The 72,089-nt window shown below is 43.0% G+C and overlaps 1 protein-coding gene across 1 annotated transcript; it reads left to right on the top strand.

Moving 5' to 3' along the window:
- The first annotated feature begins 20,683 nt into the window (after nucleotides 1–20,683).
- LOC148137590 (putative G protein-coupled receptor 139) lies at nucleotides 20,684–65,360 on the top strand. Its single transcript, XM_087982095.1, has 2 exons — nucleotides 20,684–20,927; nucleotides 64,453–65,360. Exons 1-2 carry the CDS (start codon nucleotides 20,684–20,686, stop codon nucleotides 65,358–65,360), a joined length of 1,152 nt encoding a protein of 383 aa, XP_087838221.1.
- Nucleotides 65,361–72,089: the final 6,729 nt, after the last annotated feature.

Below are 72,089 nucleotides of genomic sequence, written 5' to 3'. Positions count from 1 at the left end.
TGTTAGCGTTATTTGAAATTTTGGATCGGAAGTTGTCTAGCTGAACGAAGACATAGGATGGTGATTGAAGGGACGTGTTCATCCTGGAGATCAGTTACAGTGGTGTACCGCAGTAGCTTTGGGGCTACTGCTGTTTGTCGTTTTAATAAATGTTCTGGATCAGGGTATGGAAGGATGGATGAGAAAAGTTGCGGCTGATATTAAGCTCGGTGGATTTGTGGGTAGTGCGGAAGGATATTGCAAGTTACAGGGTGACATAGATACACTGTAGAGGTGGGCTGGTAGACAGCAAATGGACTTTAATGTGCATAGGTCTGCAGTGATTTAATTTGGAAAGAGCAAAAGGAGGATCGTGTACGAGGCTAATAGTAAGATCGTTTAAAATCACACAAAACCAGGTTATAGTCCAACAGGTTTACTTGGAAGCACACGAGCTTTTGGAGCGACGCTCCGTCATCAGGTGATAATGGAGGGCTTTACATCACACTGTAAATGTTTGCTATAAATTCTGCGTTACAATCGAGCCCTCCACTATCACCTGAAGAAGGAGCGTCGCTCCGAAAGCGAGTGTGCTTCCAATTCAACATGTTGGACTATAACCTCGTGTTGTGTGAATTTTAACTTTGTACACCCCAGTCCAATACCGGCATCTCCAAAGTAAGATTCTTGTTAGTGCAGATGAGCAGAGATACCATGGTGTCCTTGTGCATAGATCCCCAAAATGTGCCACCCAGGTTGACAGGGTTGTTGAGAGGGCTTGCGTATGTTGGCTTTTATTCGTAGTGGAATTGAGTTTTGGGGCCACGAAGTCATGTTACAGCTCTATAAAACTCTGGTGCGGCCAAACTTGTGAGTATTGCGTGCATGTCTGGTCAACACATTACAGTAAGGTTTTTAAGGCTTTAGAAAAGGTTCAGAGGAAATTTACTAAGAAGTTGCCTGGTATGGAGGGAAGGTCTGATGAGGAAAGGTTGAGGGACTTGAGGCTGTTATCATGATAGAGAAGAAGGTTTGTATGTGACTAAGTTGAAACATATGAGAAAATCAGAGGTTTAGTGAGAGCCTTTATCCTCGGATGGTGGTGGCCATCACGAGGGCACATAGTTTTAATCTGAGGCGTGATAGAGGACATATTTCAGAGGTCGCTTCTTTACTCAGTGAGTAGTAGGTACGTGGAATGCCCTGTCTGCCACAGTAGTAGACTCACCAACTTTAAGGTCATTTAAATGGCCATTAGATAAACATTTGGGTGAGCTTCAGATTGGTTTCACAGTTGGGCACAACATCAATGGCCGAAGGGCCTGCAATGCACTGTAATGTTCAATGTTTTTTTATTCTACGTTGTCTGATATAACCACTTTGCTTCCTAATCTCTCTGTTAAGAAAACCTGTAAAACCTCTGTACTGTTCAAGAAATGTCTTTGGACCCAGCTGTCTTCAGGTAGTTTTCACGCTGTAGTTTTGTTCCCGTGGGACACCATGTTATCAAAAATCATGTAATATAATAAATGTGGCCTAAGCAGGGGGGAAAAAATGGTTACGGCAACCAACAAAAGTATCACTTATAATCGAAGTAAAAACAGCACTTTGGCGAACAGAAATGAAAGCAGAATATACGTAAACATTTTCATCATATATTTTACTGAAATAGTACAATAATTATAACACTTTAACACTACAACGACTGCCCCCAGCACTGTACTTTTCACGAACCTGTCCACCAGAAGGCGTGCGAATCAACTGACTGCATGAATCCAACTCGGAATTCATTCATTAAGGAATGGGATAGGCTGATGAACTATCTGTCTCAGGAGCAAAGAGTAGATTTGAAAAGTTTATTTCAGGATTTACGCAAGAATAAGGTGGGGAGGACAAACTCTATTGCGCATGAGTCGAGGAAGAGAATGCCGTTGTGATGAAACAACACCCCCACGGGCTTAATCCTCTCAAAGCCAGACAGGTCTAGAAGGAAGTAAATGTGATTCTCAATGAAGATATCACCGAACCGAGTCAGAGTGAGTGGAGTTCCCCCATCGCGATAGTCCTTAAACCTGACGGACTCACTGATATTTTGTGGACTACTGGAAGATCGACGCCATATCAGAATTGGACTCATACCGGATACTATGATTTGAGGACTGTACAGAGAAAGTTGGATAAGCCATTTACTTCAAAACGTTTGACTTACTGTGTGGTTATTGGCATGTATCTTTATCAGAAAAAGCAAAAGGAGTTTCTGCTGTTGGAACACAAAATGGGCTACAAAGTGATGCACTTTGGAATGAGGATCACACCAGCCGTATTCCAACGACTCAAGAACAGATTTTTGACTGCGTTAAGAAAATGTACACTTTATCTGGGTGATGTAGTGATCTTTAGCGAATCATGGAAATAATACATGGTAAAGTTAGCAGAGATCTATGATCGATTATGAGAAACAAAATTGGTAATAAACTGAAAGTAAACAAAAGTCGCAAAAGCAGAGGTGACGTTCTTGGCACATAACATCGGTCATGGAATTGTGATCCCAGGAAATGCCAAGGTGAAGATCATCGAAGAATTTCCGCAACTATCCTTAAAGAAAGAGCTGTTTGGAATTTTGGGATTAAGCGGATTCTAATTGAAGAATGTAAAATCTTCAGAGGCGTCATGGCACAATTAGCAGATTTACTGAGAAAAACAACAAAAAACTTGGTTGACAGAACAATGCGAGGAACTACTTGAGAATTTAAAAGCAGTATGAAACACCGCACCAGTTTGAATTAAACCAATTATTTTGAAATCCTTAAATTTTGCAATTGCTGCTAGCGATATAGGAATCAGAGGTGTCCTGCTACTCGAAGATGATACTGCAATTGAACGGCCAACTGGCTACGATTTAGATAAAATACTCCATCATCGAAAAGGAATTGTTGAATTGGTACTGGTCTTACATTTTAATAATTATGTGATAATAAATGTGTCAGAGACAGTTGTAAACAATGACCAGAATCCTCTTACATTCTTGGAGCGATTTAAAGACAAGAACATGAGACTATTCCAATGGAGTCAAATATTACAGAATTTTAATTTCCAAATTGTACATGTTACGCATAATAAAATTGTGATGGCCGAGGCATTATCATGGATTTAACGGATAAAATATCGATAATAATGAACAGATCCCAATATCTTATCTATGTATGCAAAAATTAATATGAACTTTGATTAATGTTCAATGTATGTCATGCTAGTGGGATTAAGAATTAAAACAAAAATTAAAGCTTTTTATACTTAAAATGGTTCATTCTTTTCTTAAGATGGGGTGCTTTAAGTTGAAGGCGTGCACTGTACATTTAAGGGACTGTTTGCAAGCAAATGTCATATGACTAGCATTCTCAGAGTGTAATAGAAAACTGAAGATATGTATCGTCTGGCTGAAATAGATGCATGCATGTTTTTACAGTTTTGACATCAATTCAAATTTAACGAATCAGTTTCACTTATCCCACAGAATACTAAAACGCAATCGATTTTGAAAGTATTGCTTTTGCCAAACTCTAAGCAATGAGCCGATAAGATGTTTGGGGTAAAAATAAAAATTTAACATTGGAGAACACAATGTTGAGTTTTCCGGCTGTAGGCTGCCCAGGCGGAAGAGATGTTTCTGTGGTTTTGTTCGTTGTGACAATAGAGCAGGCAAAGAATGGTAGTATCGGAAACAGAGTGGGAAGAGGAATTAAAATGGACGGCAACTCGGAGGTCCACCCGACCCCCGTGTGCCCAGCTGAAAAGTTCAGGAAGGCATTCGCTTGTTACATGTTTGGTCTCCCCGATGGAGACAAGACCACATTGGAAGCAGTTGATGAATTAATGAGATTGAAAGAGAGACATCTGAACCTCTGTATCATCTGCAAGGGTAGTCTGGGGCCCTCTCTGTAGCCCTGGTTCTTGGTAGGCCGGCAGGTATTTCATCTTTTGCGGTAACAGGGGATGGTACTTGGGAGTTCGGTGGGGGAATGGCACAGTGGTTGTTGGGGAAAGTGGCGCAAAACAAGGAATGAACATTGTGTAAAGCATATAGGAGTGGTGGGGGGAGATGTACTTAGTGGAAGGGTCTAGCTAGAGTTGGCAGACGTGTTAGCAGGATAACGTATGGTCGCAGATATTGGTGGGATGATTGGAGAGGGCAAGGGGGACTCTGCCATTATTACATTCAGAGTGGGGGATTAGAGCATCGGGACAGGAATTGATGTGGTGTGATGGATCGCTGTCTGGATGATATAGCGGAGTGATCTCAGTTTTCCAAATCGGTGGACATCTCGCCCTATCTCGCTCCATCATCGTTCCCTAAGTCAGGCAAATCGCACCTACATCTGAGTCACTAAAGTCGCCCTCCATCTCTTCAGTAACTTTCAGATCCTCAGTCCCTGGCGTTATATCGTCATTATGGACGTGCACTCCTTATAAAGTCGATATGACACAAGGATGGCCTTCAGGCCTTCAGATTCTTCCTCTCCAACAGACACATCCAGCCCCACTCCACGAACATCATCCGCCATTCCGCTGAAATAGTCCTCACCCTTGATAAACTTTCCTTTAACTCCTCCCATTTTCTCCAAATCCAAGGGGGTGATCATGGACTCCCGGATCTGCTTAGCTTTGTCTAACTCATTGTCAATTATATCGAACAGTCCCTCTTCTCTTCCGATACCAGCAGTGTACCCCACTCTTTCGCCGTTACATTGATGACTGCATTGGCGCAGCACCCTACACGCAAGGTGATCTGGAGCAGTTCATCCAAATCGCCCACAAATTCCACCCTCTCTTCAAATAAATATGGTCATTCTTGGACACGATCCCCCCATTTCTTGTCCTCTCCCTTTCCATCTCTGGCAACAGTCTCCATGCAGAAGTTTACTACAAACACACAGATTTTTACAACGAACTGGAGTACAGTTCCTTTCTGACAATACCCTGCAAGATCTCCATCCCGTTCTTCCAATTCCTCCAACTCTGCCGCATCTGCTCGAATCAATCGGGAGATTATTCATATACTCCAGGATACTTAGTCTTTGAAATGCTCGTGAAACCATCGTATTTGTTTTGTGAGTTAAGCTCAGCTTCTGGTCAATGGCAACGCCTGATATGCTGCTTGCGAGCAATTTACTGATTGCATTGTTTTTGAATGTCAAGGCGCCAGAGTCGCTTTCAACAGATATGGCTATTGCTCGCACCATTTGTGATGCAAATGTTACTTGACCCTTGTCAGGCCAAGCCTGGCTGGCTGTCAAGACTTGATTCATTTGGATCTGGACTGACTTGTGATTGAGGAATTGAGAATTGTAATTCACACGTACTTGCATATTACAATTGATCGTGGGTGGGGGGGGGGGGGGGGGGGAGCTTACAAATTGCTTTTCATTTACCTGCTGCCATTGCCTTTCTAGATGTGTTTGGAAGCTGCTGTCTAATATGCCATGGTAATCTTCTGAAGTGTTTCTTTGAGATGGTAGTCACTGTAAAAAAGAAGCATAAGTGGTGGAAGGGTTTGATTTCTGTGAATGTAATGGCAATCAAGTGGCCTTTTTTGTGTGAGTATTTTCTGCAGGATATTCCAACATACTTTTGACACCCATGTTACAGATTGTGGACAGGCTTTGAAGAGTCAGGAGATGGGTTTATCACTCTTGGATTGCAAAACTCTGACTTATCCCTGAAGCTACATTTATGTACATGACTCGTTAATACAGTTTCTGGTTAGTGGTAATTTCTCCAGTATACTGTCAGAAACCTGTTGGGGATGCAGTAATGATAATCGCATTGAATATTAAGGGAGAGGTGGTTTGATTCTTAATATGCTTGTCTTTTGTCGAACCTGTTATTTATCACTTGTTGTTTCAAGCCGGAATAGGTTCCAGGATTTGTTGCTTTCGAACCGGGACTGTTTCAGTATCTGTTGAGTCATATTATCAGCGAACATTCCCATGTCTGACCTGATAATGGAAGGGAGATCACTAAAGCAGTTGAGGATGGTTGAGGCTCGGACACTCTGTCTCCAGAGGAATGGCTGCAGAGATGCAATGGATTATGAATTACTGAAACTAACAACAACCTTTTTATCGCAATGATTACTCCAACCAACAGACATTTTTTTTCCAGATTCCGATTATCTATAATTTTACTCAACTTCCCATTGTCTGAGTCTATCAAATAGTGCCTTAATATTCAGAGTAATTACTGTAACTTCGCTTTGGGACTTGCACTTGCTTGTATGAGCTCGTAATATGATCAGGAGATGCGTGACCCTGACTGAACACTAATTGAGCGTCACCCAGCAAGTTATTGCTGAATGATCACATTATTGTTGACAACTTGCTTCTCATTGATGTGGCAGGCTGTACACCGACCAGTCGGTGATAGATAGCAAAGTGATACTTCTTACTGTGGACAAGATATATTTTGGTAATTAATAATATTGTTGGTAAATGTCTGTGTTCTTGATGGACTGGATCAGCTTGGCGAGGCATTTGCCAATTTCTAGAGTTGGATGCAATGAAGGCCGACAGGATATCACAGTTTCCAGTGTTTCCATCCATTTCTTGATACCGTGTGGAGTAAATCTAATTGTCCAAAATTGGCATCTGTGATGATCGTGTTATGGACGAGGCCAGACGACTCAAAATATTTTAAGCAGATAGGCCAGACTATTTATTTAGCTAGGTGTACCGTGGATATTCCCAGTGTAAATTAGCTGGGTCTTCTGCCGGGTTTTAAACAAACAAGATGCATTTATAAAATTATGGAATGAATGACAAAGAACAGAAAACAAAATACGACCTAATTTATCCTATGATCAGCCATGATCATAATGAATGGTGGTGCAGGCTCAAAGGGCAGAATGGCCTTCTCCTGCATCTATTATCTATTGTTTGTATTGTCTATTGCCGATCCAAACCAGGGTTAATTATGCTGTTCCAAAAATACGTGCAGCAGACCCAATAAACAATCCACTTAAACAAAAAGGAAAAATACAGGTTCGAACTTCGAACTTACAGGTCGAAGTTAGAAGGGCAGAAGGAAACAGAGAAGTTCCAGGCTCAACTGTGAATGACTCCCGCAGCATTTGTTCACACTCACAGCTGCTGAACTTCCCAATAAAATCTCAGCTGCCACGATTGGCCAGTCCTCTTTCAGTATTCAAACTATTTCCATAACGTGAATGTTTTTTTCCTGCGGTGTCATCTGCTTAGGGGCAAACAACGAGGACCCCAATAAACCATTCATCTCTGCTCCAATGCAGCCGTTTCGGAGCTTTGGCTGTTTCAAGACACTTCTTGAAAAAAAAATCAAGGGCATAGTAACCTTGGAAGGGAACCACTATGTTGACAGTGAGACCACAATAAGATATTGAAATGAGTCACCTGTTCCAAATGCTTCAGCATTAATCTTGCTCTGACGTTTTGTTTTCCTCCATAACTGAGGATGTCGGTTTTGGAGAAGCCTCCTCCTCCAGTAAGTCTGTTTCATGGTCCACCCTCTTTTACGAATAATAATGGGAGGACCACAGAGCTTCTGTCTGCTGCATTGATTACGAGATCACTCAGCTCTGCCGATCACGTGCTAATCTTGCAGTTTGACAGGCGACACGGCCTGTTTTGTTTCTGACGACAGTTTCTCTGGGCAATCACCTCCTAACTGGTTCTGACTTATTCTGCTCCTGACATGGCCTCCTGCACTCTTCATTGAACCAGTGTGGATTCTCGACTCGATGGTAAATGGAAAGTGGGAGATATGCTAGGCTGTGAAGTTGCAGACTGTGTGAGTTGGAAAGAACATGAATCTACAGATACTGATGCACCACTGCACCTCACAGATGCCTCGTAGTTAATTGCTCGATCCGTTTTAATTCTGTCTCATACAGCACACAGGTGGCTTCATGACTACCAGAACACGGGAGGATGGCCCTTACTACCCACAAGGACTATGCGGTTCGCACATGAAGTCTTAAATGAAGATCAGCAGGCAGATTGGTGACGATGTGGTCAAGTGTGTGTTTTCCTGCTATTGATTCTCCCATAATCTACCACACAGTAATCTCGCAGCCACAGGATCCACCATCCATGCCCAGCACGAAATTGACTATCTACCAAGCAGCAATAGCTTCTGCCTCACACAGTACTGTCAGTGGGATAAGACCTACCAGAGAGGATGGTGATGTCGCCTGGAACATTGTCTGTAAAACAGAATTCTGTGAACTGGACTTTATCTAACTGCTGTTTGATTAGACGGCAAGAAATATACTGTAGGTCACCTTTATATTCTTTCTTTAACAAGGAAGACTTAACATAAGCTTAGTTCTTACATATTTTAAAATAAAACAGGCGTTCTCGTTTTTCAGTTGAAAATTATTACACAGTAATTAAATCACCAGAGTACAAATGGGCTTATTACACAATGTACTCACTGTAGTAAACAGCTGATTCATGTTCAGATCGGTGGACATGCCATTTCGTAGTCAGCACAGCCATTGAAAATGACTTTTAAAAAAGCCTGAATTTGGACGCAACGCTCATGCCGCCCAAATATTGGCCTTCTCCTAAAGTTGACATATTCCAGTTATTCTCATGATCACTCACAACGCATCAGTTAGAGTCCATCGCTGAAAAATCCTCACGCTGCGCTGACTCATCAAACAATGAAGGGCAGATACATCATGGGATGTAACACAGAATATAAATTCTCGATGCTTGCCCGTTCAAATTTCCAGGCTGTGGGTTTCGATATTCATTAAAGAACCACCCCATATTGTCGCCACCAATTTAATTACATCACTACATACAGATTCCAACTCATTCTGAACTGTCCTCATCAAGCCCTGAAGGGCAGCATGGTCACAGGGTCACAAAGCAAAACCTTCCCCACATTGCCCTCCATCAGACATTGCCAGAAAAGATAAAGCACAGCGTTAAGTTCACAGTGTAGCTTACTGTGCGAGTAAGAACATCGCACAGGATTATACAGGAAGCAAAAATCCTCCTAAAATTACGCTTGTCAAATACACAGATCACATTGATTAAATCATCTGCACACTGTCTCAGTCAAACCTTGTGAGGACAGGGACAGCCCGGTGTTAGGCACAGGATTAATTCAGTCTGCACCGACAACTCATTTTGGATAGTTGCCAGGCAGGTTTAAATGCAGAATAATGATCCTGCCACACTGGCTATGGGTTTGATATTGATTAAATCATCAATGACTGTGTCCCCTGCCAACAATCCCAGGACAGATACAACACAGATTTAGATACAGAATGATTCTCACTCTGGACCGTCCTGATCAAACACTCCCAGGACAGGGACAGCTCAGCGTTTTACACCCACGAAATGTTGAAGAATCCCAGTCTTGCATCTCCTCCTCCCGTCATTGCCCTGTCTCAATTCTGTACAAAACTGTACCCCCATCCCCACCCCATTGCTGCAGCATTGCGCACTCATGTGTATGAAGCCCCTTGGAATCTCATCCGTTTATAATGACCTTCATACCTCGCTCAGTTCCAGACCCTGGTTCGGAGGACACATTGAACATACTCAGTGACAATTTCGGGCTACTGTCTGGTGGAGTTTACACGTCCTCCCGTATCTGCGTGGGTTTCGTCCAGGTTCTTCGATTTCTTCCCACAGTCCTAGGATATGCAGGTCAGGTGAATTGGCCATGCTAAATTGCCCATAGTGTTAGGTGCATTAATCAGAGGGAAATGGGTCTGGGTGGGTTACTCTTCGGAAGGTCGTTGCGGATTGGGTGGGCCGAAAGGCCTGTTTCCACACTGTAGCGAATCTAATCTAATCTAATGTCCCACTCCTTAGGAAATGCCTGCATATCCTTCATTGAGAAAGGGTTTATCTGCACGACCTGTATCGTTGTTCAGTTTGGAAAGCTTAGGTGTCAAAGTCAGGAGTATTTGTGAACAGGAAGTTCCCACTGTTAACAGTACAGACATCCTGTGACAATCAGTCCATATTTACAACAGTTAATGGGATACAGCAGACAGATTCGCGGCAAAAGACATACCAGACGCTTCGAAAATACCTGCGTATATAAAAATGCAAACATAGAGGGAAAAAGAAAGAAAGACTGAGTGAAAACCAAACAGAATCAGAAGGTTCGAAATGTCGGTAGAGAAGGACAGCACGGCGGCGGAGTGGTTAACACTGCGGCCTCACCGCGCCACGGACCCGTCTTAAATTCCAGACTCGGGCGAATGTCTGTGTGGAATTAGCTCATTCTCCCTGTTTCTGCGCGGGTATTCCCCAGGTGCACTAATTTCATCCCACAGTCGAAGAATGTGTATGCCATATTTCCCTTGGTTGGTAGGTTAGATATATTAGCCATGGGACTGCAGGGTTACACATGAGTGTGGGGAGCTTGGACAATTGAACTTTATTGGGCAGAATAGCCTGTTTCCACACTTTGGAATTGCATTCCTTTCAAAATTTCCAAGGAGAGGGAAAGCTCATTTACACCGTGAGATTCCAAATCCATGTTACTTCGCCTCTTGTACTCTCGCTCTTCGCTCACAATCGCTCTCCCGCTCTGTCTCTGTCACTCTCATAACATTACAGTGAATTCTCTTTCAAATAATCACTTCCTCAGGAATAGGAACGTGCCACTATCTAATTGGCCTCTCTGTGCGTCTTCTCAACCCACTGAAATACCACACTCTCTGGCCCCTCCATTGCGAACCAATGTGTGTAATGGCCCCTCTCTATCTCCATCTATGTACAACCGGGGGTCTGCGGCATAGATTTTTCTGGTCTCCCAGAAAAGGAGAATTAGAAATCCAAAAGAGAAAAACAGCTCCTGGCTAATAATATCTGCCTCATATCCCTGAATGGCCTAATCTGTTTTACTTCAAGACAGAAACAATAACATCCTGCCCTATTCACAGTACCTTCCCCTCAGACTCACTCCCGTTCTCCTGCTCCCCTGATATATTCCCTTTATCTTTCCATTTCTCTCTTCCCAAACCCGTCCCAGTCTTTTCCATGTACTCCCTGTCAAGCTTTGTAGTCTGTCACATGACATCGTGTCAATCTCTCTCACCCTCTCCGTTATTTTCCCGTCAATCTCTTCCCAGTTAATGAAGGAAGCATTGTCGTTGTAATACTATTTTTCTCGCTCGCTCGCTCTCTATATCCCCGTCTCCCTTTCTCTCGGACCTTGTCAGTTTCTCACAGTCTCTCTCTCTCCCTGTATCCGTGTCTCTCTTTCCTCAGTCTCTCTCTGTCCCTGTCTGTTTCTATCTTTCTATCTTATCACCACCCCATCTTCACTCCCTAATCCCTCTCTGTCCGTGCCTCTCTATTGACTACCAGTCCACCCATCTCTTCCCCCACAACTACCATGGCTCCTACTTTGTTCAGCCTTCGCTCTGACACATTTCTCATTGAAGGGAAAACAACAAAAAGCAAAATAGCCACACCCAGAGCCTGAGTGTCCTGTTCTATCTGTAACCAAACTTCACTCTCTCATCAATTCCCCAGGAAAGAGACATAAACTGTGGAATTCAAGAAGGCTGCTCATTACCATCGTTCGAAGAGAAACTAGGGATAGAAAATAAGTACTGGCCCAGCCAGCAACATTCACATCCCGAGAGGAAATTTAATGAACAAGAAATCACAACATTATCACTTCTGTGAAAACGCTTGATGATTGCTCATTATTTTTATAGTTTTCTTTATTATGAGCTGGGGATGATTGGTGGCAGTTTGGGTTAAAAAGGAAGGAACAGCCCAAACAATCTTTGTTTGTTTGAGAGACCAGGACAGGAGGCTAGTTACAGGCTGAACCTTGATTATATATTTCTAACAGACATTGTGAAACTCCGGAAGAGGATTACGTTGAAACTTCAAGCAAAGTTGGCTATTAAGGAAATCAGCCGCCATAATTGCACCCAAGATACTTGGACAGTGGCTTCCAAATCCACAAAAAAATTCCCTCTAGAAGGAGATTGGCAGGAGACTCATGGGAACATCAATTCCTACTCCGACCTGTTCACGATTCCGATTTAGAAATATTGTACGTTTCTATCACGGTCTCTGGGCTAAAATCCTGGAATTTCTGTCCCCGAAGGCATTCTGGGTCGGTCAGAGCACACAGACTGCAGCGACTCAAGAACGTAGTTCACTACCACTTGTCAAGGGTAGCTTCGAATACACAATAAATGCTGGCCCAACTAGATGCCCTAGTGTGATGAGTTACTAAAAATGCCAAGTCTGAGTTGGTTGCGGCAAGTGTAAACGTGGTGCTTAGATCAAGGAAATGACAGTTGTCATCACAGAAGCTTTGAATTAGAGAATCTTAAAGTAACGGTAATGGGCTATTCAGCACAACGTGTCCTTCCTGTTCCAGATAGCTCTAACCAGCTGCTCCCATTGTCCAGCCCTATTTCTGAAGCTAAATAAACATACAGTTTTCCTTTCAAACCTCCTTTGCATTCCACTTGCACCACCCTGCCTGGCAGCATATTTCAAATCCTAAACAGTTTCTGCATGAAGACGTTGCACCTCATTTTGTTCCTAGCTCGTTCTATTTTGCTGACAATCCAGAAGTTTTGACCATGACTACTGACAAACGAACCAGTGTAAATAGAATATTCAAATTAGCCTATCACATTTGTTGGTATTTTAAAACAAGTAGTACACTTCTTAATTTCTCCTGCTCCTAGAAGAGGAAGTCCAACTTCTCGAACCTTTCCTTGTGTCTGAAATACATCATTCCGATTTTCATTCTCGTCAAACCATTTCCATAGCTCTTGGGATTTAAAATTCTTCCTTACGTAAAGTTACCACAGTTGTGCACGATACGCCAAATATAGTTTGACCAATTATTTGTAAATATATAGCATCATTTCCTCGGCTTTACATGATTTATAATCCCTAGGATCCATTCAAACTTCTTACCAACTCGTGTACCTTGCCTTGCCACCTTTAATTTCCTACCTACGCTGTCCCTCGCTCCTTAAACTGAGATGATATATTTTCCAATTCTTTCTGAACGTTCTGATGGTAGTGATTTCTGAATAATCGCCAGCAATGCCTAAAGCATCTCCTCCGCTATCTCCATCGAACTATGAGGGGTAACCATCTGGTCTTGGAGGTTTATTTATCTTTTGTCCTTTCAAATTCTCCTCTCACTTCTGCCCTCTGACTCTCTTGAAGTTCTGGCGAGCTGCTGTTGTCTGCAACCATGAAAACTGATGCAAAGTAACTATTTAATTCCTCTGCAATTTCTTTGTTTCCCATAATTACTTCTTCAGTCTTATTTTTCAACATTCAAATGTTTGCACTTGCCTCTCTCTAATGTTACAACACGGTGGTGAATACTTCTACTACATAACACAACACCCAGAAAAGCTCACCTCGCCTCGTAATCTGTTCAAGTATGAGTGACAGAAAACTCCCCAAATTCCACTACTCAACGGAAAATAAGCATACTTTTCTTTAATTCCAAAAGTGAAAATGAAACAACAACTATTTGCACCTCGAAGCCTCATTTCTCTTCAAGGTATTTATTTTGATCTGCCTCCCACTCTATAACAATATTCCAATCAATTAAAAACGGCTGTCGTCCTTGGTCTGTCTTCCCTCAGATGAATATCTCCCTGGGTCGTCTTTGGTCTTGTGCTGCAAGATGGCAGTTGGTCACTGTCTGACTAAATGTCAAAATACTAACTTCTTTCGACATTAATTTCAAGTTCTATTGGGTTTCCGTATTCTGGGGCATAACTTGAAGTTATTGTTTGAAGTCAAAATCGTGTAAAACAGACAAATGTTATATAATTTCAACAATTCTGTACATGATTGTGATCCATGTACAGAACTTTCTTGGACACATTATTCATGATGTAAACATTATAATGTTGTAAGGTGAGTACCAAACTTAGTAATTACCTATCTATCACAGAGCATTTTCTCTGCTGAGATATGAGTTTCCATGAAAAATTGTCAATTGGCAGTTCAAGTCCTTCATCAACTTCCTGCAGCAGTACAGGTCCAACTCCTATGTCGCTTGCTTCGATTGCAAGTTTGAAGAGATTTTAAAACGTTTGGCGTAGCTAAAGTTGGTGCGGTGATTAATGCTGTTTTTAAATTCTCAAATGCCTACTGGCATTGTTCTGACCACCGAAATTTTGTGTTGTTCTGAGTAAATCTGTTTGCTGTTGGGAACAACCCTCTGGAAGAATCTGCTCAGCTGCCAAAAAGTGAAGTACCTCCTTCTTTGAGTTCATTCATGGAAATTCCTCAATGGCCTTCCTCTTTGTGTTCTTTGTGGTCAACATTCCTTGACGCATGTTATGTCCCAAGAGAGTCACTTCTACTTTCACTAATTCTGTTTTCTTCAACTTTATGACCAGTTTTGCTTCTCTTAATCGTGCAAGGAATTCTGCCAAGGAGACCAACAGATCTTTCCAGGGCTCACGGAATATCACTACATCATGCAATCAGAGGGCACAGTTTGTTAACCCAACCATAACTGTGTTCATGGGTCTTTGGAATGTGGGTGGTCCATTCTTCATTCCAAAGGGCATCTGTTAGAATTAATATAGCCTATTTCTGGTTACAACTACAAAATTTACTCTCGCTTTCTCTGATAATGATATTTTCCATTAACCACGCAGTAAGAGCAACTTTCTGATGTAACTGGATTAACCAACTTTCTCCCTACAGTCCTCCAATCTTGATATTGGGTATGAGTCCGACTTTTTTGATGCGCTGACCTTTCAATAGTCCACAAAAATTATTTAGTTACATCATTTTTAGAAGCTAACAGCATCTGTGAACTCCACTCACTTTGACTCGGTTTGATCATATCTTTGTTGCGCTTCGCATTCGCTTGCTTTTGGATCTGTAGGGGTATTGTTTTATCAGACCAGCATTCCCTACATCCATCTCAAGGGCAAGAGTATTAGTCCTCACGACTTTAGTCCTGAATATGTTATCATACTGCTGCAACAAAATGTTTCATTGGATTCTTTCCTCCTGAGACACATATTTCACAAACCTAACCCAAGCCTCAAGATTTCCTCATTGTTTTACGTATATTGAGGCTCATCCAACGCCCCAAAATCTAGATTGATTCCTGAACATTCTGGCATCAAATTCTGGTGCATTTCTGCCAATTTCTCATCTGCACTAACCTGCCTTGGTCTCCATTTTCGTCGCAGGATTCTATTTTTAAACTATCAACCCTCTGGAATGTTCACTGCTTTCTTTTCAGAGTACCCATCACCATAAATATGTTTTATGTTCTCATTTATCTGTTGTCCGTCCATTTGACATTCAGGATTAAAGGCCAGTGCTTGACCGTCTGCCTGTTCAGTTTGAACAGTTCAAACCCGAACTGAATTTTAACTCCTTAATCTTTATCTTTAGTTTTTGTGTCGTTATGTGACTTATAATGGTTCTACATTGTTCCCATACAGTCTTCGAAAATGCCATAGCGATTTTCTTTTAACTCCTCATTTCCCTGGTCATCCCTGGGTACTCCACTAGAGAGGGTCTCATTCCCTCCTTGGATCCTGCTGGATTTCACCTAAGACCATACTGTATTCCTATAATTGACACTCTGTCCATCACTCCCATTGTTACTTCTCCGCATTTGAGTTGGCATTCAATCTTTATCTGACACTGGGGAAAGCTAATTTACAGTCCATCTATTCCACAAATTCCCACTCTCTCGGGTAACAAGCCAGAAAGAGCGCAAATACGGTCATCTATTATTATTAGAGCCTGGTTAGCCCCGTATTTCTGAAAATTAAACCTTCTTTCCCTTCTGCTCCTTTCCGTCTAAGTAGCGAAGGTGGTAAGTTCTTCATCGAGATCAGGACGTAACGCCAGACCGAACACCTGTCTAGGCTGTGCATTCTCCTGCAGCTCCTCAGCTTTGTTTGCTCCTTTCACTAATTCCACTGGTTTCGTTTCTTCTATCTCATCTTTCCGAACAGTGCCTATCTTTAACAAAAACACTTGAGTTTTATATCCCACTTTACCTCAATAGAAACAACTGAGGCTTTATACCTCTCTTTCACCCCATTATCCTTACTTTTAAGGTAAGTAATCACCGATGCCCCCTCTTCCTTGATTTTTAGTGTGTCATGCCCACTTCTCCTAATTTCTATCCTACTCAGGATTACATGTTTGCCTAAAGCTCAACATTGCCGTTTGCAATCATGTATGTTTATCTGCGATCTTGCTACTCTTCTCACTTTTGAAAGTTCCACGTGAATTCTTATCATCTCCCAAAGTGAGATTTTGAACTTTTTCAACAGAATCAACTCTCCTAGAACGTGAAAGGCAGGATATATTTATATAGCTGCACCCGTCTATCAAAATTACTGTTTAGTTTTTTCGAACTCAACAAACGTCTGACCTGTTTCCTTCTTTATGTTTCTGTACATCTATCATTTCGCTTCTGGTGAAATTCATAAGCTCTGGTACAATCCAAAATAGCCAGTTTGACCTCAACATTATCTCTTAACCCCTCAGCTGACAGGGATGCAAATATCTCACTCGCTCTGCCTACTAGTTTCGCCTGAAGTATATTTACCCGGTCATCTGACCAATCTATCTAAATTAGATTCCTCAAGTTGTGGAACAGGCCCTTCAGCCGAAGCAGTCCACACCGACCTTCCGAAGAGTAACCCACCCAGATCCATTTCCCTCTGACTAATGCACCTCACATTGGGGGCAAATTCGCGTGTCCAAATTCACCTAACCTGTACATCTTTGGACTGTGGGAGGAAACCGGAGCACACGGAGGAAACCCATGCAGACACAGGGAAAGAGTGAAAACTCCACACAGACAGTCACCCGGGACTGGAATCGAACCTGGGACACTGGTGCCGTGCGGCAGCATTGCTAACCACTGAGCAACTGTACCGCTCCAAGCTAATTTTTCAAATTAAATATAGAAGGCATCGACATCTTTCTCTTCAATATGTAATAGCATCAAGCTTAATCTCCTTCCTGTGACCTTTAGTTTCGTAATTAGGTCGCAACTATTGAAATTCAAACTGTCTCTCTTACTCTCTCTTTCCTCTGTCTCTCTCTATGTGCTCATTGAAGAATCTTCTCTCTCTTACTTTTTCTTGCCTTCAAACTGCTACGACGCGATGGTGAAATCATCTGCAAATTGAAGCAAATACCCAAGAAAACTCACCTCGCCTCGTCATCTGTTTAAGTATGAGTGAGAGACCACTCCACAAATTTCACCATTTAAAGGAAAAATATCAATGCATTTTTCAACTCTAAAAATTAACATTTGTTTGAACTCTAAGCCTACTTTCTCATAATTTTTGTTATCTCCCTCCCACTCTGGAACAATATGATAAACCAATAAAAAAAAAACCTATTAAAATTCCATCAACTAAATCTTCTAAACCGCCCACCAATGTCATCGGTCTGTTTTCTTTCAGCTTCAAATCTCCCTGGTCATCTTTCGTGTTTTGCTGCATAGATGTTTCCTTTGAAAAAGAGACGTTTGATAGAGAGTGTTAGCTTGGCACATACTCAGACGATGGCAGTTTGTCGCTTTATGTTTGACCCAAAATGCCGACTACTGCAGACATCAAACATTGGATTGTCTCGTTTGTTCGATGTTGTAAGAAACAATAAATTCAAATTTGTTGTAGCCTGGAGCATAATGTAAATTCGAGAGTGTAATGCTCGAAAAACACAGCAGGTCAGGCAGATTCTGAGAACCAGAATAATCGAGGTTTCGGCCGTAAGACCTTCATCAGGGCCGAGGCTTGTGTGTTGGAGATGAGAGTTAAATAATTGGAGGGGTTGGGTTTGTAAGTAGCTATCTGGGAAAGCAATAGTTAGAAGAAGGTGAGGGAGAAAGTGAAAGGTCAGAGGGGGAGAGTGATGGACGGGTCTGCAGGGCGGTGCCGAATTGGGGATTTGGGACTGGCATAATGTGTCGGGTGAGGAAATGAGGAAAATGTTGAAATCCACATTTATCCCGTGTGGTTGCAGGGTAACAAAGGCGAAAATGAGGCACTCTTCCTCAAGGCGTCAGGTCGTAACGTTCAGGAAACAACACATATACTAACGATAGGACAGCCTGATATAATTTTTGTGGTAAATATTAGAATCTTCACAACAGAATGTCATCACTCGACACTCGGGGTGTCAGGCGAGATTCAGAGAGAAATTAACTTTGATAACCCTGCTGCAAGTTGGGTTATTAAAATCATCTACAAGTAAGTGCCAGTGGGAGTGGTGTATTTGAATTTTTAGTAGACTTTTGATCCGTCAGAAATTTACCTGTACCTCTACCATTGTCATTTACTACATCCGTTTCACCGTATGTGGTCTCCTCTGCATTGAGGAGACAAGACACTTTCTTGTGGATTATTTTCAGAGACCATCTATGGGACACAAACAAACGCCAAACACGCTCCATTGGCTGAACACTTTAACTCCCCTTCACACTCCGTCAGGGACAACAGCCAAAAACATAATTTCAGTTGATCAGTTAAATTCAAACTATTGTGAAAAAAGCCCAAAGTTACTTATTTTCAATTTTCCAGTACACTCTGAGACATCTTGTCAGTCCCTTGACATGTGCTTGCAAACTCGCGGTGCAAAACAAATTTCGCTCTCTCTTAAAGGTACAGAACACACCTTTAACTGCATAACACTAGCCCGTTCAGTATTCAGAAACATCTTGCAGTCTTTTTAATGCTATTAACAAACTTGCTATCATATTTTGCCTTCTCCTCGCTGTTGAGGTGTTTTGTTTGATGTTCACTGGCTTTTAAAGGCTTCTCAATCCTTTGGATTCCCAATAATCTTACGACATTGTATGCTTCCTCTTTTGTTTTCATCCTGTCCATTACTGTGGTTATAAGGCTTTGTTGTGTCGTCCTCACTTCAGTATGGTTATTCTTCCTTGAGATGAATCTCAGCTGGAACACCGAATCATCCGAGAAACTCCTGTCAATACTGCTCCATAGTCTTCCTTGCTCGGCTTCCCATTCATTCAACTCTGTCCTAGTCCTCCCTCATGTCTTTGGAGTTACGTTATTCAATTATAATTGTGTCCCATACAAATGTAAGCAATAGAGGTGAACTGAAAAATCGTGATATTGAGATGTTGGAACATGAAAAACCATTGGGGAGAAAGAGAGTGAGACAATATGGATGAGAAGAAGAATAAAATAGAAAATGACATACATTGAAGACAGAAGAGGATATATTTCCCTTTTTTGGTGCAATTCCCATGTGCTTTGGTCCTTTCTATTGTCTGTGCATAACAGAGCAATATATTCACATTCAATGTGTTATGAAAAACTTATAATTCTAATAAAATGACAGACACCAGCTATTGGCAGAAACTAGCAGGTCAAGTTATTTATTTACTGGTAAAAAGTGGATTCATTGAAATAAGTTGGGATACCAAATACAGGAATTTATAACACACATCCAGATACGAATGAGAGGCTGGAGCAAGGAATCCCAAAAAGGCGCTGGAGGAGGATCGTTTTTGAAAAACGAGGATATACTGAGGATCAAATAATATTTCATGTTCTTGTACAGTACATGCATTACTTTGTGAACTGTGTCTCTGTTGTTAATTCTTGTTATTTGTGCACACATGAAGAATATATTCCGCCTTCAGGAACACACTGGAACACACTGAAATCATTTTTCTACCAAACATTTACATTATCCTGTTTTATTGACATTGTCACTCGTAGTTTCTTCTTCCAAATGGATTCGGTTGCTTTCTACGCATTTACTTTTACTCTGTCTGTGAAATAAACAATATTCGTGGCTGGCGTCACTATGCAGCTTTTTTTTCGTTTCTTAACCAAAGACAAATGTGCCCTGTCTCTGATCCTTTAATCTACGGTTTCAATAAAGAAGATAACTGTAAATATATCATATACGTTTGGACTAAGGCCAAAGAAAAAGACAGACAAATTATAAATTCAAGTCACGAAAACTGTGCAAAACGTTGTTTTCAGCTTTGGTTAATAAAAATTGAACTGCTTTGTGTTGCAGATAAATGTTGTCCTATTAGAGCAGGGAGAGGAAATTCTGAAGAAATCCACACTTCTTCCATACTGTCAGATTTTCAATTTTTAGTTTGGCAGTTGGTTCCGGAGACTTCAGTGCCGTAAGAACCTCTCGATTATCTCAATGGAACGTGGTTACAGAGAGCATTGTATGTGGATAACACAGCACAATCATCAAGCCTGTGAAGTGGAGCATTAACTTTTTCCTTCACCCCTAACATTGACAGATTAATTGGAGATGGGCGATAAGGCCAATAGCAGGCGATGTCAACATTCCAGCCAGAAGAAGTGCTATTTTGACATATAAAGGCTGTCGTGAAAGGAGTTAACAGGACATGGTTGTTCAGAGACTGAATGATGTCAGTCTCCGTGGATCTGAACTGTGTCAACAGAGGGTTTCTTTTGTTCTGTGGATAAGCAACTTCTTTCAATATGTTGCATCATTGTCTCAGCGGTCGCGTCATCATCATCATGATCAGGATTAGCAGAGAGGGAGAGATCAGTATCTGAGAATAACAATTGGGATGTTCTAACAATTTATAAGAATCTGACAATAATAGAGTAGAACATTACAAGAATGTAACATAATGTGAGAACGAAGATTGGAATATAACAACAATGGATCAGAATCTGAGAACGATAGAATGGAATATTACAAAAATGGATCAGAATCTGAGAACCATAGACCGGAATGTTCCAAATATGGATCAGGATCTCAATGTTCAAACAATCGACAGAAGTTTATCCTATGGTTTTTTGTTGGTTTCTCATTATTGGAAATGGATAGTGTGGCGGATAGAAGGTGTACTCATGATTATTCAGGCAGGTTACTATCCCATCCTCGCTATTGTTGGTGTTCCTGGTAAGTTTGTCTCTGTTCATTAATTAATTCTCTAAACCATTGTGAACAAAATCGCGTTTTCTGTTATCTATAGTTGGGGAAGACGTGAACCATTGTATTCACTTACATTCACAAACTTCATTTTTATTCCTTTGATTTCATACCTTTCACTAGCAAATATATGAGGAGGAACAAAACATTTTATAACAACGGAAGCCCCATTTTATCCAACGCTGATTTATATTTCAATATTCCTTCCCTTACTAAACCTGTCCACTACCACCACCATAATACATTCAGTCTTCACTTCTTTTTCAGTGCTTTTTCAAAATAAACCATCGTCTTGATATTTGAGGTGACAGTGCTCTTCCAATCACTCCTCCAGCTACAAATAATTTGATAATAAACTTATTATTCTCTTTACCTGGGCTTGTGCTGGTGCAAAATGTGAAGCCGCGTTGACTCGAAAATGAGATGTTACAGATTTCTGTCACCTCTTTCAGCATAATCTGTAAAATCACACATGGGTACAGAACTGTGCTATCGGTGCCCATGAAATGGCGGTTCTACGGAACTTTTTTATGCTCGAACATGTGATTCCTAGAGTGCGTAACGTGTCCATCATCTCCCAAGTGCAGTGCCCCGATGTGTTCACATGGTGACGGAGGCTGTTTGTCCCCACTGAAGGGAATCTTTGCAGTACGGGACAGAGTAACTGATAAAAGTGAGAAACTTTGTGAGATTAGAATTAATAAAGATAAATTAGACGAAGAACCTAATTCAATGGAAGGTTGATACGATGCTGCACCAGACTAGTCCATTCCATAGTATTCAGGAAGGTGGCAAAAGAGCTAGTGAAATAATTAGAGAGTCATCCCTTTGGTCCATGCCAAACATCACCCAGTCTAAATTAGTTTCAACCGCCTGATCTTCCTCCCAATCCCTCCAAACATTCCCTCATCATATATTTCTCGAAATGTATACCGAAGGTTGTAACTACAAGAAAGAATCGTTCATTATCCTTTAAAGTTGTTCCTAATCTGAAAAATCGAGAAAGTAGTACGCCGTGAAACAAAAACAAAGTAACTTAACGATAGGACAACTTGATTTCATTTTTGCGGAAATATTAGAATCATTACAACAAATGTTATCATTAGATACTTGGGGAATTACTGTCAGGCTATAATTAGGGAAGAGAAATCACCTTTGATAATCGTGCCACAAGGTATTGTCATTAACGCATCTGCAAGTAAGTGCCAATTGTAGTGGTGTATTTGAGTGTGCAGAAGACATTTGACATGTTGTTCCACAATGAAAGAAGGAAGTCAGAATCCAAGGGTTAGGGGCGAAAATACTCCATGGATTAAGAATTGGTTCATGGAAACAATAATGGAAGTGGCATCCTTTTCTAGACTGAATGCCGTTACTCATGAAGTATCATTTGTATCAGTATTTGGACCATAAAACCGTGGAAGACATAGTAATGAATTGGAGGTTGGACCAAATAGTACACATCTCACTTGGTATTTATTAAATGGTGCGAGGTTCAGAAGTATTGCTTAAAGTGAACTGATTGCCCTTGATCGTGTGTGTGTGTGTGTGTGTGTGTGTATGTGTGTGTGTGTCTGCGTTGCACAGTGCTGCTGTCATTCGGAATATTGCTTTTAGTAATACACCTCCTGACACAATAAAGCCTATTCACGATCCACATTCAAATGTCAGGAGCGTGACGGAATATGACCCATGAACTGGATGGTTATGTAATGATGGTGAACCTTTAACAAAGTTATTTTCACATTTGCAGCTTTTTCAGAGTTGTCGTAAATTCAGAGTTTTCACAGTGTCTAGTCAGGATGGGTTTTCGGGGCCAATTTGATTATACCTATAAGAAACTAACTCAGGCAAAAAGCTTTCACGATTACACAAAAATCTTGTTTTATGAAAGGGGAATGGCGAGTTCTCCGCCCTCAACTTAAATTTGGTTTGAGCAAGCAGTCAGTTTCTGTGGCTGCTGATCAAAGTGACAAATGGATGCAAGAAGATGTTTCATGCTAAATCTCTGCATCTCTCGCTCCCCTCTACGACACAGACCTTTTCGTTTAAGGGGTGGCTATGGGGCTTGTTGCAGGCATTTGGATCAACATCGTTAAGTTGGGATAGTCTTGTTTATTTTCGGACACGTTAAGTTATTCTGCATTATGTTCGCTTTTGTTTGTGCTTCATTCTGTCGTGTGTAAATAAATTATGTTTTGTTTGAAGCTGTGAAATTTTGAACAGCGGAATCACTCCTGAAATTTCCACTGTACACTTGATGAAAACAACTGGAACATTCAGTATCTCTGCTGGCTTGTTGAAATGCATTGAGGGTACCTGACATGATCCATAACAGATTGGAGGCTGGTTTGAGGATTTTTCCATAATTCCAATTTGAGATTAGCGTTGCTGATCTCAAAGGAAACGAGTGACAGGTGTTAATGTCATTTGTTGTGTGTTGAATTCGTTTGGTTTCAACATTGCTGGGATAGCTGTCTCAGATACTAAGAGTTTTCTGGCTGTGGATGTAATGATTCCGGGAACTTTACAAAAGGTGAAAAGCTGACAATAGCTGACAGTTTGGAGTTTGAGCTGTCTCCTTCCGTGAGAAAATGAGAGATAATTTCACCAAATCTCAGCATATAAAATTGCTGGAAACATGATCAGAATGTTTAGAGACGACGATAATTCAATTGAAAATAAATTGCGTTAGAGGAAAATTGAAGGAAAGTGCGAAAGAAATGGAACTGTTTGAGTTCCGGTTGAAAGCAGAGGAAAGAGAACAAGAATGAATCACTTTTGCAGATTCAAAAGAAAAAGGAAGAGAAAGAGACAGGAAGAAAGAGAGAAGAGAGAGATAAGCAGACCGAGAAAAGGAAGAAAGCAGGGGAGTTAGAGCGTCGGGCATTGCCAGATAGGAACTTCATTTTAAAAGAATGGTAGACGAAGGCTGAATGTAAACTTAGTGAGGAAAAGCGTGAGGATGAGCAAACCTACTGTAGCGAAAGGACGAGTGAGAATCTATTTGAATATATTTACGCATTACATAAATTTGTCAAGAGGAACGGAGAAAACCTCTTTTTTGAGGAGGTGGTTATACAGATGCACTGGCTCAAGACCACGCAGGTTCTGTTGATCCACACAAAACCTGTAAGTAGATCTCGTGAGGTATTTGCATCAATGCAGAGGTGGAATCTGAGGCGTATAGGGAGATGAAGGAAACCATTTAAAGTGCACATGAGGCTGTGCCAGAAGCCAACAGACAATGTTTCAGATATCTAAGGAGGCACCCATGACAAACATATGTTGAGAGGCTCAAGCGAAGGGATTTTGACAGGTTGACAAGCGCATTAAAAATTCAGCACATTTATAACGTTCTTACAGAGATTATTAACTTGAAAGAGTTTAATAATACACTTCAGGAAGTAATAAGAACTCATGTGAGAGGACACAGAGTGAAAATGACAACATTAGCAGCTGAAAGGGCTGATGATTAGGAGATAGCCCATAAATCAAATTTTCGCTTCAAACATCACTTTCAATCTGTAAGGGATAGAAATTGGAGAAAAGATAAATCCTCACGTCGAAAGGGAAAGAGCGATATTGGTGAAAAGCCTGGGACATCTTACTAAAGAGTAAAAAGGATGTCATTGAAGCAGATGTAGATGTTAATAAGCTCGGGTGTTTGCACTACAATAAACTACGTCACGTATAATCACAATGTTGGCGTGTTAAGAAAATAACTGGATGCCTGATGTAGGAAAACAAGATATGTCAGTGAATTCAGTGGGACGAAACACAGTGGCGGCTAAAATGCTACACCAGAATGTCAGATATGGACGCGGATTCGTTAAGGAGTGACTGCCAAATCTGCTTAAACCTCATGCAAAGATGAAATTTGCTTGCATAGGCCAGCAACAGTATGTAAGTACGTTACAATACTTAGAGACACAATATCCTATGATGTTGAATCTTTGATGTTGAAAAATGAGTAGATAGGTACCTCTGACGGACTATTGTCAAGAAACGGTAGTCGTAATGGGAATTTACGGTGAGAAAAAAAATCTTGAAATTACGTCGAGTGATTTCTGAGTCTCCAGCGAAGAGTGGAGATGTCATGGTAGGAGTACTGGGAAAACTCTCAGTTCCAGGAATAAAATTTGTCCTCACTGATATAAGGGGTTCACAGATAGGAGTGCTATCGAATGTGGTTGAAAGGCCATTGGAAACTCAGGCAATCTAAATATTGTGGGACATATATGCTGGGTTGTTTTGCGGACTCTGGGATAACAAGGTCTAAATGTCAACAGTTGAAACACGGGAGATCAAAGAGTACAGAGAACAAAGTTGAAGTTGTCATGGACTATCGCAGAACCCTCAGAACAAATCCAAGAAAGTAGCTCTGTCCCTAACTTTGATAATTATTTTAAGCCAGAATTTCTTATTATTTAGAAAGCCATAACTTGATTGGATATCGTCGCTGTGGCCTTCTCAGGGGCAGGTCATGCCTCAAAAACCTTATTGAATTCTTTGAGGATGTGGCAAAATACATTGACGAAGGTAGGGCAGTGGATATGGCGTTCAATGATTTTAAAAAGGCGTGTGAAAAGGTTCCCATTTGTTGGCTCATTCAGAAAGTAAGGAGGCATGCGATGTCGGGAAATCAGCATTGGCTGGTTCATAGCAGACAGTGTGTGGTAGTAAATTGAAAGTATTCCGCCTTGGAGTTGGTAACCAGTGGTGTTCTTCAGGAGTCGTTTCTGGAAGCTCTGCTGACTGAGATTTTTACAAAGGACTTGCATAAGTAATTGAAAAGTTGAGTTAGCCAGGATGCCGAAGAAACGATGGTTGTTAGAATGGTTGATAGTCTGAAAACCTCTTGTAGGTCGCAACGGGACATTAACAGGATCCAGAGATGGTTTGAAAAGTGGCATTTGGAGTTCAACCTGGATAAGTTGTGGTAAGTAGGTAAGTGCTGAATTTTGCTTGTTGTATTCTTTAGACCCAGTTTTTTTTAAATAAAAGTTAGCTTTAGAGGGATGGCAGTGAAGGCAGTGCAATGTTCCTCCTGCAACATGTATGAGGTGAGGGATGCCATCGACGTCCCTGCCGATTACACTTGCAGGAAGTGCACCCATCTCCAGCTCCTCCAAGACCGTGTTAGGGAACTGGAGCTGGAATTGGATGAACTTCGGATCATTCGGGAGGCAGAGGGGGTCATAGATCAGAGTTATAGGGAAGTAGTAACTCCAAAGATGGCAGATAGATGGGTGACAGTGAGGGGGACTGGGAGGAAGCAGCCAGTGCAGGGACCCCCTGCGGCCGTTCCCCTCAAGAACAAGAAAACCGTTTTGGATACTTGTGGGGGGGACGACTTACCAGGGGTAAGTAACGGGGCTCAGGTCTCTGGCACGGAGCCTGTCCCCGTTACTCAGAAGGGAAGGGTGAAGAAGAGCAGAGCAGTAGTAATTGGGGACTCGATAGTTCGGGGCACAGATAGGCGGTTTTGTGGGAACGAGAGAGACTCACGTTTGGTATGTTGCCTCCCAGGTGCAAGGGTACGTGATGTCTCTGATCGTGTTTTCCGGGTCCTGGAGGGGGAGGGGGAGCAGCCCGAAGTCGTGGTCCATATTGGCACCAACGACATATGTAGGAGGAGTGCCGAGGATGTTAGACAGGCTTTCAGGGAGCTAGGTTGGAAGCTCAGAGTTAGAACGAACAGAGTTGTTGTCTCTGGTTTGTTACCCGTGCCACGTGATAGAGATTCGAGGAATAGGGAAAGAGAACACTTAAATGCGTGGCTACAGGGATGGTGCAGGAGGGAGGGATTCCGGTTTTTGGATAACTGGGGTTCTTTCTGGGGACGGTGGGACCTCTATAAACAGGATGGTCTACACCTGAACCTGAGGGGCACCAGTATCCTTGGGGGGAGGTTTGCTAGTGCTCTTGGGGGGGTTTAAACTAACTCTGCAGGGGCATGGGAACCCAGATTGTAGCTTCAGGGTGCAGGGCCTGGAGTGTAGGGAGGTTAGAAACATGGCATCAATTTCCAAGGAGGGTACCTGTAAACAGGAAAGTGGCTTGAAGTGTGTATACTTCAATGCAAGAAGTATACGAAATAAGGAAGGTGAACTTGCAGCGTGGGTTGGTACCTGGGACTTCGATGTTGTGGCTATTACGGAGACATGGCTAGAACAGGGACAGGATTGGCTGTTGCAGGTTCCAGGATTTAAATGTTTTAGTAGGGTCAGAGGTGGGGGTAAAAGAGGGGGAGGTGTGGCATTGCTTGTCAAAGATAGTATTACAATGGTGGAACGGACTTGCCATCTGAGGTAGTTTGGGCTGAGGTTAGGAATAGGAAAGGTGAGGTCACCCTGTTAGGAGTCTTTTACAGGCCTCCTAATAGTCCTAGAATCATTGAAGAAAGAATAGGGAAGGTGATTCAGGAGATGAGTGACAGTAATAGGGTGGTTGTTATGGGGGACTTTAACTTTCCTGATATTGATTGGGAAAGCTATAGCTCAAGTTCGTTAGATGGGTCAGTGTTTGTTCAATGTGTGCAGGAGAGTTTCCTGACACAATATGTAGACAGGCCAACAAGAGGTGAGGCCATACTGGATTTGGTTCTGGGTAACGAACCAGGCCAGGTGTTAGAATTAGAGGTAAGTGAGCACTTTGGGGATAGTGACCATAATTCGGTGATTTTTACTCTCGTGATGGAGAGGGATAAGTGTGTACTACAGGGCAAGAGTTATAGCTGGGGTCAGGGAAATTATGATGCGGTGAGGCATGACTTAGGATGTGTGGCTTGGAAAAGTAGACTCCAAGGCAAGAGTGTAAATGATATGTGGAGCTTGTTCAAGGAGCAACTATTGAGTGTCCTTGATAATTATGTACCTGTCAGGCAGGGAGGAAAGGGTCGTGCGAGGGAGCCGTGGTTTAATAAGAAATTGGAATCCCTTGTTAAATGGAAGAGGGCGGCCTATCTCAAGATGAGACGTGAAGGTTCAATTGGGGCGATTGAGAGTTATAGGGTAGCCAGGAAGGACCTGAAGAGAGAGCTAAGAGCAGCAAGGAGGGGACATGAAAGGTCCTTAGTCGGTAGGATTAGGGAAAACCCTAAGGCTTTCTATCGGTATGTTAGGAATAAAAGAATGACTAGGGTAGGAATAGGTCTAGTCAAGGATAGTAGTGGGAAGTTGCGTGTGGAGGCGGATGAGATTGGGGAGACACTGAATGAATACTTTTCTTCAGTATTTACTCAGGAACAGGGCATTGTCGTCGATGCGAATACTGAGTCACAAATAAGTAGAATGGATGGCTTTGAGGTATGTAGAGAAGAGGTGTTGGAAATCCTGGAAAAGGTGAAAATAGATAGGTCCCCTGGGCCTGATGGCATTTATCCTAGGATTCTCTGGGAAGCAAGGGAGGAGATTGCAGAGCCATTGGCCTTGATTTTTATGTCCTCTTTGTCTACAGGAGTAGTGCCAGAAGACTGGAGGATAGCAAATGTGGTTCCCTTGTTCAAAAAGGGGAGTAGGGATAACCCTAGTAACTATAGGCCGGTGAGTCTCACTTCTGTTGTGGGCAAAGTCTTAGAGAGAATTGTAAGGGATAGGATTTATGCACATCTGGATAGGAATAATGTGATCAAGGATAGTCAGCATGGTTTTGTGAAGGGCAGGTCGTGCCTCACAAACCTTATTGAATTCTTTGAAAAGGTGACGAAGGAGGTTGATGAGGGGAAAGCGGTAGATGTGGTATATATGGATTTTAGTAAGGCGTTTGATAATTTTCCCCATGGTAGGCTACTGCAGAAAATACGGAGATATGGCATTGAGGGTGAGTTGGAGGTTTGGATTAGGAATTGGCTGGATGGAAGAAGACAGAGGGTAGTAGTTGATGGCAAAGTTTCTTCATGGAGTGCCGTCACTAGCGGTGTTCCGCAAGGATCTGTTTTGGGACCATTGCTGTTTGTCATTTTTATAAATGACCTGGAAGAGGGGTTAGAAGGTTGGGTGAGCAAGTTTGCGGATGATACGAAAGTCGGAGGAGTTGTTGACAGTGAGGAAGGATGTGGCAGGTTACAGCAGGATATAGAGAAGCTGCAGAGCTGGGCAGAAAGTTGGCAAATGGAATTCAATGTAGCTAAGTGTGAGGTGATTCACTTTGGGAAGAATAACAAAAAGATGGGGTACTGGGCTAATGGTCGGATACTTGGTAGTGTGGATGAGCAGAGGGATCTGGGTGTCCATGTACACAGATCTCGGAAAGTTGCCACCCAGGTAAATAGTGCGGTGAGGAAGGCATATGGCGTACTGGCTTTTATTGGTAGAGGAATTGAGTTCCGGAGTCCTGAGGTCATGATGCAGTTGTATAAGACTCTGGTGCGGCCGCATCTGGAATATTGTGTGCAGTTTTGGTCGCCATACTATAGGAAGGACGTGGAGGCACTGGAACGGGTGCAGAGGAGGTTTACCAGGATGTTGCCTGGTATGGAAGGAAGATCGTATGAGGAAAGACTGAGACACTTGGGGCTGTTTTCATTAGAGAAAAGACGGTTTAGGGGTGACTTGATTGAGGTGTACAAGATGATTAGGGGGTTAGATAGGGTTGACAGTGTGAACCCTTTCCCGCGTATGGAGTCGGGTATTACAAGAGGGCATAGCTTTAAATTAAGGGGGGGTAGATATAGGACTCAAGTTAGGGGTAGGTTCTTCACTCAGCGAGTCGTAAGTTCATGGAATGCCCTGCCAGTAGCAGTGGTGGACTCTCCCTCTTTATGGGCATTTAAGCGGGCATTGGATAGGTATATGGAGGATAGTGGGTTAGTATAGGTTAGGTGGGCTTGGATCGGCGCAACATCGAGGGCCAAAGGGCCTGTACTGCGCTGTATTCTTCTATGTTCTATGTTCTATGTTCTAAGTATGAAGTGATTAACTTTGGAAGGACGAATTTGAATGCTGAGATTACTTTTAAGGGCAGGATATTTGACAGTGTGGTGTAAAAGTGAGACGTTGGTATCTCGGTCAAAGTTGCCAGTCAAATTGATCGAGTTGCAAATAAGGCATATAGTGTGTTGGCTTTCAGTCGCGAGAGGGACCGGGTTTAAGTGACATGCGGTTATTTCCCAGCTCTGTAAAGACCTGGTTCGATCACACTAACAATATTAGGTTAAGCTTCAGAGATGCCGGTGTTGGACTGGGGTGTACAAAGTTAAAAATCACACAACACCAGGTTATAGTTTAATTGGAAGCGCACTAGTTTTCGGAGCGACGCTCCTTCATCAGGTGATTGTGACAATCACCTGATGAAGGACCGTCGCTCCGAAAGCTAGTGTGCTTCCAATTAAACCTGTTGGACTATAACCTGGTGTTGTGTGATTTTTAATATTGGGTTAAGTTCTGGTCGCTGCTTTATAGTAAGGATGTAGAAGCTTTAAAGTTGGTGCAGAGGAGTTTTGCCGGGAAGCTGTCCGGACTATAGTGCATGTCTTATGAAGAAAGGTTCAGGAAACTTTATCGTTTGTCACTAGATTGAAGAAGGATGAGCGTTGGCCTGATGGAAGTGTGTAAGATGATGAGAATCATAGATAAAACTGATAGTCAGAGATTTCCTTCTCCGGGCGGAAATGTCTATCACTGGAGGACATAACTTAAGGTGATTGCAGAGATGTTTACAGGAGATGTCAGATGTAGGTTCTTTACACAAGGAGTGGTGGGTGCATTGAATCCACTACTAGTTGTATTCTTAGTGTCAGATATATTCGGGACTTTTATCGACTCTTGGATACGCACATGGACGAAAGTACAATGAAGCTTATGTAAGCTTGTTTGATCTGCTAGTAGGAGAAAAGGTCGTTATAGCATCGATGACCGAAAGCTCTGTATTGTGCTATACTGTTCTATATTCTGTGTTCTATACCTCATATTAAATTGGGCAATAAAGAAGATGTCAAAAATTAGAAAAAAATATTGAGTTACTTTCTAGAGCAAAAATTCGATATGCCCCGCAAGAGTACATAGTGTCGCATAGGGAGATGTTTAAATAAGCTTGGATGTACGAACCTGATTATGCCTAGTGTGGATGTAGAAGATACTGTTCCGATTTAGCATAATCCACTAAATATGGCTCAGTTTCAGAAAGAGATCTAACTCATCCTCCAAGACGGAATAATCCAATTGAGTTAAACTGATTGGAACTCATCCATATTAATAGTGTCGAAATCAGATAGTATCTGACTGTAATAAGTGAACGATCGCAAATTCAATGCAGTTATGAAGACTGTTGGATGTCCGACTCTGTGTTTGGAAGGCAGGGTTGAAAAGGTTGGGCAAACATATTTCTCAGATGGACTTGCTCAAAGGACATTGGCAAGTACCTTTTCCAAAAGACTGAATAAAGTTTTCGGTTTTGTAATGTTGAATAGACTATATCAATTCAAAGTCATGCTATTTCGTACCAAATAATGTGCCTGACGTATTTCATGGATTTACCAATAAAGTCGTTTCTGGATGACCAAATTGTGCCACATACATATAGATAATGTGTTAACTTTTCGTCAGACATGGAAGAATCATTTGTAACATTTACCAAAACTGTTCGATTGACTTCGTTAGGTACGCTTGGTTTTCACCTTGGAGAAAGTGAGAACTGCAGATGCTGGGGGTCAGAGCTTAAAAATGCGTTGCTGAAAAAGCGCAGCAGGTCAGGCATCATCAAAGGAGAAGGAGAATCGACGTTTAGGGCATAAGCCTTTCTCCAGGAAGGAGGAGCATTCTCCTGCTCCTTTGGTTTTCACCTTGGTAAAAGTGATTTTTTTCCGAAGCCCAAAGCATCTTCCAAGGCCATGTTATTGTTCATGGACAAATGGACCCACAGGATGAAAAATAAAGGTAACTGGGAGCTTTCCATCCTATCGAGCAATGAAACTGATTGGATTTCATTGAAAATTTATACCAAATTTTAACATTGTGGCTGCTCCAAACACTGAATTGCTCAAGAAAGGCAATGGGTTTCAGCGAAAAGGGGACTGTTAGAAGGCATTTGACAGCCTAAAACGTGTGTGAACCTCTGCCCCAGTTTGAGACAGACAAATTAATGCAAAGCCGTTCAAGGTAGCTATTGATGCGAGTGTTGTGGGTTTCAGTGCTATGTTCACGCCAGCAGACAACGAGAAGAAAGAAAAGACCTATCAGGTATTTCTCAAGATATTGAACATTCATCAGCAGAAATATTCGATAGTCTAGAAGGAGACTTTGAGCTTGTGGTTGGCATCATAACTTTTTAAATGTTTATGCGACGAGTAATGCATCTGAGACAATCATATACACGAATCATAACTCATTGGATTTTGTGGAGAAACGTAAGGACAAACATTCCAGAAAGGTTATTTGGAGCTTGTCGTTACAGTCAGTCAATTCGATGATTATGCATGTGGAGGACTAGAAATCGTGAATGGCGACGTGTTTCCGAGACTTGGATGAGAACGAGACTTCGATGACAGGAGTATAGCAGGTTGCAATCGGATTTAGTGTGCATGCTTGCATGTTTGAAGCAAATATCATCGAGATGAATGTTGCAGTGCAATGAGAATTTAAGATTAAAATGTTTTAAAATGAATATATCTTTAGATATTGTTGTTTCGTTTTATCAGGGAGGAGCTGTGATGATGCTACTCCTTCAACAAGGTTATGTTGTCATTGGGTTTTGTTTCAGAGAGGTCGTATTGGAAGACGTCCGGGATTTCAAGTCTGGATAGGTTTTACGGCCAGTTTGATTATAGCTAATAGATGCTGCCTAAGAAAAAAGGCTTTCACTTGGAAAGAAAATCACTTTTGCACGGAAAGGGGAGCAGCCAGTCCTCTCAGCTCAAATTTTCTTCGATCTGGTTTGCTTTTCGCAAGCAGTCAGTTTTGTGTGGCTGCTGGTTAAAGGAACAGTGACATGAAATAAGGCGTTCCATGCTGAATCTCTCTGCCATCTCTCTCCTGCAATATTCTGTGTTTGACTTTACCTTAAGGGCTGTTTATTCGGAATACTTCACCGATTTGAGGGAAAAAGAAGTATTAAGTTGAAGTAGTCTGTTGGGTTTTTGGCTAGGTTAAGTCATTCTGCATTGCGTTCTCGTTTGTTTATGTTTCATTTAGTACTCTGTAAAGAATTTTGTTTTGTATAAAACAGAGGGACTTTACCAGATGTGCCACTTCTGAAATATTCACTATAGATATCGTGAAAATAACTCGAAAAGCTGTGGTATGGGCTAACTTCGTGAAATATTGCGATGTTTCCTGACATGGTCCATAACAGGTTCAAATTCAACAACACTCTTGAAGCTCAACAACATCCAGGAATAAGTTAGAGGATCGACGGGTATTACATACACATGTATGCACCCCCTCCACAACCAACAATTAACAATAGTGACTAACATCTTCAAGATGTATTTCAGAAATTCACCAAAAATCCTCATATTTCACCTTCGAAAGCGAGGACCACAATATAGAACATAGAACATAGAAGAATACAGCGCAGTACAGGCCCTTCGGCCCTCGATGTTGCGCCGATCCAAGCCCACCTAACCTACACTAGCCCACTATCCTCCATATGCCTATCCAATGCCCGCTTAAATGCCCATAATGAGGGAGAGTCCACCACTGCTACTGGCAAGGCATTCCATGAACTCACGACTCGCTACCCCTAACATCTGTCCTATACCTACACCCCCCCCCCCTTAATTTAACACTATGCCCCCTTGTAATAGCTGACTCCATACGTGGAAAAAGATTCTCACTGGCGACCCTATCTAAACCCATAATCATCTTGTATACCTCTATCAAGTCACCCCTAAACCTTCTTTTCTCCAATGAAAACAACCCCAAGTGCCTCAGCCTTTCCTCATACGATCTTTCTACCATACCAGGCAACATCCTGGTAAACCTCCTCTGCACCCGTTCCAGTGCCTCCACATCCTTCCTATAGTATGGCGACCAAAACTGCACACAATACTCCAGATGCGGCCGCACCAGAGTCTTATACAACTGCAACATGACCTCAGGACTCCGGAACTCAATTCCTCTACCAATAAAAGCCAGTACGCCATATGCCTTCTTCACCGCACTATTTACCTGGGTGGCAACTTTCAGAGATTTGTGTACATGGACACCAAGATCCCTCTGCTCATCCACACTACCAAGTATCCGACCATTAGCCCAGTACCCCATCTTTTTATTACTCTTACCAAAGTGAATCACCTCACACTTAGCTACATTGAACTCCATTTGCCACCTTTCTGCCCAGTTCTGCAGCTTATCTATATCCCGCTGTAACCTGCCACATCCTTCCTCACTGTCTACAACTCCTCCGACTTTCGTATCATCCGCAAACTTGCTCACCCAACCCTCGAAACCCTCCTCCAGGTCATTTATAAAAATGACAAACAGCAATGGTCCCAAAACAGATCCTTGTGGAACACCGCTAGTGACGGCACTCCAAGATGAACGTTTGCCATCAACTACTACCCTCTGTCTTCTTCCAGCCAGCCAACTCCTAATCCAAACCTCCAACTCACCCTCAATGCCATACCTCCGTATTTTTTGCAGAGGCCTACCATGGGGAACCTTATCAAACGCCTTACTAAAATCCATATACACCACATCTACTGCTTTCCCCTCGTCCAACTCCTTAGTCACCTTCTCAAAGAATTCAATAAGGTTTGTGAGGCACGACCTGCCCTTCACAAAACCATGCTGACGATCCTTGATCACATTATTCCTATCCAGATGTTCATAAATCCTATCCCTTACAAATCTCTGAGATTTTGCCCACAACAGAAGTGAGACTCACCGGCCTATAGTTACTAGGGTTATCCCTACTCCCCTTCTTGAACAAGGGAACCACATTTGCTAGCCTCCAATCTTCTGGCACTACTCCTGTAGACAACGAGGACATAAAAATCAAGGCCAATGGCTCTGCAATCTCCTCCCTTGCTTCCCAGAGAATCCTAGAATAAATGCCATCAGGCCCAGGGAACTTATCTATTTTCACCCTTTCCAGAATTTCCAACACCTCTTCTCTACATACCTCAAAGCCATCCATTCTACTTAATTGTGACTCAGTACTCACATTGACAACAATGTCCTGTTCCTGATTGAATACTGACGAAAAGTATTCATTCAGTGTCTCCCCAATCTCTTCAGCCTCCACACGCAACTTCCCACTACTATCCTTGACTGGACCTATTCCTACCCTAGTCATTCTTGTATTCCTGACATACCTATAGAAAGCCTTAGGGTTTTCCCTAATCCTATCAACTAAGGACCTTTCATGTCCCCTCCTTGCTGCTCTTAGCTCTCTCTTCAGGTCCTTCCTGGCTACCTTATAATCTCAATCGCCCCAATTGAACCTTCACGCCTCATCTTTACATAGGCCGCCCTCTTCCATTTAACAAGGGATTCCAAATCCTTATTAAACCACGGCTCCCTCACACGACCCTTTCCTCCCTGCCTGACGGGTACATACTTATCAAGGACACTCAATAGTTGCTCCTTGAACAAGCTCCACATATCAATTACGCCCTTGCCTTGAAGCTTACTTTTCCAAGCCTCACATCCTAAGTCATGCCTCACCGCATCATAATTTCCCTGCCCCCAGCTAAGACTCTTGCCCTGTAGTGCACACGTATCCCTCTCCATCACTAGAGTAAAAGTCACCGAATTGTGGTCACTGTCCCCAAAGTGCTCACTTACCTCTAATTCTAACACCTGGCCTGGTTCATTACCCAGAACCAAATCCAGTATGGCCTCACCTCTTGTTGGCCTATCTACATATTGTGTCAGGAAACCCTCCTGCACACATTGGACGAACACTGACCCATCTAACGAACTTGAGCTATAGCTTTCCCAATCACTATCATGAAAGTTAATTTCCCCCAAAACAACCACCCAAAAACTTTCACTCTTTTCTTGAATCATCCTCGCAATCCTTTCTTCTACGTTTCTAGGACTATTAGGAGGTCTGAAAAAACTCCTAACTGGGTGAGCTCACCTTTCCTATTCCTATCCTCAGCCCAAACTACCTCAGATGGCGAGTCTTCACCCATCGTCCTTTCCACAGCTGTAATACTATCTTTGACAAGCAATGCCACACCTCCCCCTCTTTTACCCCCACCTCTGACCCTACTAAAATATTTAAACCCTGGAACCTGCAACAGCCAATCCTGTCCCTGTTCTACCCATGTCTCTGTAATAGCCACAACATCGAAATTCCAGGTACCAACCCACGCTGCAAGTTCACCTACCTTATTTCGTATACTTCTTGCATTGAAGTATACACACTTCAAACCACTTTCCTGTTTACATGCACCCTCCTTTGAAATTGATGCCATGTTCCTAACCTCCCTACACTCCAGGTCCTGCACCCTAAAGCTACAGTCTGGGTTCCCATGTCCCTGCAGAGTTAGTTTAAACCCCACCCCAAGAGCACTGGCAAACCTCCCATCAAGGATACTGGTGCCCCTCAGGTTCAGGTGCAGACCATCCTGTTTATAGAGGTCCCACCTTCCCCAAAAAGAACCCCAGTTATCCAAATACCGGAATCCCTCCCTCCTGCACCATTCCTGTAGCCACGCATTTAACTGTTCTCTCTCGCTATTCCTCGACTCTCTTTCACGTGGCACAGGTAACAAACCAGAGACAACAACTCTGTTCGTTCTAACTCTGAGCTTCCAACCTAGCTCCCTGAAAATCTGCCTAACATCCTCAGTGCTCCTCCTACCTATGTCATTGGTGCCAATCTGGACCACGACTGCGGGCTGCTCCCCCTCCCCCTTAAGGACCCGGAAAACACGATCAGAGACATCACGTACCCTTGCACCTGGGAGGCAACATACCAAACGCGAGTCTCCCTCGTTCCCAAAAAACCGCCTATCTGTGCCCCGAACTATCGAGTCCCCAATTACTATTGCTCTGCTCTTCTCCACCCTTCCCTTCTGAGTAACGGGGACAGGCTCTGTGCCAGAGACCTGAGCCCCGTTACTTACCCCTGGTAAGTCCCCCCCCCCCACAAGTATCCAAAACGGTATACTTGTTCTTGAGGGGAACGGCCGCAGGGTGTCCCTGCACTGGCTGCTTCCTCCCAGTCCCCCTCACTGTCACCCATCTATCTGCCATCTTTGGAGTTACTACTTCCCTAAAGCTCCGATCTATGACCCCCTCTGCCTCCCGAATGATCCTAAGTTTATCCAACTCCAGCTCCAGTTCCCTAACACGGTCTTGGAGGAGCTGGAGATGGGTGCACTTCCTGCAAGTGTAATCAGCAGGGACGTCCATGGCATCCCTCACCTCAAACATGTTGCAAGAGGAACATTGCACTGCCTTCACTGCCATCCCTCTGAAAGTAATCTTTTATTTAAAAAAAACTGGGTCTAAAGAATACAACAAGCAAAATGCAGCACTTACCTACTTACCACAACGGGTCTTATTATTTAGGTTAGAAGAGGAGGGCGGGTGGGAGACACTACCTCTGTAGTGCCTCGGGTTCTTCTCCTGCGCGCTTTTAAAGGAAAAAAAAACCTACCGGCTGCCCCTCCGGTCTTCGTCACTTCCCCCTGCTGCTCCCGCTCTTTCTGTAAAGAGAGAAAAAAAACCACCGCTGCCCGCTACCGGTAAGTAATTTTAACACAAACTGTCTTACTTTAGCTGCTGCTCGCACTCAAAGTGACCGTTGGCGTCGAAGGGTGAGTATTTATACTCACTGCTTTCCTTCCCGGCTGTCCCTCCGGTCTTGGTCACTTCCCCCTGCTGCTCCCGCTCTTTCTGTGAAGAGAGAAAAAAAACACCGCTGCCCGCTACCGGTAAGTAATTTTAAAACAAACTGTCTTACCTTAGCTGCTGCTCGCACTCAAAGTCACTTCTACACAACAACTCATCATCGTGTCTCTGAAACATATCAGCACTCTCTCACTGTTGCTGGAATTCCCTCAATAGGAGCAATCTTGATCAAAGTAGTGGGGAAGTGATTGCTGGGACTCTTGCTGAGATATTTTTATCAGCGATAATGTCTTGTGAGATGCCAGAAGATTGGAGTTGGCTAGCGTGGTACAAGTGTTTAAGAAAGGTGGTAAGGACAAACCAGGGAACGAAAGACCTGACGTCGTTCGTGTGTAAGTTGTTGGAGGGAATACTGAGGGACAAGGTTTATAAGTGTTTGGAAAGGAAAGGACGTATAAGGAATCGTCCGCATGGCTTTGTGCGTGTGAAATCATGTCTCAAAAAGTGGATTTTTTTGAAGAAGGAACAAAGTGGATTGATGAGGGCAGTGTGGTGGACGTGGTCATTTTGGACTTCAGTAAATCGTTCGACAGGGTTCGACATGGGGTACTGGCTATTAAGGTTCGATCTCACGAAATACAAGGAGAACGAGCTATTTAGATAAAGAATTGGTAGAAGTCAGAGGGTGGTGGTGGTGGATTGTTGCTTTTCAGACTGGAGGCCTGTGACTAGTGGCGTGCCACAAGGATCAGTTATGGATCAAGGATCGTCTCAAGGATCCTCAACTTTTCATCATTCATAGAAGTGATTTGGATGAGAACATCAGAGGTACAGTTAGTAAGTTTGCCGATGACACTGAAATTGGAGGTGTAGCGGACAATGAAGCATGTTACCTCAAATTACAAGGGGATCAGGATCAGATGGGCCAATGGGCTGATGAGTGGCTGATTAGCTTTAAATTTACATAAATGCCATTTGCTGCATTTTGGAAAAATAAATCAAAGCAGGACATATACACTTAATGATAAGTTATTAGAAAGTGTTGCCAAACAAAGAGAACTTGGAGTGCAGGTTCGTTGTTCCTTGAAATTAGAGTCGCTTATAAATAGGGTGGTGAAGAACGCGTTTGGTGTGATTTCTTTATTGGTCAGAGTATTTAGTGTAGGAATTGGGAGGTTTTGGAATTTTCTGGAAAGTTTTGGAATATTGTGTGCCATTCTTGTCCCCTTCCGATCTGAAGAATGTTTTGATAGTTGAAAGGTTTCAAAAGGGATTCATAAGGATATTGCCAGGGTTGGAGGATTTGAGTTACAGGGAGAGGTTGAATAGGCTGGGGCTGCTTTCCCTGAAACATGGAAGGACGAGTGTGACCTTCTGGACGTTTATAAAATCATGAGTGGCCTAGGTAGAGTAAATAGACAAAGTCTTTTCCCTAGGGTGGGGGAGTGCAGAACTAGAGGGAATAGGTTTCGGGTGCGAGGGGAAAAACAGAAAGGAGCTAAAGGGCAACATTTTCACGCAGAGAGTGGTGCGTGCATGGAATGATTTGCCACATGAAGTGGCGGATGCTGTTTCAATTGCAAATTTTAAAAGGCATCTGGATGGGAATATGAATGGAAAGGGTTGAAGGGAATATGTCCTATGACTGGCAAGCGGGTTTCGAGTACATTGGTGGGCAAGGACGCGTTGGACCTGTTCGAAACAAAATCAATAAAATTAAACGAGACAACAAAAACCGGAAACAAGACAATTTATTCTACGATCTTATAAGAAAGGGTATCAATTGCATAAGCAAATGAAAAATGAACATTCAAACCAGTACACAGATATACTTTTGAGCTTCGTGAGGTCACCTCTTCTGACTTCGAAATTACCCAATCAAATTTACGCTCTGACTAACTTGCGATCTGGTCTTGTTATTTCCACACCCCCTTCTCCAACTTGGCGACCCTTCCCTCTGTACGTACTGACATAAGGAAGATTCTGCTAAACTTGGATCTTGATGTTCTTTTTACATTGCTTGTAACATCTTCCATTGTTCATAGGTACATTCCATTCTTGAACATACGTTTTAACAATATATCTTTTCGTGCCTAGTTTATGCGTTTCAGCTATCTCAGCTATTTTGCTGAGACTATTATTCAAAACATTATGATGAAAGAAATTATTTGCTTGAATAATTCTGCACTAAAGTCAATACTCAATTATCCACAATTTTACATTACACATTTCCCTAATGCTTGCTTAAGTGATATTTTTCTTGTACCCCTTTCCTGCACATACACACTCTTGCTTTTCTATTTCTGCAAAAGCAACACACTTCCCCATTTCTTTTTTTTATACTATTTGTTGTTTCTGCATTTTTTTTCTGCCCTCCTTTCACCCTATGGTGCCGAGGTTCACAATCTTGCCATTTCTGCACTTCTATGTCTGTCTTTTTTCAAACTCTAGGAGTAATCTTCTACTCTCTCTTTCTTGCACTTGTGTTATTGTCATGACCATTATTGATGTTGTCCTCCCAAAGACATTACCAGCTTAGTTATTATCCACTTTAACACATTAAATCCTATTGGTAGACCTACAATTATTAGTAATACATAAATGCCTAAGTTAACTAACCATTTTCCCCAACCGGTCAGTCTCCAGTCACCTCACCTTCATCCTTCATCTTTTCAGAGTTCATCCCCAATTTCTCTTATACTGCTTATCTTTTTCTTTATTATTTCTGCCTTATCTTCGACTATGGAAGAGGTGTCTGGGATGAAGGTGCAGCATTCCTTACCAATCAGAGCACAGGTTTTCCCTTTTTCAACCAAAAGGTAGCCTAAAGCCATTCGATTCTGTAAAGCTGTTAGTTATCTTGGCAATCAGTTCAGTGGTCATTGCCAATATTTAGGATTGAGTTTCTCACATTGTGCCGGCGGTATCATTAATTAAATTTTCAAGGGCAGCCGCCAGTTTCTCTATTTCCACCCCAGCCCTTATAGTGCCATAGTTTGGGAGTAGTGTCCACAGCAGACGGTCTCCTTCAAAGACCTCTCGGGTCTGACGTCTTACCCTCCCCTTTATCAAGTTGGGCTCATGTTTTTCTATTCGGAGGTGAGGGACTATATGAGCGAGGTAACAGCAGCCACTCCAGCCTTTCTGGTCTTGAGGCAGTGTTTCCTGAACTTCATAACATGCATGTATTGCTGCACATTCAGTCATGCGAACGTATTTTTCCCCGGGAATAAATGGATCGGCCTTCAGACCGCATACCCGATATGTTCCGTTTACTATTCTGGGAGTGGTCGTGGCAGTGGCTTTGGTGGTGTAGACGCAAGATGATTTTCCTAATTGGAAGGGTGCGGCGTCATTCTGATTACAGAAACAGGTGGTATTCACTGCTCCTTTCGGTGGGGAAATTCTCAGGCTATCGAAAACTCCCTGGGTTTTCGGGGCTGGCCTTGGGAAACATCCCTCAAAGTTATACTTGCTCCTTACAGATTCCCACTTTGTATTATTTGAACCTAAGTCAAATTGTTGTACATGGTATACTTCTTTTTTAATAAGCGGTATTACCGAGGTGGGGATTCCAGATTCGCCATGGTGTGGAATTTCTGCACAGACCCAACAATCGGCAAGTCCCTCTTGTTTAGCATAATTTTGGCATAGTGTAGTGAAGTGATTTTTCCCGCTTCCTTGAACAGTTACTACTACTAACATTACAATATTATACCAGTACCCACCCATCACTGAACCCTGCCTACCGCCCTGTCTTAATCTTTTAGGCGCCAGGGAGAAGTGAGTCCACGCAACCCTTTGAATCAATAACAATACATAGATCATCAAACGTTAAAAGAGTCAATTATCTCAGTTCATTCCTTTTTCTCAGCTTAACTTTCAGAGGGTTGTCTGTAGGATGAGAGTGCTACTCCACCAATGGGACGTTCAAAGGACCTTTAACGCGATGTGATGACTCCACCCTTTCTCTGCAGTCTGCTTAGCTGTCTCAGTAGTGAGAAGGGTTAGGAATGGTCCATCCCAGCTCGGGTGGAGTTTGGTATCTTTCCAGGTCTTGATCAGGACCTAATCACACGGCTGTATACGGTGTGCTGCAAATTCGAGTGGCGGTACCTGTATCAACAGGCCTTTATTTCAAAGAATAGATAATGAAGAGCCAAGTGCCGTAATGTATTTTTTCAAAAACGTGTCATTAAACTCAGCTAGGCAGTTCTCCTCTCCCTCCTAGGATTGGTAGCCCAAACATCATTTCATAAGGATAAAGTTCGATATCGCACCTTGGGGCACTCCGAATGTGTAATAGCGCAATAGGCAAATATTTGGTCCGTGGTAATCGAGTTTCTAGGACTAGTTTAGACAATCGCTTCTTTAAGGTTTGATTCATTTGTTCCACCCGTCCAGAGGAAGGCGGGTGCCAAGGAGTGTGGAATTCCCAAGAGATTTCTAATCCTGCCATTACTTCTTGTAGGATCTTAGAGGTAAAATAGCTACCTTGGTCTGAATCTATACTTTCTACCACTCCATATCGAGGGATTATATGTTTAAAAAGAGTTTTCACTACTCCCTTCGAGGTAGCTGAGGACATTGGAAATGCCTCCACCCACCCAGTTAGGTGATCTATTCGGACTAATGCTTATTTTTGCTTCCCTACTGGGATTAGTTCGGTGTAATTCACCTGTATACATTGGAAGGGTCTCACCCCGGGTTTCTTCTTCCTCTTGCCCCCTGCATTACATTCTTGTTAATCTTTTGGCAAGTTGTACAGCTTGCGCATATCTGTTTTGCCAACGCATATAATCTCTTACATCCATATTTCCTTCCGACTAAATCACACATTGCTCGCATTCCCCAGTGACTCCCCTGATGTAGAACAGCTATAATCTCGCATCATCATTTTATTCAACACTTTCCTCCCATCGGGTAACAACCAGCGCCCATCTGCTGTCTTTGCAGATTCTACATCTTTTAGTCCCTTTTTCTCCTTTGTAGTAAACAACGGGACACCCTGAAGATCTGAAATTGTAGGTATTAGGAAGTATTTCACTGCTCCTTGTGGATTCTGGGTCGCTTCTTCAGCTACTTCATCGCCCAGTCTATTTCCTCTTACCTCTTGTTCATTCCCCTTCTGATGTCCGTTTATATTAACTATCGCTATTTCTCTCGAGAGTAACAGGGATTCCAGCACTTGTTTTATCAATTCCTCATGAGCTAGTTCTTTTCCTGTGCTATTTATCAGTCCTCTTTATTGCCATTTTTTCCAATGGTAATAACCACTCCAAACGCAGATTTGGAGTCTGTACATACCATTCCTTTTGTTTTGTTTTCTAAGGTCCTGAGAGCTCTTTCTAGGGCATAGAGTTCACATGTTTGGGCTGACCAGCCTTTAGGCAGTCTTTCAGACTCGATAACGTTTCCCTGTATCCCGTCTACTACAGCATATCCATTGTGCCTTTTGCCCTCAATCATCCGGGAGGACCCCTCTATGAACTACCGACCTCCCACATGCAACGGTACGTCTCTTAAGTTCATTCACACTTTAGTCAGATATTCATTAATATCAAGGCAGTCATGTTCTGGATTGCCAAGGGCGACCCCCCTCGCCCCGCCACAGAAATGCAGCTGGATTCAAGCAATTGTCTGTGACGAACACAAGGTCATCCTGTTCTATTAAGATTGTCTCATATTTCAAGATCCAAGAGTCTGTGAGCCATTGTCCTGCTTTCTGATTTAGTATGGTCCATACTTGGTGTGGGGTGCTGACTATTAAGTCTCCCCCAAAAGTACGTTTCCGACTCTCCTCTACAATAAGGTTGTTGCTGACAATACCTGCACACACTCCGGCCAGGAATGTAGCTTTCCATTCATTAATTAACAATGAATTAATGCAGTCATGTTTTAAACTAACCATGAATCAATATGACAGGTCACTGAGAATGTATTAAGGAATCCTGCCAATTAATATTGATTCAGGCTAACACAATTGATATATTATAAATATTAATTATTAATTGTATATATTATATAAGTCAGGGTGGAAACGCAACAAGTGACTAAAACATTTTAAAAACTGTAACTGCACAGTTCTGTTTGTTTACCAGTCACGTGTGACTTCTCATTCTGTTTCTGTAATTGTTTTGCTCGAGCGCATTCAAATGTAAGAACCTGAAAAGATTTCATCGCACCATTTACAGTTAATTCAATCCCCAATTTGCTGGCAATAATTCGTCATGAGCGCCAAACTGATTCTTCGTGCCTCTCATCACAAAACCGTTGCCATAAACCAATTAACTGTTTCGTTCCCGCTTCCTTGGGCTTAAAATTTAAGGATGAACTTGCTGCCCCGGTATCGACTAGGAAAACTACGTCCTCTTTGTAAGGTCCCACCTTTAAATTTATCAACTGTTCTTGGTGGGTCCCCGGGGGCAGGAACCCCTGACATGACTTTTTTTTTCACCATGGTTCATAAACGGCACTGCATATACTTGCTTTTTTGAATCTGGACACTCTCTCTTAAATTGACCTGTCTTTCCATAGTTATAACATCCCGCCTGTGAGGATTTCCACTTTGATTCTTGTTCCTGTCTAACAGACCCCTTAACATCTCCTTCTCCTCCTTTTATTTTCAACATACTGCCCGCCACTATTCCGGTTTCCCTTTCCTTTTTGGTTTGTCCTTTTTCTTTATTACCTCATCAAATGTGGCTTATCATTATTTTTGCCTTCTGTTTCTGCTTCTCATTTTACGTTGCCAGATCAATTGCTGAGCCGATCTAACCAACTGAACAGCTTTAGGGCCATCTCATGGCCATTCCTCATCACTCAATGTTTTGTTTAGACCTTGACCTTTTAAAAGTAATATTGCAATATTTCTTGCTATCTGTAAACTCAAATATAATTTATCAATTTATGCCTGTCCAACTTCAAAGCCCGTTCCCAAATTTACATTTAGGAATCCTACCTGTAAACATGCATTTATATATCATAAATTCATTTATTCAGTGTTTAATATTTAAAATGTGAAATGCATACAGCTCCCAACCTTGAAATCCACCACAACTGCCCGGTTTTAGTCCCCCGATTCAAATCCAAAACTAGTTATCCCAAGTAGTCCCGACCAGCCACCGCTCAACTACAATGCTATAGGTTTTTAAAAAAAACTTCTAATTCATGAACAATGGCCAAATCCAAGGTCACCGATCCCAACCATAGGATTTTTTTTGTTTATTGCAATCTAATGTTGAACCAAAACTCCAACTGTCCTCCATAAGTCGCTTTTACGTAAGGACAAAAGAGACCAGCCAGAAACCGACAGTAAGGCAATCACAACCTCCAAAAATAGCAAAATCCAATACTCCACTTCACAATCTGCAAAATCCTTAACTCCAAAAGAAATCATATCAAAATTTCCATAATAGAAATCAGACTCAAAACAATCCCGGATCTCAAGCTCCAGAGAACAAAGCACAAACATTCAATCACCAACAAAGAAATGTGCATTCTAATTGAATTACAAAGGGTTAAACTTTCTGTTAGCTGTACAGTCCTTTTCTCTCTGTCTCTCTCTCTCTCTCAGACACACACACACACACAACATATCTCACAGACACTTTGAGCTTCCCGTAATGACTCCTCTATGTTTTGAATATTTTTTCTGGATGTCTGGCTATAAGTTAGTTACAAAGTGTAACCTCAGTGGCCCTTCAGCGACTAGCCCTTCTGACACGAAGCATAATCTGATTCCTTCTCACTGTAAGGCTGTTTTCCATTGACATTTTATCTTTTTTTCTCCTTTCCTCGCGTCCGAGGATTGTACTTCCAATTTCTTAACCTTTTTCCTAACGGACTGTCCGTTGGGATGTGGTACTCGGACGTCCCTCTAATGTCTCTTTCTAAACTTAAATCACTATTCTTATTTCCCATTTCAATACTCAGCCGTTTCTTTATGTAATTTAATTAACCTTACTGAGGTCCGGTGTCACCTTCTTCCGCACCCATTTCAGGGTACTGGCATGTTCGTGGGCGATTTCCACTCTTTACAACCGGACTAAGGCTGGGTGGTCCAATCAGGTAGACACCTTGCTCGTCAGATCCAGCTAGCCAATTAAATACTTTATTTTATGTGTTGCCAATTCCCTGTACTTCTCGTACATGCCCGACCACCAAGGCAATGCTTAAAGGCCCATTTTCATACCTTGGTCTGTGCACAAGAGTTACCTGGTCGAATCAGCGCGCCCCATCCCGTGTCAAAACCTGGCAACTACCGCTGCCTATCCCGATCGCCGGGATATATATCTTACCCGGGTCTTGTATACCCAAGAGTTACCCGACCAAACCTGCCACGTGTCAGCGCGCCCTGTCCCACGGCAATACTTGGCAGCAACCACCGTTGCTTACCCTGGTCAGCCAGAGATATATATCTTATCCGGATCTTCTGTACACTAAAGTTACCCGACCAAATCCGCCGCGTGTCAGCTCGCCCTGTCCCGCGGCAATACCTAGCAGCAACCACCGTTACCGATCCTGGTCGCCCGGATAATACTTATAAGATCTTTTCTTACCCGGGTCTTGTGTACACGTGTTACACGACCGAACCCGCCGCATCTCAGCGTGTCTTGTTTCCAGGGTCTCCCACTCCGGATCATGCTCGCCTGAGCTGCCGCAGCAAGTAGGGAAACTAGAGACAGCCTAAATCAGCGAGGTGCACTTCTCCGTTTTCCCAAAAATTGCTGAGCGACCAGAACTTGGGATGCCGGACGAGCCCCCAACTCTGTTCGAAACAAAACCAATAAAATTTAGACGAGACAACTAAAACCGAAAGCAAGACAACTTATTCTACGATCTTTTAAAAATGGGCATCAATTTCTGAAGCAAATGAGCAATGAACATTCAATCTTGTACACAGTTATACTTTTGAGCTGCCTGAGGTCAACTCTTCTGACTCCTACATTATCCAATCAACTTTATTCTCTGACTAACTTGCGATGTGGTCTTATTAATTCCCCCCTTTCTCCAAGTTGGCGACCTTTCCCTCTGTATGTGCTGACAGAAGGAAGATTCTGCTATCCTTGAATCTTGATGTTCTTTTTACATTGCTTGTAACATCTTCCATTGTTCACAGGTACATACCATTCTTGAACATACGTTTTAACAATGTATCTTTTCGTGCCTAGTTTATGTGTTTCAGCTATCTCAGCTATTTTGCTGAGACTATTATTTAAAACATTATGATGAAAGAAGTTATTTGCTTAGTACTCAATTATGCATTAAATATAAAGACGCATTTCCCTCATGCTTTTTTAACTGATATTTTTCTTGTACCCCTTTTCTGCACATACACATTCTTGCTTTTCTATTTCTGCAAGAACAACACACTCCCCCATTTCTGACAGACCGAAGGGTCTGTTTTCGTGTACATATCTGTGACTTTATGATTCTATACTGCATGTTGACTGTGAGGTAATCGGACAATCCCTTCAGCGTGTAAGCAGTATCTTCAAAAGAACGGCTCCCTAATAAACATAGTCCGCCGATTTCTCAGCAACACTCCCAACTAGGATAGAAAACACGTCCAGAAGCCTAGCCACTCGCCATTACAGCGAAGACATCTCGAAAATCACTGCCAGACTACTTGAACCCCTTGGTATCATGGTAACCCAGAAACGCACCAACACAGGAATACAGTTGCTCATGTACTTGAAAGGCTCCAGACAGACAACAGGGAAAACTGATGTCATTTACAAAATACCTTCCAAGAACTGTAACAAATACTATTTGATCAAACAGGCAGAAAACTAGCCATCAGGGATACATCAACATCAACGAGCCACAAAAACACATGACCAATCTCACTAGTATCTTTCTGTACAGATGGGGAAGGACACTACCTTGACTGGGACAGGACATGCAATCTAGTTCAAGCCAAACAAAAACACGCATGAGAATTCCTAAAAAAAACATAACATTCCAAGCGGAACTCTACCAACAAACACATTGACTTCGATTACATTTACTACCCCATGAGAAAATTAACAAGAAATGACAACACCACATGAAATTCCGTCACCACAGGAAATGACGTCACAAACTTAAGGAAACATGACCACATAAATAAAATTCTCGCCATGCCACCAGTCTTTCTTCAAGATGCTCACTGATGGTTTTTCTCAGTATGATGACACAAAGTCTGAAAACTAACCTTCCAGCTTAGCGAGCGAACCGACATCCACAGTGAAAACAGGCTATTCGGCACACCAATCCACACGGAACGTCTGGAGAGTATCCCAAACTGAGACATCCCCTACCCTGTTCATATCACCCTGTATTTACCATGGCTAATACACCTAACATAAATAGCCCTGAACACTATGGGCAATGTTAGCACGACCATTTCACTTAACTGCGTAGTTTTGGCTTGGGAGGAAACCAGAGTACCCGGAACAATCCCATGCAGACACCGGAAGAAGATGCAACACCACACAGACAGTTTCCCAAGGCTGGAGTTGAATCTCGGTCCTTGGCACTGTAGGGTAGCAGTGTTAATCACTAAAGCAACTTGCAGCCTCTGAATGTTCAAGAACTGACCACATCAACACCTCCACACATGCACCTTGGAACAGGCTATAAAGGGCCACATCCCGTGAATACATGAAAAGAAGCGAAATCCCTACTGTTTTTCACCCTGTTCTGTATCCATATGGTCTGTCTTAGAGAAGGCCAGAAGAGAGTGGCATTGCATAATGTATGTCACCACACGAACTACCAATCAGTTGCATGCATAAATGTAGAGAGGTATCAATAAACAAACACATTAACCCGCAGACAGAGCAACATGCACTTTCGCTCTGACACACACAGAAACGCACACTCACAAAAAGTCAAGCATAACCAAGCACACCCAAATACAGACACAAAAGCATCAACAAAAATACAGAGAAAGTTAGGTTGTCAGTATTTCCCTTGCTCTGTGGAGGGCCTTTCACTATTTCACTTGTTCTAGAAAGTGTGTGTTAGCATTTCTGTTGCTTATTTTGCATGGTGTCATTATTTTAATGGCTCCAATAGCAGTGTGTCAATAGTTCAGTCCCTCCATGTGCAGTTTTCCAGTATTTCACTTGTTTATATTAATGGTTGTACCAATTTGTCACTTCTTGTGTGAGGATCTTGACTCTCAGAAAATGCCAATGCTTACAGGTGTCACCAAACCGAGAAGAATTGTAAGATTTGTAGAGGACAGAGTGGAACACCAACAAGACAGTGACAAGTTGGTGACGTATTCAAGTAGATGACACCTGAGGTTCCATGCAGAGCAGTGTGATGTGATGCACTTTGGTATGAAGCACATTGAAAGACAATATAAAGTAGTCTGCAGAGTTATTAATGGGGGATGAGGGAACAGAGGACTATGAGTGTATATCAGCACGGAATGTTGAAGAATTCAGGACAAGTGGAGAGAGCAGAAAATATGGCAGATTAGTTTCATTTTCTGAGTTGTTTACAGGAGGGGGTGTTGGAGGGGTCCTCCGTGCTCCCTTCCTGGGAGATGGTGGAGACGATATGTTTTCCACCCACCGTCAGCCCAATGATACCCAGGAGATTTCATTTGAACCAGCTCAACACAAAAGGGAAATGGCATCAGGGTCACGGCTTTGTGGTTGCTCTGAGGGAACGGAACTGACAGTGGGTTGAAAGTGAGAATTACCATTCCCTGAACATTGCTCCTTACCTGGTTGGTGGGATGTGCTCGTGCGGGGGGAGGGTGTGTGAGGGAACGGATATTGGCTACTCAATGACCCAGCTTGACCATGTCTCTGTCCTCTTCGAGGCTGTTTAATTTTCTTGGAATAGTCGAAAAGGAGGGATGAGTGAGCGTGGTAATATATGACCCTGCTGTTCGGCCTGGTGTTGGTGGTGGGGTCATGGTGTGTTTAATGAAGGGAGTCAGTCCACAATGTTGTATCCATGCCGTGTTATTAGTGTGTTGGGGGGCGGGGTAAAGTAGAGGTGAATGGCGGCGGAGGTACTGCATGCAGTAGTGAGAGAGGAAAGTCATGAGCATTGTTTAGGGGTATGTGCAAGAACAAACAGACAGTGAGTGTGAGGGAGCAGAAAATATACAGCAACACTTATCCTGACAGAGCGGGAAAGGTTATTGGTTCTTATCCTGTATTGCTGGACATATTTTAAGATCACTGGCTTTGCAATGAGCTTGGTGGTAAACTCAGACTATGCTCGGTTGATCTGCACTGTGGCCACCTTTGGGAACAGAATGGTTTCCTCTGTACTAGCCCATCTACCAGGAACTCCGTGCCCTGTCGACAAATGATGATGTAATTGCCCCTACCTGCCATGCTCTCTGTTATCTATGTAGGACAACTCTACACTGAGAAAGCTCAAACGTGTCCCCCTTGGTCTTTTAACGAACAAACCACTGCCAGGGATCAAGGAATATCCAGGGGCATCCGGGTGTTGGTGACTACCTCCAGACATGATGGGTGGGAGAAATGGGACTAGCATTGAATGAGAGGATCACCTTCGGGATGGGTAGCTGGTTAATGAGGTGGGTTCGATAAGATAGCACCAGGAAACTAAGTCAGCCTCGTGCAGAAGATCCCTCCGTCACAAAGAAAATGTCACTGAGACCAGTTATTGTTTGATTCAGGCCAGTGAGACGGAGTATCTGCTGTCCCCACCCACAGTTACAAAGCTGTAGTAAAAATCGTCACCCCACCAAAAAGTCTCCCTCATCTGGACTCAGAATAATATCCCACCCATCCATCATTACTGGGAACGCTAACTCATGTTGTAGAATGTACTGAAATGTCTACATTGCAGCATTCAGAAACCTGTGAACACATTCTTCGATGTCACTGTCTCTTCGTCTCCCCTTCTCTGTCTATTTCCCAAAGCAGTTACGTTTGTTGGTACATCAACTGATACCAGCTACTATTTTTCTCTGTCTGTGACAATCTAGGATGGTTATGTGAGGTAGATTGAGAATCTGGCAATATTTCTTTTTGTTCTCATTCTTGTAATTGGCCCCTCCAAGTTCTAATTCCTACAGCTAGTCCCATTAGCCAATCTACCTCCATATTTCAGCATTGTTGTCCAAAATGTACTTGTCCATTTTTAACGTGAACAGCTGTCCTGTAACATTTAGTGGCCTTCTATGTTACTCACCCAAGATTATCGGGATACACCACTAAAAAACCGCTCGGGTCACTCCTTAGCCTCAACACTCCAGGGATTATAGCCCCAGCCTACTTAACATTCCCTGTAGCTCAACCCCACTAAGCCACCCCCATCAAAATACCAGCAACATACTTGTGAAACTTTTATATTAGCTTTCAAGTTTATCAATGTCTTTCCGGAAGCAAAGAGACCAGGATTAAAGGCACTATTACAAAACTGGCCGAACCAATGTCCCATACAAATGCAACGCGTCATCCAAGCACTTTAACTCAAAGCACTGTCCAACAAAGGTAATTGTAGAAACTTCCTATTTTACCACCCTGCCTTGCTGTGACAAATGCAACAAATGTGGCATACCAAATGCAACACATCACATTTATGTGAAATAAATTCCATCTTCCAATGCTCAGCACAATCTCGTTAGTCCTTGCTTTTCCAAATGCATATACATCCGACCAATTTTCGAGAACATGTGCCGTTCAAGTTGAGGTTTTGAATGTTAGTTGGCCCACTGAGCTGGAAGATTTGGTTTCAAACGTTTCGTCACGAAGTTAGGGAACATCATTTTTTTTTCTTTCACTTTTAGTCACCATACTGCTAGTGTTACCCCGTATGCTGACGAATCAAACGAATGCTAAACTTTCAGCTCAGCGAGAAAATTTACATCCACAAATAAATCCTTCCCTCGAAATTCTCCATGAAAAACTGAGTCAAAGTTAAAGTCAGGCTCAGCGGGCTATAGTTCCTTACTTTCATAAGAAGTGGCATCACATGAACAAATCTCCAATCTTTTGGCACCAGCCTTGTGGCAATAATGACATAAATGTATCAGCAAGGTGCATGGCAATCACTTTCCTAGCGTCCAACAAAATTCTTGGGGACAACTGATCATGTCCCAGAGATTAATTCACTTTTATGCTCTTATGAAGGTTTAGAGGTGTACTGTATTTTTAATAGAGTTCGAAACCTCGCAAGGACCGACAAAACGCGGAGAGTCTTGAAAAAGGTAACAAGATGACTCTTGGACGAAACAATTGCAGCATCTTGTTTACCATGAAACATGATGAAATTCAAATTCTGCCCATCAGTTTGAATTATATCCCAACACAACAAAATCCAATCAATTTGAATTTAGTATTTTGAAAATATCAAAATCAATGAAATAATCCAATGTTGTATGTTATCAATCGGAAATTTTGAACACTTAGAAGGAGAACTGCCAAAGACCAACAAATGTAGATTGCTCGCTGAAGAACTTTCTGAAACGTTCCTGTGGATAAGAAGTTTGCAGAGCAGAACGTCGAAACTCACCTGGAGGGAATCTAAAGAGGAAAATCTGCAAAGGAGAAATACGGAAAGCTCACTGGTTTTGTAGACGCTATCCACAGGTTTATATTATCAGCTGCTGGTTTCATTCTGGTTACTCACGGATCTGCTGACCCAATCTGCTGACGCTGCATTTACAGAGTGCCTGCGTCCATGGAAAACAAAAACAGCTAAGACTATCCAGAAGGGAAACTTTGCAAACAGGGAGGGGCAGAGCACTGCACTGTCCTCCCTGGGATTTCCAGTAACATATTTTGTAAATTGGACCCATTAAGGTGGCATGAGTGAAATCAGCTTGTTTCAAAAATGATGCTCTTGCACTTGCTTTAGTATTATCTGTATTCTCAGACTCAGGGTGGGACTGTGCTGACACTCACCATAAAGTGAACTGCATTGATTTTGGAACTTTTCAGGCAGATGTGGGTAACATATCCACCATGTCTGGAGTGTAGTCCTTGGATGTTTTCATTCGCTGAGAGAAGCCACCTACCACTGAGGGGAATACATTGCTTCTATCTTCCCCAAAAAGTTATGGAAAATAATGTTATGATTTGGTAGAGTCGGCCTAGATTTAGGAAAAGGGAATTATCTTTGTTTAAACCGCTGGATTAAACCACCAATTGTCCGTGGTCACATCGACAATTGAGATACGATGGGAGTAGAGTATTTGAATCTTCAAACGTTTGACATGGTCGAATGCAGGTGAGTGGTGTTCGAATCCATGGATATATAAGTGTAGAAAATAGTCCGAATGGATTCAAAATTCCTTAATAGGCAAAATGAAGAAAGTGGTGATTTTCCATGGACTGAATGCTGTGGGGTATCAAAAATCAGTGTTTTGTAAAAACAGTTCGCAATGTATATAAAGTATTCAGTTGTGAATAACAAATGTAATAATTCTCATTTGTGTTCCTTAAAAAGGGAGATGTTGGGAAGTGCTGTCTCTAAAATGATCTTGGTTATACGTCACCTTCAGAATCCATAGGGGACAGTAAGTAATTATAACTGTAAATGACATGTGAAATGCGAAATAAGAAATGTACCAGAGTAAATATATACTACTCAAGGTTGTGTTTTGTTGAAACAGTATTTGGAGTATTGCGTAAAAACTGAGTCTACTTTATAAATAATGACCTCCATGTCATCGACACAATACGAAGGAGTTGCACCAGACCATAACCTGTACTAATGTTACCATAAGTAGAGAATGCAGTAACTAAGGGTTAAATCTGTAGCGCTTTGAGAGTCTAAGAATTTGAAACTTGGTTATGGACAAACGTTCATTATGTCGCAGACAACCATTGATAAGGGGAGACATGCCATACTTTCCATCGAATGTCCAAGTCCAGATAGTTTACATACCTATGCAGAGATGTCACATAGATTTGCAGAGAGGGAAAGGCTCTAAATGAACTCTGAACACTTTAATTCAGAGTTATTGTGTATCTCTGCACTCAAAGTTATATTGCTCAAAATCCTGTCAGCACCCACGATACCTTCATTCTGAAATAGTCAGCCATTTCCCACCAGCTTGTGACCTCAAGAGAGAACATGGGTCTGCTCTCTCAGAGTTGGAAGATGCCTTTGTGACCAGTTTAAAAGAAGGCTTCTGCCTAGTGCCAGAACATCATGCTAAATAATACGGATGAACTGAGTAATGAAGCCACGAGGAACAAGTGGGGAAGTCCATCTGTGCAATCCTTACTCAATTTTTTTCGTGATGTTGGAACATTTTGACACCTGTGTTAGTAATTTGAGAAGCGGAATGACCTCTTCCTGTTCCTTTGTAAATGATTTCAGGTTTGAAATAGTCTCTTTCTGATGCGTGTATTAGACTTGTAGCCCTTAGCAGACTGCTTGTCTTCCTACATTATAAGCAGAGGGACTGAATAAGCCGTCCCTTTTCTTGCACAGTAATTTTGATGTGCTGAATAAGGTGCTCACATTCTTGTGAAAACTAGGTTGAGGTGCTAAATGAGCTCCTCCGTTTACTGTGGAATTGAACAGTGTCTGGCAGTGCTGTTACATGAATACTACTCACGCATTAACAGCACGATATTGAATGATGTCCAGGTATTGTTTCAATGGACATAGACTGCTTCAAGTGTGGAGGGTAGACAAATAGTCTGAACATCATGTGATCATCAGTGAACATCTCACTTTGGCTCAGTGTAGACTAAATGGGCTGACTGGCCTCCTTCCACACTTCCTAACACAAGCTGGAGATGTCTGGACCGGGACAGGAGCCCTGACGATCTCTTGCAGAGATGCCGCAGGGCTGAGATGATTGATGTGCACAGACCATAAACATCTTCGCTTGCGATATGAATGACTCCAAACAGTGGAGGATTTGCAAATGATTCTCATGAAGTGCAATTTTGCTCAGACTCCTTGATGTCACCCTCAGTTAAATACAAATTTAAGACATCACACAACACCAGATTATAACCAAAGACGTTTATTTGGCAGGACCAGCTTTCGGAGTGCTGTTCCTTTTCAGGTGGTTGTGCTGCGATCTTCTTGGAGATACTCTCTAATTTCAGCTGGCAGTTCGTGATGTCGATGATGAAGAAGCAGATATCAAGTTTCAGCAGAAATTCTTTCAATAACAGACAACATTATGCTGTTATCTGACTTTCTGTCCATCTGCATTGCCAAGAATTTTACCATTAACCTCGTTCTCTGCATTCCTGTTACTTCTTCCAAAGTGAACTACTTCACATTTTTCCACATTAACCTCTATTTGCCACCACTCTGCATCTTATCTATGTCGCCTTATCAATCGTAAAGTCCTTTGGCGCTATACAACTCTGCCTACCTGAGTGTCATCCGCAAATGTACTAGCCCATCCTTCTACGCCTAAATCCTGATCATTTATAAAAATGACAAACCGCTGTGGCCCCAAAACAGATGCTTGCGGCACATCACTGGTAACGTAGCGCCAGGATGATAACTTTCTGTCAACCTTAACCCTCTTTCTTCATTCAGCTAGCCAATTTCTGATCCAAATTGCCGAATCACATTCAATCCCGAAACACTGCAATTTGTGCAGTAGCCTACTCTGTGTAACCCTATCAAACGCCTTACTGAACTCCATGTACACCATATGAACCGTTTTACCTTCATCCCACTGTTTTGTAAACGTCAAGAAGAACTCAATAATGTTAGTCAGGCACGACCAACCCTTCGCTAAACCGTGTTGGCTATCCCTAAACAAAATGTTCCTTTCTAGATGATTATAATTACTGTCTCTTATTTTCTAACATCTTACACACAACCAAAGTATGGCTCACTTAGCTATAATTACCAGTTTTGTCCCGACTCACCTTCTCAAAAAAAGGAACAACATTTGCTATCCCTGGCACTACTCCTTTCGCCAATGCTGACATAAAGTTCGAAGCCATTGACTCTGTAAACTCCTCCCTGGCTTCCCAGAGAATCCGAAAATAAGTCCCACCTGACCCAGGGGTCTTACACACTTTCAGATCTTCCACAATTGCTAAAACGTCCTCTTTGTCAATAGGAATCTCATCTAATCCTGTAGTGTGCATCGTCGTATCCTCACTAATATTGCCTTCTTCCAATGTGAACGCTGATGAAAATTATTCATTAAGCGCTTCTCCGATGTCCCGAAATTCCACACACAACTCTCCACTTCTATCTTTGATTGGCCTTAATCTTAATCATTCTTTTCTTGCTGATATACCGATAGAAGGCCCTGCGAATTTCCTTGATTCTATCTGCCAACAAGTATTGATGATCCTCCTGGGTATTATTAGTCTTATGCTTATTTATTTTCTGGCGAACATATAGCTCGCAATCCCCTTAACTGAGCCTTCATACCTCATCCTCACAGAAGCATTTTTCTTCCTCCTGACAAGAGGTTCAACTTCTTTAGAGAACCATTTCTCCCTTTCTAGACAACCATCTCCCTGCCTGATAGGTACATACTTATCAAGGATCCACAGTACCTGTTCCTTAAATAAGTTCAACGTTTCAAGTTTGACCATCCCCTGCATTACTATCACCCTTCCGATGGATGCTAAACCTTGCCTAATCGCGCCCTTGTGCCTTTCCCACAATTATATCTCTTTCCCTGTGATTTATACGTATCCCTGCCCATTTCTCAAGTAAACATAAGCGAATCATGGTCACTATCGCCAAGTCCTCATCTACCTCCAAATCTAACAGTTGGTCAGTGTCAAATCCAATATGGCATCTCCCCTTGTTAGACAGTCTGCGTACTGTACACATTGAACAAAAACTGACCCATGCAAACTACCTGAACACTAGTATTCCCAGTCCATATTGGGGAGGTTAAAGAGCCCGTAACAACTATCATGTTACTCTTGCTCTTATCGAGAATCATCGTTGCTATCCTTTCCTCTACATCCCTGGAACAATTCGGAGATGTATAGAAAACTCCCAACAGGGAGACATGTCTGTTCCTGTTTCGAACCACAGCCCAAACTACTTCAGTGGATCAGTCCTCCAACGTTATCCATTTGTTGTAACGGTACCCGTGATTAAGAATGCTACACATTCTCCTCTTTTACCATCACCTCTGTTCATGCTGAAACGCATAAATTCAGGTATCTGCAACAACCATTCCTGTCGCTCTTCTTGTCATGTCTCCGAAATGTCCACAACATCGAAATGCCAGGCACTAACCCATGCTGCAAGTTCACACACCTTCTTCCGGATGTTCCAGGCATTGCAGTACACACATTTGAAATCAAAATCCTGGTTGCCGGTGCACTTTCATGACCTTGTAAACCTATACATGACCTCACTACCCTGTCTCACGTGTACACTAGAAATACAATTTAGTTTCTCATATCCCTACTGCATTTGTTTAACAATCCTGCACCCCCCAAAGAGAATTAGCAAATTTCCCTCCCAGGACATTGGTGACCCTCTCATTCAGGTGAAGACCATCCTGTTTGTAGAAGTCCCACCTTCCACAGAAAGAACTCCAATTATCCCTAACGCAAAACCCTCCTTCCTGCACCATCCCTGCATCCACATGTTCAGATCCCCTTGTTAGACAGTCTGCGTACTGTACACATTGAACAAAAACTGACCCATGCAAACTACCTGAACACTAGTATTCCCAGTCCATATTGGGGAGGTTAAAGAGCCCGTAACAACTATCCTGTTACTCTTGCTCTTATCGAGAATCATCGATTCTCGATTATTCTGTTCCTCGATTTGATGGCTTGTGGCATGGACAACAATCCAGAGATAGCAACTCTGTTATAACACTAAGCGTCCATCCAACTCCCGGAATTTCTGCTTTAGGTCCCCGTCTTTCTTCTTACCAAAATAGTCGGTGCCTATGTGGATCACGACTTGGGGCTGCTCCGCCTCCGCTTCCAGGATCCCGAAAACGCGATGAGAGACATCATGACCACTGTCACCTGGGGGGCATCACACCGCTCATGAGTGTCTCTCGTTCCCATAAAGCCTCCTATCTTCCCCTTAACTGTGTAGTCTCCACTGTCTAAAGCTCTGCTCCTCTTCTCCCTTCCCCTCTGAGAAACCAGAACAGGCTCTGCACATGATACCTATGCCCCATTCCTGACCCTTGCTAAGCCGTTCCCCCGAACAATATCCAAAACGGTATATGTGTTGCTGAGGGGAACCACTACAAGAGATCCCTGCAGTAACTACGAGTTCCCTTTCCTACTCGTGATGGCAAACCATTTACCTTCATTATGTGGCAAAGGAGCAAATTCCTCCCTGCAACTCCTGTCAATAACCCATCCAGCCTCCCGAATGATTGGAATTTCATCCAGCAGCAGCTCCAGTTCGCTAACGTGGTTCTAGAGGAGCTGACGTTGGGTGCACTTGAAACAAATTAAATGAAAGGGACACGAGAGGCGAACCGTAACTGCCACGTACTGCGGGAAGGACGTGCAACTGCCTTAACCATGATTATCACTGTTCTACATTCGCAAATAGACCACTGAAAATAATGAAACACGAAAGAAAACACTTGTCATCTTACCAAACGACGCACAGTTTTTGTTTGGTTAGGGGAGTAGGACGGGTGGGAGACATTACCCGAGTAATGTTTCAGTTAAAAGAAACGCTCAAATTTGTAACATGGTTAACTCTCCGACAGTCTCCTGCTCGACGCTGCCGCACTTTCTGCTGCTGGAACACCAACGGTGGGACCCGACGCTAGAGGTGAGTTTTAACTTTTTTGCTCACATTCCCTACAGACTTCTGCTTGATGCTCCCACACGTACTGCTGTCAGAACAACAATTTGCTGCCAATTAAACTGATTCCCCTACGTCCAAATTTAATTGCCGAGTTTTGATGTGAATAACTCTCCTGTATCTTTCCCTGGACCTTACTGTTACTCATCCTACAGCATCTGTTTCTCCCATTACAAAGCTTAGAAAAAACATTTAAATGTATAGTTTGCGTCTTTTCACTTCCTGATGTCCTGCCCTGAGCTTCATTTTGGAGAGTGGTGTTTCAGCGGCTTTGAGACGTGTTTTTTGAACTGATTCTGTGCCTATCCACTGAACGCTTCTCATTTTCACTCTCTGCTGATCATGTGCGCAGTAACATGAGCGATCCCCTCAACTGTTATTGATTCATACCAGGCTTTAACCTGGAGTTGTGTGGCGTTTGAATTAATTCTGTTTTTGGAAAGTCAGTAGAAATACTGAGGATAGTTTCCCGGAGGTTGTATTTTAAACTGCTGTGAACAGTCAAGAAGACAAAACGCTTTGGTGACCAATCTCGATGAGTCATGGTCACTGTAGTTACTGCATGTGGACCTACAACATGATCAACACTTGGAGCAGAGGCTGCCAACAGGGGAATCACCGTAAAATGGAATGAGAAGTCATAATCAGATCAGCCATGGCTGAAATGTGTTTTGGGACTCGCTCAAAAGACTCACTCCTGCAACATATTCATATATTTCTGATCTTAACAAGCCAATTCACCTTCTCTCCCACTGCCACTTACTTGTAGAGATTGAGCCTCTTCTCCTGATCCTGGGTAACAGTATCGGCTCACTCGACGCCAGATTTCCCTGTGCCCGATTCTCGTGTAGTTGAATATTTGCCTCCAGTTCCTGTATCCCGGTCTCGAACAGTGAAATGTTTGCCTACTGTTCCTGTGTCCCAGTCTCAAGCAGTTCAGCGACTGCCTCCTGTTCCTATGTCCCAATCTTGAGCAGTTGAATGACTGCCTCCTGTATCTGTGTATCAGATTTGTGGAAACAAGTGTCGTCCACCAATTCCTGAGTAACAGGCTACAATAGCTGTTTGCTCTCCTTTTGCTCCTGTGGAACAGAATTGAGGGACTGAATGGCCTGTTCACATTCGTGACATCTTCGATTGGTGAAAAACGTTCTCCTGCTTCTGTAAAACATCCTTTAAATCTGAATAATGTAGCTGTGTTCTTTTTTACTGTAAGTAAGTGAGCAAACAAGATGACTGGCTGTATTTTTGTGTGGCAGGTTTGGGAAGCTCAAGTGTAATAGGCTTCAGAGTCTTAGAGTCATAGAGATGTACAGCACGGAAATACACCCTTCAGTCGAACTAGTCCGTTCTGCCCAGATAACCTATCCTAATCTGTTCACGTTTGCCAGCATTTTGACTATATCCCTCCAAACCCTTCCTATCCATAGACCTTTACAGATGCCTTTTAAATGCAGCAATTGCACCAGTCTCCACGACTTCCCCTGGCAACACATTGCACACATACACAGAACAATCCCATTTATATCTTTCCCCTCTCACCCTAAACCTATGCCCACTCGTTCTGGGCTACCATACACAAGGGAAAAGACTGTCTCTAATTATCCTATGCATGACGCTCAAGATTTTGCACACCTCTATTACATCAACCTTCAGCCTCGGACGCTCCAGAGAAAACAGCCCAGCATATCCAGCATCTCCGTTTCGCTCAAATCCGTCAACCCAGGCAATATACTTGTAAATCTTTTCTGAAGCCTTCCACGTTTCACACGATCCTATGATATGAAGGAGTCTAGAACTACACGCAATATTCCAAAAGTGGCCTAACCAATGTTCTGTCGCGACCTGACTCCAAATTCCTACACTCAAATTTATGATCAATAAGGTACACATACCAAATGCATTCTTCACTCTCGTATCAAACTGATATTCTACTTCCAAGGAAATACAAACATGCGCTCCAAGGTCTCTTTGCTCACTAGCACTCCGTAGGACCATACCATTAAGTGTATAAGTCCTGCTAAAATGTGCTTTTCCAAAATGCAGCACCTCACACTTATCTAAATTAAACTCGACTGCCACTCCTCAGCCTTTTGGCCGATTTGATAATGATCCCCCTGTACTCTGAGGTAACTCTGCTACACCTCCAATTTTGGTATCATCTGCATTCTTAGTAAATATACCTCCTTTGTTCACATTCAAATTATTTATATGAATGACGAAAGATAGTGGTCCCAACACCGATTCTTGTGACACTCCACTGGTCACAGATATCAGGCTGAAAGGCAACCCTCCAGCCCCACACACTATTTTCTACCTTCGGGACAGTTCTGCATTAAAATGGCTAGTTCTCCCCGTGTTCCAAGACGTTCACGCTTGCTGAACAGTATCCCATGGAAAACCTTGCCGAACGCCTTACTGAATTCCAAGTAGATCATGTACACCACACTTCTCTCATAAAGTGAGTGAATGGCTTCCACCTTTTCCTGTATGACAAGTTTCAGGGGCTGTACTGCCTCCTCTTGCTTCCAAATATACTCTCGAATGAATAAATGATCGCCTCCTGTGTCTATGCAGCAGAGCCGGGAGGCTCAGTAGCGTCCCTGCTTTTCGTACCTCGGCAGTTACAGCACCTGGGTCTGCAAAATGAACAACAAATGGAGCAGAGGCTGCAGACAGGGGAGCTCTGAAACCACGGAGTAAGTGTTTGTCTGGGGATAGGGATCTGCAATATCCAACCCGTGTTTTTCAGGAACAGCTTCCCAAGCAATACTTAGCCCAGGATCAAAATATAAGATGACCCTTAGGGAACAAGGACCTTTTCACAGAGCGTTGTCGCCTCCTTCAACACGATCTGCAGCTTCACACAAGGGGGAGAACGGCGCTGCCAGTGGTTGTTATGATCATAATTTCAGTCAGCTTCTAGGAACAGGCACTTTCTAGGAATGAGTAGGTGACATATCCATCATCTCATCGTATGTCGCCATCAGTGTCACCATTCGTTGACAGAGGATACATATGGTGGATGAGATGAATACAATATTTTCTCCCTCACAAGGGATTGCCGGATGTTTTCCCAGTACAGCGGGTATCGCGATGGTGCACATGGCTCGGCAGAGACCCATATCAATCGGGAGAGGCAGAGGTATTTATGCAAAACTTACTCCATTAATCCTGAAGTGTGTACACGCCCAGTGCATTATATTAATTAAGACCCACTGTCCTGGCCCACTGCAGCCAAAGCCTCTTCATTCAGAAGCTGGCAGCCACTCTCATCGTCTTCAGGTTTCCAAGTGGAAAGAGAACATGACAGCTCGGATAAACGCGATCACGTTGATAGACTTCTCAATGCACCATCCCCATCACCATTTCTCACTGCCAACAACCACAACAAAATATACTGTGTTTACTGAAAGCAATGTTGCCACTGGAAAATTCAGAGAGCAGACCATCAGGGAGATGGAGCAACATGTCTGATGTCTGAATAGGTGACAGTGAGCCCTCCAGTGCACACTGTATCACTAACTCCAATAATCGCTTTCCATTTCAGGAACATACTGTCTTCAAATCTTCCTGAAAACAAAAGGCAGGTGCTATATCATGTTACATTCCACCTGCCAAACAATAACCCATTGATGTTACTGGCTGTATCCATTCGCAGCACCTCCACTTTGTCTCGACAATATCATTTCCTTTTTATGTAAGTGTCATCAGCAAACTCAATAGCTGTACATTTTTTCCACTCCTGATCATTGAGATTGATTGTAAATAGTTATGGCCGTAGCACTCGTCACTGAGTCACTGTAGTTAATATGTGTTAAACTGACAAAAAAAATCAACAATTTATCGCTGTTCCTCACCCTGTAACCAATCCTCACCGTATTTCTTTGTAGCAGCCCTGAAAGGCTGAATGTTCCCTTCCATTTGACGTGTAACAGGTTTGACAGATTAAAAGATCTACTCCAATTGTTGAGTAACAGCGTCGAATAACTGGAACGACTCATTCTGCTCCTGTTTGAAACTCTTGACGTGTTGAAGAGCCTGTTTCAGTGTAGGTGCAGTTTTGATTGATGTACAACCTTTTTCGAACAATCAATGAACAACCCACTCCTGACGTTATGTTGGAGTAAGGCCACTGATGCTGCAGCTGCTGATAGACCATCGTGGCTCATGGATGTGCAGTTTCCAATTGTTCGGTAGGCTGGATGTATGTCTTACGTCAAAGGATGTAGTGCCACATTACACAGAGGGCGTTACCTTCAAAATGAGGCTGAGAATTTCCTTCCACCAGGACTCTATGCTGATTGCTCTGACCGATACTTTTCTGGATAGCGCGATCTGTGACATGTGGGTTAATGCGCATGTTTCCGTCTTCATGGTTCCACTGTCATTTCCCACAGTCTGGCTGCTGTGTACTGAGGCTTCGCCCTGCTCAGTCAGCCGTGAGCCTGTGGAGACACTCTTGGTGATGGACATTGAAGTACCTCACCCAGAGTACGTTCTGTGCCCTTGTGACTGTCAGTGCTTCCTCCCATTTGTTTTCAACATCGAGGGGATCTGAGTTATAACGGCGGTGTTGTGTGGATGGCACACTACCAGGAGATTTACTTGTCCATCTCTAACCTGTTCCTATGAGATTTCCCGTGTTCTGTAATCAACCTTGGGGAATTCCAGGATAACTCCTTTCCTGATTGCACCCTCCCGTGCCACCACTACTGTTGAGTTTGTCCTGCCAGTGGGATAGGATATAACCGCGGATGGTGGTTGGGGCTTCATGAAACATTAACAATCAAGTTTGAATCTGTGTGTATGAAGGTATCATCGAATACAGGTTACAGTGTGTCAGGGAATAATGGGTTAAAAAGCTGAATGAAAGGCACTCGACCGGAATTTCTTCTATATTCTCAAAACAGACTGAGGAAATTACTGAATACATTGAGGGAAATGGATACGATTTAATGGCATCAGAAAGACATGGCTACAGGGTCACCAATATTGGGAACTGAATAGCAGAACATTTTATATCCGAGAGTGTTAGACAGAACTGAAAACGAGATGGGGGAGAATAGCTGAATATGTGTTGACATCTACACAGACATTAAAGACGATCTTGCATCACGTTTTTGAGCTTTATCTTTGTCTTATTCATTTTGTGAACAAAGCACCAGTTGAGTTGTTTGGCGGAAGGATTCCCACCGTGAGCCTGAGTGGGTCTCACCAAAGTTAGTGGGTAGAAGGGTCTTTCTGATGAAGGTCTTTATGACTCTATCAAATTCTGTACCCGACATTCCCTGGAACATTCTATACCGGCCAATCCGCGGAATAATACATTGCCCACATTTCTTGGAACATTCTGTACCCGACATTCCCTTCAAATTTATTTACTCAACATTTCCTGGAGCATTCTATACCCGAAATTACCCAGAATATTACTTCCCTGATTTTACTTGTCAACGGCCGGACGTCAGCGAATTGAGTGAAAGATACGATCCTGAGGGAAGAGATCCCATCCCAGGGACATAAAGACACTATTCCGAAGTCCCCTCAAGCAGTTAAAGGGGTGAATACGTTTTCTCTGCATTTACATGTCTTCACGACACATGATCGACCACAATTTACACGAAAAGTCAGAAATTTCCAAACTCCGTTTGTTTTCATGGAACTGGGAGGGAATCCTTCAGGAGAGCAACGTTTACACACGAGGTATTAGGAACTTGAAAGAAGTGAACTGTGTCTGTTCTCAACTGATCGAATGTGTTGAGAATTGTTGTAAAAACTGTCTGTTCTTATGAATGTGTCTCTCTGTGTTTGGGGAGGGAGGGTTTCTTGTGTTTTGTGACACTTTTTTCATTTATTCAGACCATCCATTTATTATTTCCTTTCGAATTATTTTAATAAATCCATGAATACTGTAACACGTCTAAACATCTCACTGGGCCCTCTGTCAAACTGGTCAATTTCGCTCCAGTCTAATGTACAATTTGTTTGTTTTCCTTTCACAGTTAATATAGTGACTGTCTACGTTCTGCTTTATAAAGATTGTGGATTGTCTCCATGCGTCACACGTTACCTGGAGGCGATGGCAGTGGCAGATCTACTGGTCATTATCCTCGACCTGATCCTGAGACACATTCCCATTGTTTATATGGAACAGTTTTCTTTTCTGAGGAACATTCCCGTGTGTAATATCCACGCCGTCCTGCTTTATACAGCCACTGACTGCTCTGTCTGGTTCACCGTCACTTTCACCTTTGATCGGTTCGTGGCCATTTGTTGCCAGAAGCTGAAAAGTAAATTTTGCAGTGAGAAAACGGCGGCTGTGGTTCTGGGAGCAGTGACTGTGCTGAGCTGTTTAAAGAACATGTTTTGGTATTTTATGCTTACAGCACGGTATGGGCTATCCAACGCCCCCTGGTTTTGTGATGTAACACTCGCTGTTTATTTCTCCCGTAACTGGGCCACAATCGAGTTCCTCCACCACATTCTAACCCCAGCTCTCCCATTTCTCCTGATTCTGCTGCTCAATGTTTTCACAGTCAGACACATTTTAGTGACCAGCAGAGCCCGCACGAGACTCCGGGCTCATGCCAATGGGGCAGCTCAGTCTGACACAGAAATGAGAAATCGAAAAAAATCTCTCGTTTTACTGTTTGTCATCTCGGCTAATTTCATCTTGTTATGGTCAATGTTAATGGTGTTTTCTATATGGAATCGGATGGATTATATTGGGTATCAGTCTGTTTATCTACATCCCTTTGTGCGAGAATTGGGCTTCATGTTGCAGCTCCTCAGTTGCTGCACAAACACGGCGATTTATGCCGTGACCCAGACTAAGTTCAGACAGCAGGTGAAGAATGTTCTGAAATATCCCTTTATCAAAATCCATCAGTCAATTAAGTTCACACATTAATCAATCCATCTGAGATTTTTAAATTTCAGTATAATGTTTCAGCGAGAAAGCTGCCTATCGCTATGGTAACACACTGCTTGTAGTGCTGGTTTGTCCAAGCTTATCCCAGTAGGGACTTCGGAAACACATTTCATTGCTTCTCACAGTTCAGGGGTCAATGAGAAAAGGGACCATCCCATTGACTGAATCGATCACTTCAATTTGTAAACAATAAAGTTGTATATTAAAAAGTGCCGAGCAGCAGAGTGTATGGTATGTTTGTTTGTCTTTGCGTTGAGGAAGCTGATGTGAGCAGAGACAGACTCAGCCCCAAGTCCTGGTCCTCAGGGACGGGGACGGTATCGGGCCTGAGCTCAGAAATTGGTTTTAAATCACTCTATCCTGGCTTTCAACCCTGTGTCCCCTAATTCGATCTGGACACTGTACGATTCATCTGTCTGTCTTTTTCTTCCTCCCTACGTATCTCTCTCCTAATGTCACACTGTCCCTCTGTCTCTCTCTCCTACTCCTATTTACTAATTATATTTCATTCTCCCTCCCCTTCCCATTTTCTTTCACTCTCTTTCCGTCATGTACTCCCTCCCTCCAAATCTCCTCGCTTCCTCGAGTCCTGTCTCACCTGTCTTTGCAAGTGGAGCAGAGGAAGTGTGCGGATATTCAGGCCGATCCTACACGAACAGAGATTGGTGCGGCGCTTTAGACGAAAGGTATTTTAACAACATCAGGCTTGGGCCAATAGCCATTGTTAGGGGACACAGTAGGTTTGAGCGAGTGAGCATTGGTGGGAGAGACCGAGTGAATGAGTGAGACCGGAGGGCTGGGAATAAGCCATCCCTGGAGAAACAGTGAGTTAACGAGTGAGGTTGGGAGGATGGAATCGAACGAGAGAGATCCACAGGGAACGAGTAATAAAGAGATAGCCAACCTGGTGGAGGAAGAGTGCGAGTGAATGAACGGAGCGAGGAGGAAGGAAGGGCGGTAGTGAGCCTGGATGTGAAACAATGAGCAAACAAGTGATGCCGGAATGGAAGGGGTAAAGAGATAGTGCCTGAGAGTGCTAACAAACAAGCGAACATCATTCCCGAGAGTGAGGTAGGAAGCGACTCTGTGTGGAATAGAGAGAGCAAACTCGTGAGACCGGGTTGGGACGGAATGGGCAAGCCTATCTGGGAGAGAGAAAGCAAACGGGTGAGGCGGTGATGGAGGAACAAAAAAAGCCTGGGTGAGAGAGTGTGAGCAAACGAGCAATGTGGAGAGTGAGGAAACGAGTGAGCTTGGATGGGCGAGCGCGAGCAAGGCTGGTGGGAGAAACAGCGAGTGAATCAACGGGACCAGAATGAGGTCGTAGCTATTCTGGATGTGAGACAGCGAGCAATCAAGTAAAGCAGGAAGGACGGATCAAGCAAGAAAGCGTTGTAGAGTGCTAACAGACAAGAGATGGGGAGGGAGGGAGAGAGAGATCGAACCTGCCTGGAAGAGAGCAAAAGAGCATGCGAGATGGGGCGGACGGGAGATAGCGAGCTTGTGTGGAAGAGAGCGATTGAACGAGTGGGACCCGGAGGGCGGGAGAGAGCGAACATGGAGGGAGGGAAGTAAGAGAGCCTGGGTGGAAGTAAGTGAGTGGAAGAGGTGAACCAGGAAGGAAATAGGTATATAAACAGGGTGGGAGAAAATGAGCAAACGAGTGAGATCAGGAGAGTGGGAGGCAGTGAGCCTGGCTGGAAGAGAGCGAGTGAAAAATGAGACCAGGAAAACGAGAGGGAATGAGACTGGGTTGGAAAGGCCGAGTGGATGAGCCCAAGAGGAAGGAAAACAGCAAGAATGGGTGGGGGAGAGCGAGTGAACAAGTGTCACTTGGAGTGAGTTAGAGAACAAGCGGGATTGGCAGGGAGGGACCGAGCGTGGGGTGGTTGAGAGACAGCGAGTCTGGGGCTGGTATAAAGGCCGTACAAATGAAATCAAGAGGAAAGGCTGGAGCGAGCCTGTGTGGGGTAATTCAACAAAAGAGTGAGACCGCGATGGAAGAAACAAGCAACAGTGTCTGGGGGATCGTGAGAGAACAGGCGAGAAAAAGAGGGAGAAAGCTTGCGAAGCTGGGTGGAACAGAGCGAGCAAATAAGTGAGACTGGAAGGAAGGGAGGATGAGAGCCTGAGTGGGAGAGAGCGAAGGAATGGACTTGAATAGGATGGAGGAAGCAAGCGAGGCTGTGTAGAAGAGAGTGAGTGAACGAACGAGATTAGGACAGAGTGAGAGATAGAAGATGTGGTGAAGAGTAAGTAAACAGCAAGACCAGGAGGGATGGAGGAAGCGAACCTGGGTGGAAGAGAGAGAGCGAAGCAGTGTGATCTTGAGGGAGGGAGGGAGCTTTCCTGTATGGGAGAAAGCGAGTTAATGAGTCAGATGGGGAGGCAGGGAGTGAACATGCCTGGGTGGGAGACACCGAGCAAGGGAGAGTCGGAGGGAGGGAGGGAACGAACCTTGTTGGGAGAGAGTGATCGAGCCAGTGAGATGGGGAGCGAGGAAGCGAGTGAGCCTGAGTGGGAGGGTACGAGTGATCGAGTGAGATCGAGAGGGAGGGAGTAAGTGACAATTGGTGAGAGAGAGCGAGCAAATGAGTGTGACCGGGAGGGAGGGATTGCATCTTAGAGACAGGAGGGAGAGAACAAAAAAGCCTGGTGAGAGAGAATGAGGAGTGAAGTAAGACTGGGTTGGAGTGAGTGACTGACCAAATCAGACCAGGAGGTTAATAGCATTTGAACTTGTTTAGGAGAGAGTGAGCGAATGAATGGAATGGGGAGAAATTGAGCGAGTGAGCCTGACTGGAAGACAGTGAGTGAACAATAGATATCCGGACGATGGGAGCAAGCATGCCTGGGTGGGAGAGAGTGAGCAATCGACTGAGACTGGGAGGTACGCAGCGAGCAACTGGAAGAAAACCGGAGGGAGAGAGTGAATGAGCCTGGGTGGGAGATAATGACTGAGACGAGGAGGGAGGGATCGATCGAAAGGGAGAGTCTGATAGGAAGAGAGTGAGCAAGCCTCTGTGGGAGAGAGTAAGCGAACATGTGGGAGCAGCTGGGAGGGAGAGAGAGTGCCTTGGCGACTGTGAGGATGCAAACGAGTCATACCAGGAGGGAGGATGGTGCAAGCCTGATTGAGAGAGAGCAAGTGAACGGGTGAGACGGGGAGAGAGGGAGGGAGGGAGCCTGTGTGGGATAATGCCAGCAAATAGGCGAGACCATAAGGGAGAGAGCGAGCGAGCCTGGGTGAGAGACAACCAGTGAGACTGTGTGGGAGGGAGCAAGTTATTCTTGGTAGGCGTCACCAGTTGAACAAATCAGACCAAGAGGAAGGGAGTGTGCGAGCCAGTTTGGGAGAGAGTGAACGAGAGTGTGTGATGTGGAGGAAGGGAGGGAACGAGCCTGCATGAGAGATAATGAGTAAACAAGCGAGACCAGGAGGGAGAGAGCGAAATTAGTTTGAAGAGAGCGAGCGAACGTGTCACATCAGGAGGCAGGGTTCGAATCTGGGTAGGAGAGAGCGAACGAGCGAGTGAAACAAGGATGGATGGAGGGAGGGAGAGTGTGAGCGAGACCGCGAATTATCAAGAGGGCCTAGGTTGGAGAGACTGAGCTAACGAGTGACATTGGAAGGGAGGGAGGGAGCGGGAATTTCAGGTTGTTTCCTCCCCCAGGGGCATTTTGGTCCGAATCAACTTTGCCAGGGCTGGCACACAGCGTTTGCAATCGCGAAGGCGTTGATATATATAATTTCACTTGCCAGCTGGATTGTGTTTCAGTCTGGTTCTGGCCATTCAATAGGAAACTATCGTTATCCTCATGTGTGAATATAAATTCCGAACGTACCTCATACTTTTTTTTCTGAATTATGTCAGTGAAATCAGAAGAAATACATAGCAAAAACATAGGATAAAACAAAAGTGAGTAAGCTTTTCGATTACTTTTCACTCGTGGGCTGTATACCATTTCTGTCAGAGAGATGATCACTTATTTCAACTTTATAACGCAAGCCATTCGTGTTCAGGTCACGAGAGAATTTTGCTGTCTGCACATCTGTATCATGCTTTGAACATAATGAGCAAATTGGGCCAGTTTGTCCTTGTCGTCGGGGCATGCTTCATTCACATTACTCTGATTCGCGTGGTGGCCCCTAGTTTAGGATGGTTCAGGCCACACATCCGCAATATACCGGCTTTGAAGACTGGACGTTTCATTTTCAAAATAAGGAAAAGTTTCTAATGAAATGGTTTGCTGGTGAGAATCAGAAAGTGTAAGGGGCTGAGTGGGTATCCTGGAATAAAACCCACTTCAGTGTCATCCCCATCCTCAAATAGGATAGGTGTGCCAGACAAAGGCTCACGATTTTGAGGAATATCTGAATTCATTTTTTAAAGTGTTGTTGCTTTCACGCTTATGCACATTCCTCAGCCGTAGTGGCCATCCACTGTTTCTCCAGTTCCCTTTCGTTTTCATCTGGCCATTTGCACTCAGATTTTAACTTCTCCCAGCTTTGGCGAGTTCCATCTGGTGTACAAACCTTTATTATCCTATCACATGCTGAATTCCTTGAACTGGCAAGGAAGGTTTTTTTTTTCGTTTACTATCCGCTTTATCTTTCACTTTTTTAAAATTAATAATTAATCAATGCAGCCATGCTTCATGGTAACCCCGAGACAATGACACAGGTCAATACCAATGTGAAAAGGTATAAAACCAATCAACCTGCTAATGATTTCTGGTTTTGTGATTCAGGGCTAATACAATTGGGTATTTAAAAATAATAATTAGGTGTAACTCAGAGGTGGAAACTGAGCCAGTGAATAATACATTTCTGAAGTGATCAACAAAAAGTGGAAAATCATTTATTAAAACTATTACAATTACTTGGTTCTGTTCCCATAATTTCAAACCCAGATAAGGCAGCTTAAGCGGTTTTGACCAGTCATTGCACATTTACAATGTTAAAAAGCTGTGAAATGACTGCAGCTGCATGAAGGCGTCTTGTACACTCACGTGGCAACAAAATACTTCTCTTGCACAAATAATGGTCGAATCCAAAGACAGAGATATTAAAAATATGGTATTAAGTTTTGATAGTGATTTTCATAACACAATGTTCAAACAAAACGTCAATTCTCAGTGACGGAGAGGAATTGATATAGAACAAGGCTACAAATGGCACTCCATAATCACGAATGAGATGCAACAGGCTTAAGATTGAGTGGAGACATACGAGTCCGAAACAAACAAACAAAAAATTCTGCCAGTATCATTTTCTGAAAACAATATTGGTCGATTGGGATATTTTAGATCTATCGTTATACTTTCAGCTCCATGTTTTTTAAGTAAACTAAATTCTATAACGCTCATGTAATTCCTCCACTCAATGAACAAATCTTAAAGTTTAAGGTGATTTTTCTCAATGTTACTTCTGGATTATTATCTATGAAAAAAGAGCAGGCCCCTGCTGACGCCAGGGTTTGCAGTGCTACTGCGTTTACTGCATTTAGTCAAATCTTTGATTGATCCAATGAGATCAAAAATGGGTGAACTTCAAATTTGGCAGTCGCTTGACACAAATTGGGTTTTTAGAGCAGGTTCATACCAGTGTCTAATCGGAAAGTCGTCGCCCTCTATATTGAAATAATTCAAATTTAAATAAGGTTGGCTTTCATGCAAACATAAACTGTGACCATTTAGAAATTAACAGTACAGCGATCACGGTCTGTAAGAAGGAATGGTGGGCTAATATTTCAATAATATTACTTTATCTGCCATTTTTATATTTCATAATCACCCATGGTTAGTGAAGAAAAACGTTAAAAAGATACCGCCTTAAATTCCCAAAGTGCAAATTAAATTCAAAACACTCCTGAATCTCGAGCTCCAGTAAATAAATCACAAACATTCAATCACCAACAAACAAATGTGCATTCTAACTAGAGCGCAAAGGGTTAAACATTCGGCAAGCTGCAGGGAATCAACGCTGAGTCAGTCTTTCTGTCTCTCTGTCTCTCGCATACACACAAGAACGTTTTCCAACGTTTATTCCATTCTTCAAAGGCTTAAATGCAGTTCCCCCCATCCTCATGTATCCTGGGCAATGCATTGCTCAGCCAGTCCAGATCCTGGGACCCCAGTAAATATATTGCGATTGTCTGACACACTCCCAACTATCTTATGAACGAAAGCATCATTCTTTTTACATGTGGGAGCTCTTTGTCCCTGCTATCATCCTCATCCAGGGAGTTCCCTTCGGATCCTGATCCTGATTCCATCTCCATTTCATCCGACCAGTCTCCTGCTGATCGCCTTATGGTCCTCCTCTGAACACGTTGTTATACTTCATTTTGCCACTTCTATGGGTCACTTTTCCTCTGACACCATTCAACACTCTGTTTATCGTTGAGAAACTCCTCATACTGTTTCTGTTCGTGTACTGTCCGAAGTAACCTGAGTTCTTCTTCCAATTACTCCCTTTGTGTTTATGTTTTTTTTTTCCACTGACTCTCGTAATATCTTACACTCCTTCTGCCATTCCTTGATTAACCCCTTCACTTCCTCCTTTCTGTGGTGCAGTTTATCCTTATCATTCCCGTCCTTAATTCCTGCAATCGAGGTTTCTTTTTGGGACTGTTGTGTATATTCAGAACAGCATAATTAAGTCCAGATTGGGTAGAGTGAGTTCTGTATGGGGTCATTTATTCT

Source organism: Chiloscyllium plagiosum, unplaced genomic scaffold, assembly GCF_037043375.1.
Source record: "Chiloscyllium plagiosum isolate Xiang-an unplaced genomic scaffold, Cpla_swu_hap1 HiC_scaffold_42, whole genome shotgun sequence".
Classification (NCBI taxonomy): domain Eukaryota; kingdom Metazoa; phylum Chordata; class Chondrichthyes; order Orectolobiformes; family Hemiscylliidae; genus Chiloscyllium; species Chiloscyllium plagiosum.
This window is presented reverse-complemented; position numbering and strand designations above follow the sequence as displayed.

What these genes read in the sequence shown, in the direction of transcription:
- LOC148137590 (XM_087982095.1), top strand. Translation starts at nt 20,684, where the DNA reads ATGGATCAGAATCTGAGAACGATAGAATGGAATATTACAAAAATGGAT. An exon ending in CGCTATTGTTGGTGTTCCTG is followed by an intron (nt 20,928 to 64,452) that starts GTAAGTTTGTCT and finishes TTCCTTTCACAG; the next exon opens with TTAATATAGTGACTGTCTAC.